Raw genomic sequence first — 60,948 nt, 5'->3', positions numbered from 1 at the left:
TGGTCATGAAAATTATAATTAAAAAGCAACTCTCTACCGGACGGCGACAGAGAGGAATGAAATAAAAGAGCTTCCAATACCCCGTGTTGGCATTAATACAATAACGCTTGACCCAAGAGGTTTTGAGAGCACCAACAAAGCTGTGAACAAATATTTTTTTAAAACCCCCCTTTTCATAACCCAATGGGGTTATACATAGTAATTTTCCTTACTTTATCAGTTTTCCCGTTCGAAATAAATCAAAAATAGTACTTTGGATCTTATCAATAAAATCTTTTGGAGGGCTAGGCAGATTCCTTTGGGACCACGTATCTCCCGCACGGAAGCAGATATGGACCTGGGAGTTGCAAATTTGGGCTCCTGAGCATCGGTTACCCCCTGTTACGTCATTTGGGCGAAATCGATTTTGGATCGATTTTTGGTCAGTTTTGGCAAAACTGCAAATCAGGTTTTTTGCCCCCCACGCCCCAACACAGCACCTAATTCCAAAATAAACTTCAGATTCGTAATCAGCGTGTCACGAACTACCAGAAAAGATACACATTTATCGCTTTTGCGACAATTTTTTTTTTCACCTCAAAGAAAAGTAAGACCGAAAAACTTTTACGACGAACAAAGGTTATAAAACCTTTTGTTGTCCCTAAAAGTTCTTCGGTTTTCTATTGTTCCTCTGAAGTTGCAAACTGAGCGAAATAAGTGTCATAAGAGGGTGCACGACGCATCTTGCCAGTGATACGTGATTTCAAAACAGTCAAATAAAACCTTTGTTTGTCATCTTGAGTTTTATCTTGACATTTATGAATAAATGGGTCAATTTTGGCAAAAAACTGTTAGAGGTACGTACCCCTTACGGTTTTTTTAGGTGCAAAAACTTTTTGTCGCAAAGGCGATAAATGTGTATCTTATTCGCGACACGCTGATTACGAATCTGAAGTTTATTTTGGAATTAGGGGTAATGGTCGAGGGGGGCGAGGATGGTCTGTGGGGGCGCTTTCGACACTATCTAAGCGGAGCGCCACCACGGGTAGGCGCGGAGCGTAGAGAAATTTTTCAATAAAGATGCTCCCTAGATCGCCGGAAATGACCCTTTCCGGGCCTTGCTAATATGCAGATAAATGAAGAATAAATAGGTGTCATCGCCAAAAAAATGTGACAAATGTCAATAGGTAGATGAGAGCGCATTAAAAACGTCAATAATCGCATATAAATAAAAAGTGGTAAAAAGCTGAAAAGGGCGCCAGCAGTCCATTTGAGTCCGTCAGGGGGGCATCCGCCCCCCTGACTGTATGGACGCTCCGCCACTGCCAGATAGACCACCCAAACCCCCCTCCCCCTTCCATGGTACGCCATTTGACGCAAGAATAACACACCCTCAATGCAACCTACAGCTAATGGACACTTTCGTGGTATGATTATAGTCCCCCAAATGAGCCCATATCCACCGATATAATTAAAAAAATGTTCTAATAAAAATAAAAAAACTCCTAGTAAATGCCCACCACAATATTTTTTTCTGAAAAAGGCAAGTCTCTCTTAGAAATATGTGATAAATACAACTTAACGATAATTAACCAAAATACCAAACCTAGGATGAACTCAATAAACAATATTACAGAACTACTTGACTACCCATATAACCTCAAATCACCTCGCAACTAAAACACATTCGATACAAATCCTAGAAGATGACTAAATCAGTGACCATTTTCCACTCGTTTTTGAGCTAGACATAAACCTCAACTGCATGCCAAATAACGAATTGACGTATAATTAAAATAAAACAGACTCCCAAAATACAACAACCAAAACAACGAGCTAAATTACATCGACAATTACTGTGACAGCGTTGCCCATCATATCTTCTATACTTTCAAAAGACACTGTCCCTTAAAAACAAAACAGAAAACGAAAACTAAATAAGAATATTCTTACACTTATGAAACTCAGACGTCGCCTACGTAGAACTTATATCATCTCCCGAGACCCAACTCTAAAAACCCAAATTAACCAACTTAAATAGCAATAAACAGACAAATATTGGCGGATGAACAAAAGCGCGTCCAAAACAACTGCGATTTAATCATTAATGATAAAAACCAGAAACACTTTTGGAAAAGTTAAAAAAAAAATCATTAACCCCATTACAACACCAAACACAGGTAAAACAGACCAAGGCCTTAGATTAGAGATAACGTAGGTAACCTCATCACAAAAACTCAAGACCAAATAAAGCTAATTGAATCGTACTTTGAAAGTATATTCAATATCTACGATGGCCCCCCATACGATATCAGCTGTAAACACGAAATAGACCGTACAATTATCAGTAATGCAACCAGCTTTAACACCAACCCATTAGGATGTCTCAACAAAAAACATCCCTCTGCTCAATAAAATAGATATCAACAATTGGTATAGTGCAACTAAAACATGCATCCTCCACTGGTCCTGACAACATAAATGACCAAATGCCTAAAAACTCCCCTCCGATATTCATTAACTCTCATATTTTCCCACTATTTAACGAACTCCTTACACTGGGTTATTTCCCAATCCCATGGAAATCCGCCAAAAAGATTTTAATACCGAAACTAAGTAAAGACCGCACCAAAATTCAAAACTATCGACCAGTTAGTCTCCTCCCAGCCTTAGGTAAGATTTTCGAAAGAATTATAGATAACCGAACCATAACCCACCTAGAGCAAATTAATCACCTTTCCCCGTATCAATCGGGCTAATTCCGCCCACACAAATCTACAATAAACCAAACTTTCTGCTTATCTTATTTTTTTAGCCTCTGAAGAAGATTCTGCTAGGATCGAAACTTTTACACATTCTATTACACAGGCTCTCTAGTGGATAAGCAGTTTGCTAACAGTTTTATTTTATTTTCATTCTGCTTATCTTTTAGGCAGAACAAAGGTTTGTGAATCCTTTGTTCGTTTTAAAAGTATTTTTTCGAGTTTCTATTGTTCCTCTGAAGTTGCAAACTGACCAAAAAAGAGGCCGATAGAGAGCGCTCGACGCGTCTTGCCAGTCATACGTTATTTTAAAGCAGTCAAATCAAACCTTTCTTATTCATAAATGTTCTCCAGTTTCACGGTGTTGTTTCCTCGGAAATTGTATGCTAAGCGATAGAAGTGTTCAATGTTTTAATCGTAATTTTTTCTTCAAAAATGGAACGGAGGGTGATAAAAAATACTGCCTGATACTGTTGTTTTAACTGGTTGTTGTATATTAATAGTTTTCAACCGCTCCGCGACATGAGCTATGCAGATTCAGGAAACGTTGCCTTGACCATTACTTTAGCAACAAGGCAATCAAAAGAATTAAGATCTTTTAAGGACTCACAAATGTAGAATTTATATTCCAAAATGTTTCAATACCCAGAGATGCTCTATGTATGAGCACATGGACATATTCTTTGATCAATTTGAGCAAGAAAAGCAGCTCTGCCACCCCTTTAATAATTAATGAGTTACATGACATTGTTTTATTTTCACTATGGAACATTTTCACAAGTTACTGCCAAACCTAGAGTCATGTAGTATTATTCACTGAAAATAATGCCAAGTTTAAGACCATTTGAAATATGAAGTTCAATAAAGGTGTACGTGTTGAGTTATCCTGTTTACAAGTACAGCATTTTGAACATCACCCTCCGTTCCATTTTGAAGAAAAAATTAGCATTATTTCTCAACAGTTGCTGTGACGCAGTGGTTAGCAAGGGCGTAGGAACCGGGGGGCTGGGCCTAACTGCGCCAAAGTTCAATACAGGGGAACTTGAAATGCAGCTATTGGTCAAGACAAATTGGTTGGGACACGGTATATCATGTCCCCACTACTGAAAAAGTTGATGGGGACGCGTCCCGCTGTCCGCACCAGGATCTGCGCCCATGGTTTGAAGGCTGTTCATCCTGGAACGCCATTTTCATGCTCACTTATATGATGTGATATCTGCTGTTTGCTTAACAAATTCGAATAATTGAAATGAGACTGAAATAAATAACTTTGATTTGTTTATTGTGCAATTCCCCACATTCTTTTCATTTCGAAAGACGCACAGTTTCAAGTTCAGTACACTGAAGGTTTCGATTCTCTATCTGCCTTCAGTTTAGGTAAGATCTTGGGATATTCATCCCTAGATATCGCTGGATATTGCTAGAAATCCATACAGCACAGTGTTCTTGGTATTTCTTGGGATTTTTCGGGCCTGATCTTGGGAAATTGCAAAATCGGGAGTGGTTACACTCCATTTAGGTCAGTGCACGTATGGCAAGCCGTTTTAACATTTACCTCGCAATTCGACTTAAGTCGAATACATTTCACTTAAGTGGAATTCAATATCACTTAAGCAGAATACTATTTAACTTACGTGGAATTCTATTTCACTTAAGTGGAATACCATTCCACTTAAGCTTAATTGTATTTTACTTAAGCTGAATTCATCAACTTGTCACTGCATCTTACTTAAGCTAAATCTATTTCACTTAAGGGGATTGTATTTCACTTAAGTGGAATTGTATTCTACTTAAGTGGATACAATTCCACTTAAGTGGAATGTCCTTTCTATTTCATATATATATATATATATATATATATATATATATATATAAACAGTTGTACAATTGTGCTATGAAACCAACTGTGGCTGGTCTCGAACTCGACCGAGTCGTCAGATAACATGATGCATTTCGGTATTAGACTAACTAATATATATATATATATATATATATATTAGAGAAAAGGTACTCCCTCCTTTTCTCTAATATATATATCACTAATATATATATATATATATATAAATATATATATATTAGAGAGAGAGGAAATATGAAAACGTCAAAATGGAGTTGTCGGTGTAAGGGGTAGGGTGAGGCGCACACCCCTTCCAAAATCATCGATCCTTCACTGGCTACCCTATGTGTATAATAGGGATCAGCCCTGTAATTATGTCACTGTTCTTTTTTCTCTTCCCAGTTGCTTGCCCTTTTTTCTACTCCCTCCTTTTCTCCATTTCCTCTATTTCTTCTTTTTCTTTTCCCTGCCTTTCTCCCCTTCTTTCCCCTCTTTTTCCCTTTTTTCTTCTCTCTTTTTTTCTCGCCTCTATTTCTTACCTGGGGGGGGGGGGCGCACGCCCCCAACGCCCCACCTGGATATGCGTGCCCCCAACGCCCCCCCTGGATATGCGCCTGGTCAAGGTGGTCAGAATTTGACCCTAAGTGACCTTTGACCTCTTCATAGAACATTCAGATCTTGTACATTTCTGAGCATGAGGATAATCGCAGCTTTGATTTTGATGTCGACAAGGATTTCAGGCTTTTGGCAGCTGATGACTCCAATTTACATTTGACCTCTTAACAGAACTGCTCAAAGTGTAATGCTCAGTGAGGGGGACCTACCACCTAATTATGACATTTTACCGATGCTACAGATATTCACTAAACTAGACTACAAGGTTTTTGTATTTTGGCCGCTGATGACCTCAATTGACATAACTTCATAATTTCCATCTGTAAATATGAGAAAATTTTCAACATGATACCCTTGAGAAGGGCACTTTTGAAAACATGCAAGAGAGAATAAAAAAACCAGTATTTTTAGGTGCAGGGCAGAGATGGTCTTATGGTATTGCAGAAGTAGTCAAGACTATGCATGAAATAAAGATAGATTTCCCCAGAAAAAAATTCTGCCAAACTATTCCTTAAAATTTAGGAGAGCAGTTTTTTCAAGAGTTTTTAGTACAGCTTCCATAACAGTGTTCTCTATTATATCTCTTGCTATTTCAAGGAAAAAATACTGCATATCTTTCAATATTTACACACATGGTGATACAAAAAAAAAGAAGTAGAAAAGCTTACATATATATACAGTTTATATATATATATATATATATATATATACAGTTATATATATATATATATATATATATATATATATATATATATATATATATATATATATATATATATATATATATATATATATTGTTATGATGTAGCATGTTACTTTAAAGGTTAACTACGCTAATTGATGTTATGCAATTCTTAAATGGTGTATTATTATGCTAATTTGTAAACGTAAAGCACAATCAGTGCAGTTCTAAGCTACGGTCGAGTAACCTCACCGAATGCCATATATATTAGTTTTCAAGGAGTGGCTCGGCCTCTTCTCCCAGTGGCACCAACCTGTACGTCACGCCACGTATCACAACTATGTCTGCATAGCCCTTAGAAAACCTACCTTTTCCGTTCCGGCCTATATATATATATATATATATATATATATATATATATATATATATATATATATATATACAGTTTATATATATATATATATATATATATTTACATATATATATGTACATATAGATAGGGAGTACTCTATTCGATTAAGCCCAAAAGGGTTTCTTAGTTGACTTCCTTTCACAGTTTTTACTTATTTGTACTTTTATTGTCTTGTTCACCTTGTAATACTATGTGATGAAACAAATAATAATAATAAATATATCTTTTAAGAAGCTGCAACATCGGTGGCTCAAAAAGTTTGTGATTCTGAAAGTTTGAGACCGGCAGGTCTTTCTGGTAGCTGGATCGAATCACTTTCCGATTCTTCTTCAACTTTAGTCCTATTTCTAATCCCTTTGTGGGAAACTTCCATCAGCTTGTCATTTTGGATTGATGAAGCGTTCGGCACGTCACTACCAGAATTGGAACAAACTTTTCTGTCTTCTTCTGCCTTCAGGAGGTTATCGTCTGGTAAGCCCTTCCTGATCTGGTAAGAGTTAGACTGTACTTAACTCGGAGGTGAAATGGAGGCTTTCATGTCCATAATGAGACTAGAGTAGGGATCTGAATCGGCTACAGGGGCTTGGGATTCCAATTTATTGTCTCTGTCTGATGTTTCGTCATCTTCCCAAGTCTCTTCCAAATTTAAGTCTTCTGGAGGTCTCTTGGGGAGCTGTTCCATGGTGGACACCATAGGTGGCTCTGTCCAGAAAAGAGTATGAAAGAAAATTACTAGATAGGAATACACAAGCCATGTAGACGTAAGAACTCTGCATAAAGTGTAGATCATGCATGTTACATTTGAAGACTCGAATGAGTCAACGATAGCCAATAATTTTAAGGGCGAAAACGGATTGCTTTGGGTGATAGGAGGGGGTGGGGGATTAACACTTTCTTGGTGGGAGGGAGTCAGAGCCACAGACAGAGATCTAAGAACATTTAATGATTTCCCTAACTTATGTAATGTCAGAAATGTCAAATTTTTTATTTTTTATTTATAACCCATCTACTAGTGAAATGTCTAGTATTGTTGTATCAACTACAGTAGTTACAGAATATTATTATAAAATGTAAAAAAAAATGTAAAATTTTTTTATTGCAATAGATTTACAAGTTATATTACAATGGAAAGACATGAAGGAAAAATTCATAAAAAAGATGACTTTAGAAACAAAGTTTAACAAACCTCAGTTAATTTGTTGTGAATGGTTGAAAAACAGCGCTATCAGACCAGGCTGGATTTTTTATGCCACTTTTAATTTGTAAGGGAACGACCCATTAATTTGCCGAGGTTCATCGGTTTAGAGTGACAAGACTATTTAGTCTAATACTTTAACCATTTAGCTGAGTTCCTCAGATCCAGCACAAAATCACAAAAAGATATTTACCTGTCTCAAATGACATGTTTACAGTGGTAGTACAAATTTGTCAACTTTTGGATAGATGGTGTTTAATTTTCTTTCAATGGGCGCAAGGGTGTTGTTGTTTTAATATCAAGTTAAAGGAACATGCTTTGGTTGAGTGAGAATTTATGTAAAGCCATGGGTTAACAAAACTTAACATTAACATTAAAGCCTGTTCTAGAAGAGCTGATAACATCATCAAGTTAGCCTTTAAAGGAACATATCGGAGGTTTAGCATATTTTAACAGTGCATAGCTTGGAACTGGATCAGCAGTGTGTGAGTGTAAAATCTCAAATTAACCTTGTTCTGGTGGACTACGACATTATTGTGTCTAAAATTCAGCCTACATATTTCATTTAGGTAGATACTGAAGAAGTGACGGATATGAAGTCATGCTGTCGAGGAAGGAAACATTTCTTTTACAATTTTATTAATTCTCATTCTCATTTCATTATCTGACAATAACACGGATGGAGAAATGTACTACATCTCAAACCTGCACATAATAAGAAAGCAAAGCCAGAATATAAAACTGGAGGGTGGAGTGGAGGCAATAAGTAAGTGTTTACTATTTTGAATACATGTGCTGAAAGTTTCTCCATTTTGTTTATCATTATATTGATGATAACACTAGAGTTTCTGTTAATGGAAAAAAAATGCCCAGTATCTTTGCACTTGTGTAGCAAGTCAGTCAATTTCATAGCAAGATTCGCTCGGGTAAATGGAGCAACAGAGTTCGGAGTGGGTTTAGTGGTACTGGATATGTGTTTTGGTGGGGTTACAGACAAAATCTAAGAGATGGGGAATCTAGGTCCCACCCCTGGCTGCATCCAAACAGCAAAATACTAAGTAACTAGGTGTTAATTTACACATAAATAACAGGTCTTTAATTGAGATGGAGAACAACACACAATAACTGCAATGTTCCTAAATATTCCACTAAAACCCACCCCCCCCCCTCTCCCATCCTCCCAGACCAATTCTCTCCTAGTCTCATTACGTGTAGGGTTTCCAGAAAGATCTGGCCTGACCCGGCGTTAATTTTGTTACAACCTTTTTCAAGATTTTCCTCTAAATATATTTATATTTATATCTCTGGGATTATAGGAAAAGATTATCACTGCACAGAACAAAGCCTTATTTGAAAAAACAAACGTGACACAATGCACATACAATTTAAAAAAAAAAAATAACAAAAAATAATGCACAGTAGCATATGGCAAAACTTATGGCAGGTATAATATTGTTTCCAATACACTAGTAACTGCACAGCTACTTTGATGATGGGTAAAAAGAGCAATTTGCTTTGCGTGAATACTTATTCAGTTCTAGGAAAAAAGGAACGAGCTTGTTATCCTTACAATATTCACCCAAAAAAATACTTTACACTAAATCTGAGGACGAAGTAAATAAACTTGATGTATTCTTTATGTCACAGCAGATACAAGTCCCTATTGTATTGCCTTATTTATCACTTGAGTGACTCTGATTGGCACAAGCTAGATTGAACCTGCCTTGAAGGTAGTAGCTTTATCCCTTTGTGTCCTGTATATTTGTCTTGTTTGTGTCTTGTTTTGTGTTATGTATTGTTTTGAGCAGTACATGGTATGCATTCATTTCAGAGTTGGAGAATATTCCTCACTTGACTCCCAGGGTTTGAAAGGTACAGTTGTACAAGACTGGCTGTGTCCTCTGTGGGCGTGGTGTGTGGTTATTATTGCTGTTGTGGTAAGACCCTGTGAGGGCACTAAGTTGTATTCAGGCTTGTTGAGATGCTTGAAGCTTAGCCTGCGAGGCCAACATTTTATATGCAAAAAAACATATATTATTTATTGTCACCACCTGAGTTAATTTGACCAGTAACCGGTTCTGTGTGGATGTATCGTGGCGCCAGTCTGTACCTGGAGAGCAAGTCAAAGCCCAGTGAAGTAAGTCACATTATTTATCCTTGTTATGTGGGGAATGATGTTTCAAGGTATTATAAATTATTTATTCTATTCATTGCTTTTGAAGTGTCACTGTTATTGTGGGGGTTTGTATCCTGACCTAGGTAACTTTGGCTCTAGTCTAGGGGATATGTCAATAATACTTAGTAATATGTGTTACAAGATAATGCAATCAGGGATCACTTTAGAGAGGAGAATTGTGTCTTGGGGTATGGCATGATATTTTAGATACATAGATTATGTTCTAGAATAATCCTGGCCATTGAAGCTGCCCTAGGGGTAGAGATAGTATGCATATAGTAAGTGTTGTATTGGAGCAGTTAGTGGGGGCATTATAGAATTGGGAGCCTTGTGATTATTTAGGACTTGGTGGTGGGTTTATGTAATTATTTATGTTATTATGTGTTATGCGTTTTCAATATCCCAAAGGGAAATTCACATCTGCAGGAAGATTCACTGTGGTTAGGGTTCGTCTTACAAATACTCTCGGGATAATTCCAGAGCATGTATTTAGACAAAATACTAGTTAACGTATTTTGTACCCTGCAGTTCTCGACAATCATCAGCGGAGCAAGAGAGACAAGGGGTGCTGGCCTAAAGAGAAAAGTGGCCCAAAAGACGGGAGTTGGTGAAACAGTGACAGCGACCTGAAGCTTACCAAACTTTTGGATTGAAATTGTCATTTGAAGACGTGAAAAGAGATTTCTAGAATTAATTTCTAGAATTTCCTAATGCTATAATTCTAGTATTCCCTAATTTGTGATTTATATGAAGGGTGTAATTTCATGAAGGGGTGTTTCAGTCGGTAATTGTATCACTATATTTTTCTGTTCTATACACCCACATGTCCGAGTTCTATATGAACAGGTGTTTCAGTCGGTAATTGTATCACTATATTTTTCTGTTCTATACACCCACATGTCCGAGTTCTTTATGGAGTCAAGTACCTAGCTGTTATCCTCGCCTTAATTAACAAAGTTAGCATCATTCCTGTGTTGGTCAGGGGAACAGTGACACTTTAACCTTCGGAAAATTCCACTCTCCTCAACTCTGTTGTACTCCATCGCCTTCGGTAAGACTGAATATTACTAAGTGATATTCCATCACGGTTAGGGATACTTCTTTCTGGGGGTGGGGTGGGGATGGCGGGGACAAAAAATTTAACAACTCCACTCATTCAATACAAAAACTTGGCATCAATTCCATATAAGTTAGGTAACATTCTCGCTTGTGAACTACCATAAATAGAACATTTTAACCAAATTTAAACGTCCCTGATTTATGCTTGACACTCCTGCTAAACGCGCTCGGGTTTATTTAGCAGTAAATCTTTGTACGCAAGACAGACTCATTGGTTAGTTTTGAAATTCATTCCAACTTTCTTCGCACATGACCATATCTGTGACCCGCTCGCAAACAATAGTCCTACAACCCATTGTCTCCAGCATACTGCTACCAATAATTTTATACAATGCGAGCATCATATCCATCTTGTACTCTCAACGTACCAAACCCAAAAGGAAGAAACTTGAAAATGTACCTGGCTCTTCCTCCTTCTGTACGGCTTTATGAGATTGAATGACCCTTTGACCTAGCATCTTGATCTCTGCTAACAGTCTCTTCACGGAATCCTCTGATTTTACTACGCTGTCCTTCAACGTCTAAGCAGAAAGAAGATGGATTAATAATCAATCATGCAAATATGGATTATTATACAACACCTAATTGTAGTCTGGTCATTTGATTGGTCAATTGCTCGTTGATTGCATGCAAAATCCGCTCTATTCCACTCTATGAAATAGAACCATGAGTTATACTTTTTTGGTAGCACTTTTTCAATGGTAAGAGAGCAGAGAAACCTGTCTGTTCAAAACAATCAGTTGCATGACTGCATTTTACCCATCTTAATATAATATGTTGTATAACACAAATAATGAATGGTTTCCATTCGTGCAATAGTGCAAATATTTCATTCATTGAAGATGTAATTTGTTCCATTCAACTCTGCTGCGCCCTGTTGAATGGAACATTCCATCTTTCAACTCATGAAATATTTGCACTATTGCACTCATAACCATTCAATATTTGTATAATAATCAATCATGCAAATATGGATTAATAATCAATCACGCAAAGATGGATTAGTAATCAATCACGCAATGAATGAGCTGGAGCTTGTGGATTAAACACCAAATGTTTCATCCCCTACAGCAGTGGGTAGTTTCACTCAACATTCTATTAAAACGAAAAGTAGTGTAAGCAATGAAACTTGAAATTTTCAACATGTTACATGATGTTGCATGTTAGTCGCAATTTAACCTTGCATCTCATGATATTAAACACTAACATGTTAGGACAGCCCTTGAACAAAGCAATAAAACGTACATTAAACTAATGAAACTATACTCAAATTGACAGTTGAATGATCCATTAATTAATAGTTTTGTCATCTCACCTTCATTCTGCCATGGATTGCTTCATTAGTGATCTTAATTCCTTGCATACCTTGAAGGTAGCCATCTTTATCAATCATATCTCTCCTGAAACTTGCCTAATAAACTCCCTTGTTATGGGATCTTAGCATCTATTACGATTAAAACATAAGACAAGATGGCAATCTATGGTACTCATCTCTTTTATGATGGAATGGATCTACAATGAACTTTGACCTTGACCCTAAACAACTGCATAAGTTCTAATTTAAAATTTGTCTCATTATAGTCAACATATTTGTGGTTTAATGACTGTTTCCAACATGCTGACAAGCAGAAAATGGCTACACCTTCTGGGTATTTGACCTTTCACCTATGACATGTAGACAATCACCAAAGATCAAGTTTACAGTACATGGTCAGGCACCTACCCACCAAGTTTGAACCTGATCGGACTAACAGTCTAGGACACACTCTTTGCACAATTTAGACCAATTTTAACTTTAACTCAATTGACCTGTTAACTACAAGCCTTAACAGCTAAATCTGTCTTGTTTTAAACTTTGTCTCTTCATTCTCTACATATAATGTGGTTTAATGCCTTTGTCCAATAAGTTGGCATGCAGAAAATGGCTAAAAACTAATTTTTAGATTTCTTGACCTTCGACCTCTTTGACGTCATCAATCACGCAGGCATGAGTTAACATGGTCAGGCACCCACCCACCAAGCTTGAACTCGACAGGACTTGGGGTCTAGGAGGAGTTTGCAACATACTTAGTTTTGCTCACTCACTCACGCACACAGACATACACATGCACACTCACTCACTCACATTTTTGATGTGGGGTGAAGTACAATATCTCATCTCCCTATTCATTACATGAAGGGAGATGAGATCAAAACAAACTCAACACAAGGTCACAAACAGTTCTGCTTTACAGCAAGAAATAGATAGTGGTCTACTTTAAAATGCACTGTGCAGTTTTCAGTACAGTCAACTGTTTATATTGTAAATTTAAAAATCATATCGTTTAAGCAGCTTATTTTAGCCGCCCACCCCTCCTCCACTCACCCCCACCCCAAATTGAGTTCTATTAACCTTCCCAATCCTTTACAACTTGAGATAGTTTAAAATGTCATTACCAAGACACAGCGTTACCTTTCAACAAGTTACATTTATGGTAAGTAAACATTCAGTTTGGGATTATCCAATAACTTGTCTCAATACATTGCATTTACTTTTCCCAGTCAGTTTCTTATTTTTGAATTGTTTTACAAAAGAATAAAACATAGATAATATGTTGCCAGCTGACAAAACCTTGTTTAGAGAGTGAAACTTACTTATCACTGGTTAAAATGTCCCTGTAACTATCGCTACCACTGGACTCCGTGTTCAGAGATGAGCCATGCTTGTACTCGGACTGAGCCGTATCTCCTAAATTTTCTATAGCCACTTTTTGTGGGGAGAATAAACTGCAGCGGAAGATGAAAGAAAAGAGAACCAACAATGTAGACAGACAGAGGGTGAAAGAAGAACAAACAAAACACACTCAATGAACATAAGAATATGTACGTCAGGAAGCAGGTCGATGGCAAAATACCTCTTGCGGTAATGAGCTTAAAAATTATCAATCACTGATAGAAACAACTGCGGTATGCCTTTTAACCCTTTTCATGCCTTAGGTGCCCTCTTGATCATCCTACAACTTTATCATCTAAGTCAGGGCTCTAAGATTGTCCAAAACTCCAGCGAAATTTGTGCCAAGAGCCAGTAAATATTGAGCAGCTGCATGAAATGTTAAGGTTTTGATGTACAGTTTTCAAAACACCACTGAAAAAAAAGTTGCTCTTAAAATTCTGTCTATTCTACATGTTTCTTCTCACTCTGGAAACCATGCCCCTTGGTGCCTTTTCACAAGTGTATGTAAATAGCCTTGTTTTCCTACTAAAACTACAAAGTTGCCGTAGTGCCCCTGCTATCTCAATGAAAATCAAAGACAATTTCTAATTCTCTCCCTCGAAATAGTGGCTGTGCCCCTCCGGATTCTTAATGAGAGTACATTAATAAACTGGGTACTTAGGTGAAAACTGCAATTGCTGATTCAAGGCACCAAACTGCATTAAATAAAAGCTTTCAATATATAAATATCTCTGCATCCTACCCTGTTGGTTTCTGTTACAGCTTATTGTTGCTCCATTTACTGATACTGTTTATATAATAAACTACTTATTATCGACTTTTGTTTTCCAAAATATTCTGTTTTGATTATTCTTGTGTGCAATTACTCCACCGTAATGTTCAGCTACAGTAGTAGCAGTGTGGTCTAACACAGTTGAATGTTAAATGGATTCCAGAGGGGTGAGAAAGGTAAGGATTTGGGATGGGTACAGTGACAGGACTCACAGGAGTAAGGATTGGGGAGTACAACAATTACAGCCCATCATATATGGAGGGACTATGCCTACCTGCGTAAAGAAATATGTTGTCCAGACGAAGAACAGATTTATCCTCTAAACTTGACAAATATATATATATATATATATATAAATATATATATATATATATATATATAAATATATATATATATATATATATGTATGGTAGTTCGTGGAATAGCAACCCATACTTTATTACAGATCAGTACGCCTGACGATTGCTGTACAACTACTTGCACAAGAGTGAAACTCTGATTAGCAATGGACTCTTAATAATTTAATGTTTATTACAATATATATATATCAATATATATATATCATGCTCTACTTCGGTATTGAGCCCTCTCACCGTTGATAGTATTTTAGCTATATTTTATAGTTTGGCTCCTGAACCTCGGTTGAGCACTCTACTTACTAACAGCAGTACATGCTTTTACAGCTTAGTATGGAACGATACAACATGAACTACTCGGGCAAGAACATTCCTTTGCCATCAACTAGAGAATACTTGAAAAGACTGCTAGAGATGACAGAGAAGCTGATAAACGGATGCGATGGAGAGCATTATTTATCCTGGCCGACACTGACACCGATGCGGAAACGAGTGACACCAGCCGTGACAAGGAAAACACCGCCACCACCGATGCATACGGGCTAAAATCGAGATGCGTCCCACCACAAATCCCGGAGTTGGTCTCATTCGAGTCCGATTTGCTGGAAATGGTCGAGAACATTAAGTTCAAGGAAGTGACGGAGAAGTTCCTGTCCAACCTCAAGAAGGACAAAGAAAACATCACATCCTCTAAAGAAATCTTCGTAGAGGCGGACAAAACCAGGAACATGTACAAGATGGACCCCGCCAAATATGGTGGGTTGCTAACTGTAAACATATCTCAGAAATACAAAAATGCGGACCGCAACACCGCCACCGAAATAGACAATGAATACACAAGTCTAGCTGACAAATTAAAAATAGGTAACCGAATAAATAAAACTGGACCAAAAACGGCTTTCGTGACAATCAAGGACCACAAAGAAATTTTTCAAGATAACACAAAATGCAGGCTAATAAACACAAAAAAAACCTGAAATGGGACGAGTGAGCAAGGCCATGCTTGACCACATAAATGCAAACATACCACAAGCATACTGGAATGGATTAAAAATATACAGGAAAAGAGCAGTCTCACCTTTCTGGTCTTCGATATTGTTGATTTTTACCCTTCAATAAGCAAGGATCTCATACACAAATGTCTAGCATGGGCCAAAGCATACACCAGAATCAGTGATACTGAATACAAGACTATCATGCACGCAAGGCGGTCTCTCCTTCACGATCACAAGGGCAAAAGAGAAGAGAGACACGGGTAACCAATTCCACGTCTCAATGGGTGCATTTGACAAAGCGGAAGTTTGTAAATTGGTGGGACTATTCATTTTGAACCAACTGGAGAAAAACCCCGATATCACTGGTTTGGGACTATACAGGGACGATGGGCTACCAGTAATGAGGTCATGCTCAGGCAGCAAAGCAGACAGAATATCAAAAGCCCTAATCAAGATCGTACATGTGGACTAAAAATCACTGTCCAAACGAACTTGAAAACAGTCAGCTTCCTTGACGTCACTTTGAACATGAATACCAGCGAGTACCAGCCCTACAGAAAACCAAACAACGAACAATCTACATAAGCCAACACTCGAACCACCCGCCCGCAATAATAAAGAACATACCGCCAGCCATCGAAAGAACAGTCTCTGGTCTATCATCTAACCAGGACACATTCAAGAAAGCAGCACCCACCTACAATCATGCCCTCCGGTCAGCTGGATACAACTATACTATCAAATACCAAAACAAGGAAAACAAAAACACCAAACAGAACAAGAAACGCAGGTCAAGAAAAATCACATGGTACAACCCCACATACAGCAAAAACGTAAAGACCAACTTTGCGGCGGACTTCCTAAAACTCATCGACAAGCAATTCCCACAGACCAACAAGCTACACAAAATCTTCAACAGATCAACAGTCAAAATAAAGTTACAGCTGTATGAGAAACATGCAACAGATCATCAAGTCACACAACTCAAAGGTCATGAAAGAAACGAGCCAACCCCCCAGGAAAAGACATGCAACTGCCGAGAAGTAGATAGTTGCCCACTTCGCGGCAACTGCTTGGTTAATGACGTCATTTACAAAGCCACTGTCACGTCAGGAACCGACAACGCGTCATACATAGGCCTCGCAAGCGGAGAATTTAAGAAGAGATACAACAAACACACCAAATCATTCCAACATGACCGATATAAGAAAGAAACGGAACTCTCTAAACACATCTGGCAACTCAAGGAGAAAAAAGCTGAATATTCAATACACTGGGAAATTGTGTCGCAGTCCAAACGCACAAGCGGCAGTCTGGTCTATGCAATCTTTGCAAAGAAAAGCTCCAAATTACCACCCTCAAAGGCAACACGCTCAACTAGAGAAGCGAGCTCATCTCTACCTGTAGACATGGCAACAGACACAAAAGGAAACCACCCAGCCGTGTCAAACCCAAATGGTAGTTCGTGGAATAGCAACCCATACTTTATTACGGATCAGTAGGCCTGACGATCGCTGAACTTCGAGCAGCAATGGACTCGAAATAGTTAACGTTTATTACATTACTGTATATATATATATATCTATAAGATATATATATATATATATATAGATATATATATATGTATATATATATATATATATATATATATATATAAATATATATATATATATATATATGTATATATATATATATATATATATATATATATATAAATAAATATATATATATATATATATATATCTATATATACTGTATATACTGTATATACTGTGTATATATATATATATATACATATATACGTACATATATCTGTATATATATATATATCTATATATATCTATATATATATATCTATATATATTATAGATATATATATTTATCTAGTAATGCCGTATTATATTCAGATTACTCATACACCTCGTGTATATAGGTTATGCATGACATATTTGCATATCATATATTTATAAATAGTAACTAATGTATATGTTACTATAATCATTAAATATAATATATATATACAAGTAATGCCGTATTATATTCAGATTACTCATACACCTCGTGTATATAGGTTATGCATGACATATTTGCATATCATATATTTATAAATAGTAACTAATGTATATGTTACTATAATCATTAAATATAATATATATATACAAGTAATGCCGTATTATATTCAGATTACTCATACACCTCGTGTATATAGGTTATGCACGACATATTTGCATATCACATCTTTATAAATAGTAACTAATGTATATGTTACTATAATCATTAAATACAATTTTGTCCGGCATGGCTTTCTGTATGATGTTGTAACGTTCGGCAAGCTCATAAACATATATATATTATAAATATTAGACACTGGTTTTCGTAGGTGGGAGTATACAAATGTATGAACCGGGCGGCTGTCAGCAGTGCACGAGGAAGCACATACAAATCACTTTCACCCACATAGGGCCCCGCTAGTAACGCAGTCAATACACATGATGTTGAGGAATATGCGCGCAAGTATTAAATCAGCATCATTTTGAGGGTGAGCAAATATGATTTTTTTTGTCTCTGGTTGAAAGGTTAGCAGAGCTTGTCGCAAAACAAGTTTTGAAGGTCATCGGGAAAAATTAGTTTCAAGGTTGAGCCTGAACTTAAGAAGTGTTTCAAAGTTACTTGTTAGGCTCACTTTATTGTTAGTTGGGCCCACTAGTAGTATCTGTCAAATGCAAGTCGGGTCTTGAGATAGTTAATCCAGCGTAACGTTGCAGCATTAAATCGCTCCTTGTGATTATTAGAGCTGTTTGGCAATGATATAGTGTGAGTTAACAGTATTAAACTGTTTACCTATTTTAGCCATGTTGTCACGTAAGTGGATGAAAAATTCCTGGTGTTGATATGCTTCACTGTGTGCATTGGAGCACCTGTATCGCATATAACGAGTAACTAAATTCCGGGTTTCTCGGCTCCTTATTGTTGGTATGTTTCACCGAGATATATCGGAATACCTGTGCTTACAAATTGTAAGAGCCGTTACGTCATATTAGATTCGTGTTTTTTTTAAAGTTGATGTTAGGGTGGGGTACAGGAAAGTTAGTCAGTTGCATTCCATCTGGTAACGATATCATGTCGGGCAGAGAGGTAGTTTCTCCGTTATTGAGAACGGGAGTTAGCATATTCATAAAAAGGCAATGAGGTCTTAAATTGAGTTAGTATAATATTGTCAATGAGGACAATTTTGCGTATACTTGTTATTGAGAACAAACCGCTACAATACCGTATAATCTCAACGCACGTGCTTTATTAGTTTAGTGTGACAAGCGGAGTTTGCTGTATAGTAAACCAGATTACGGGCAGACGACCCCCAATAATCTGCATGGTTTTATTTTTGGTGACTCCAAAACTAACTGCCTGGGGTCACGGGGGTATTCTTCCGTGCCAATAGCTGTGGTCTGGTCCACACTTTTAAGACGCCGGATACAGGTATGTACCTTTGACACGTGCCAAAAGCTGAATGGTTTGACTCCGCCTATAGCGACTACCTTGTGGGCGGTGATCTTCTGAAGCCTGTCCTAAAGCGTACTATAGCAGTGTCAGTTAGCATTCACTGGATAAGTATCCAAGGGGGTGTAGTTATTTTCATATGTGCATTTCTTTTATGTTTTCTTTTACCAATAATCATTGAAATATCTTGTGCCAATAAATCCATGAGAATTAAAAGCAGAGTGTTTGCGTGGTTTCTTGATTATCAATTGAGCGTTACTTTCTAGAAAGGGTCACTATGTGTCACTTGTGACACATGTATATCCTACCATGTAGTCACACAGTGTCTGTATAATATGTCTTCTTTCTCTGTCATTAGGCATTCTTTCTGCTTTAAGTCTTCCCTCAAGCACTAGTAGCAGCCTTGGAATTTTGAACTTCTTTGGCCATTAATTCCTATTTTGATAGAAAACAAACAAAACACACTGTTAATTGTTCATAGTTTCAACTTATCAAATATAGTTTCTGTGATTCAACTAATGGCATTCTATGCTACCAAATGATGGTAAAATAAAACTACTAACAAGTTATTAAATTGTTTGTTAACAGGTGTTGGACTTCTGAAAATGTTTATGATTCTTATGCGGTCAAATAAAATATCCTACACATAGACACACAATATTGCTCAACCAATTGCTGAATACTAGTCGGCATGATAAAAGGGTCTGTGGTAGTATACACCTATTAAATGCCCCAATACACACTAAATCAAAAAGTAATGTGATCCCTTAATCTATTTAGCTCTCACAAGCTTAATGCAACCAATTACTGGATAGCTGACAAGTTGGCCATTCATAGCACCCTCAATTTTCTATATCATAACCATGCAGATTGCTTGTTTACTATAAGAGACTGAAGTTTTCCTCACTTGTAAACAAACCTCTTTACTCAGCAGAAATCAATTTTTGTATGCTGTTCCAGGGAGGCCTAAATTGGTCTAAACTTACCTCAACTGACCAAATTTTTGTATCACTTGTATCTAACATCCCTGCCAAGAAAACACCAGACCCTAATTGATAACATATCAAGAAAGTTGTTCTCCTGTTGCTTTTTCTGAATGAGAACACTTGTGGTGGATTGATGTAAATGCTAATAGGATTATGCCATCTAAACTAACAATGGAAATTTTTTAGACTCCACATTAAACCTCTTTTAATGATTGTTTGAGAAGTTGTGACTTACACCCAGGGACGTGGCTAGAGGGGGGGTGGGTGTGGGGGTGTCTCACCCCCGAACTTGATAAAACTGACGATAGTTGGAAAATTGGAGTGCGACAGTTGGAATTTCCGACTGTCGCACTACAGTTTATCTAGGCCTATTCATATATTCCTGTGATTGTGAATGACCTAAAAATTGAAAAAATTTCGGTCAAAATTGGCCTTTAATCAGTCATATTTACCACGTTTGTCTTGCCACTTTCATAAATTGAATCTCGCGATTCTTATACTCCACCACACAAAACTTGGTATGATTTTGAATACTCCAAAAAAAATGCCTAATAGAACTACCGTCATAGGCGTAGGGGCCCAATATGATTTGGGGGGGCTGATTTGGGAAAAATATAACCAAAATTGTTCACGTTTCGCGTGTTACACATGTCAATGTGCATATCATATAGTCATGCACCTGTTTTTACATCGCATGCCAATAACATACAATCATATGCTGTGTTATTACCCTTCCATATTGGTTAGAATTATTGGGGAAGTCAATACAATATTTATGGTAATAATGATATCAGTTTAACCATTGAAAAACACATTGCAAATTATCTTTCTTTCAGTAGGTAAAAAACATTTGCTTGGGGAGGCTAATAACTTTGTGAAGTGAGCGCCAGTGGAGACAAATGTATCGAAAAAAAGTTCAGAACAAAAGTGCAGTCAGTCGCGAAAGACGCCACTGAATAGGTCACTAGGAAATTGTCATATTTTAATGGGTAAAAGGAAAGATATGTTTGGTAGGCGTGCAACAACATTGAAGCCAGGTAACAGGTTCGGTTTTACAGCTCGTACAGCTGATGCCAACTGCACTGGTGACATGCCTACCCCTTCTGATGTGGCACCTATTCCTCTTGCAAACTTAGATATGAAGAATTTGTGGGACTTGGCTCAAAGGTTGTGTTTGGATGCATTCTCTGAAGATACAAAGGTACTGTAAGCTCTTGCCCATCTACAAAGGTTTAAACCAAGAAGCAAACCTGGCAAGAATCCCACAGAACTAAACATTGCACGGCAGTTAGGCTTGCATCAGATGTAGATCAGTTCAAGTGCAGCTCATAGATTGCTCAGCAGCATCTCTCTTCCCAGTCCCGCTGTCAGAACACTACAAAAGTCAGCCAACCAGTTTGGACCTGCAATAGAAGAAATGAATGAAAATGATATGTCAGAAAAGGGGTGTATAAAGAAGACACTGCAACTGCATGGCCTCTCAAAAGACTCTCCAATTTTTGCAGAATATGATCGTCAATATCATACCTGTCTGCGTAATGCAAAAAGTAAGACTCCATTTGTTCGTGCAAGCCAATACAGAGATGTAATTGTTGAGAATGTCACCATGGATAAATTAATTTTGATTACAATCACAGTAACAACTGTAACTTAATTGGTGAAATGAATAGAAGAAGGGGTCACAAGTTGCAATTTCCAGGCAATGAGGGCTGTTCAGTAAAGATGCCAATGTCAAAGATGAACAGAATGGTGGAAAGATTTGTGCATCCATATTACTTACTGGTAAGAACCCACTAAAGGAGAAGTGCCTAACAACTGATGCTGATGGCAAGGCATGTTAAAGGGTTCACTGGTACAATGGCTGCAGCTACTCATTCTGAAACAGAGAACCATATGCTGTTAGACCAAGTTCACCTACTCAAGTCACTCCGCAGAGCACTGGCTAAAGCAGTACTCTCCTCTGATATGTTACCTGCACAAACTGTGACTAGGAAGCACTTGATACAAAAGTGCATTGCAGAGGACTTGACCTGCCTTGTACTGGCAGAGGTGACTACTTGCAGGAATTAAAGCCCTCAAATACGACCACTGCAAAGTTGTGAAGGCTTTATCAACATGTTAAGACTGCCTTGCAAATTGCTACATTGGAAATCATTCACATTGCCCAAAGCATTCATTTGTATGCAAGAGGGGCAGGAAGTACACATTTCCATTCATTCCAAATGCTACAAAGAGATCTCTGCTAATATCCCACACTGACAGCACACAACTACAGTACTGATTTCGCTTAACTCCCATTGAAAAAAAATCAACGATCGATAAGAAAAGTTGAAAATCGATAAAAAAAAATAATAACAAAAAAATAATTTCATTAAGATTTAGACTACTGCGGGCACGGTTGTCAACGTAGTTTCAACGAAATTTCCACGAAAGTTATCGCGATCAACAACGGCAAAGGCAATTCTAGACATATCAAGGTTGTGACCTACGTTGAATCCTTAGTGTAACTACAGCCGTTTTCAGACTATACCAGAAGTGGCCAAGGAATATTACAAACGTTGCAAAAGTTTGATTGTATATAAGACAGAGTAAGTTCTGTACTAGGTGTTTGAAAAATTATTTGGCTAGGATAATAAAAACTGGTCTTGGTCGATCGTAACAAGTACTTAAGTTATAGGCAGGTATTAAACTAAGATAAGTTTAAGTAACTCACCAATGAACCCAGCGTCAGAAAAACAAGAAATAAAAAAAAAATTTACACAATGAAACAGTCGTAGCTGGATATCAAAGAGATCTTTTTTTCCAATAAATTCCTGTGTTACTTGACGTACTACAGTACCGTTTACCGCACTCACTTTCAAACCAAAAAATCTTCCCCCCGGCTTCAATGCACGCAAAATAAAAAACATCCTGTTACTTTCCCCCTAACCCAGTTACTGTAAGTTGCCCGCGAATGCAGATGGACTGCCCTGGTAATTAAGGTCGCAGCCTGGGTCTGGGCCACCTACAGTATGCTGCTTACATGTGCATTCCCTACCCTGGATATCCCCAGCGACCAAACTTTTTTGAGAGGCCTAGTCCAATCATAAACCTGGCTTTGTCAAATTCACGCCTACCATCTGTTAATTAGCATAGTATTTATCTTCGTGGGGGGTTTAGCACTGCAGAACCTTTGGTTGGCTTACTCTAGAAGCAAACATTATTTTGCCCCTACTGTTCATAATGGAATGGATGTTACCTGTAACTAAGTTAATTGAAAACCAAATATTCATTCATATATATAAGTAGAACAATCCAGCAGGGATAGAAAGTTTATCTTGAATAAACCAATCAGAAGTTGTGCTATTAATAAAACTTGAAAACCCCTGGCCAGCCAAAGAGTTGCAAACAATTGTTTCCATGACTGCTAGGAAAATAAAGCAGTGGCTTGGGCCCAAGTTGGGGAGAAACCTGTGGAAAATGAATATATTTTCATTGCTTATCTGAGTATTGTTTATTGGGAAGAGCTGATCAAACATTACTGGGGAGGGCTTTCAACTGGCCTGACGGCATGTAAATTTAATTTAATGAGAAGGGGGTTTTTATGAGTCTCCCGGTATGCGTCACATGAGAAGTAAATGTTTTGTTTTTCGATTTTATCATCATTTTTCAAGTAGAACAGCTCATAAAATCATATCAATCAAATATCCTTCCTTAGTTTTACTAATCAGGAATGTTTGACAAGGCATGCAATGCATCGTTCGAAAATGTAATTTTAAACTAGAATTGAAAATGAACGACATAAAACAATATCTGTGAAGCGTGTGGAGCACAACTTTGAACATTGAACATAATGAACAATGTTTACTGCGTAAATAAATGTTGCGGAACTGGTATAGAGAAATTACGTACTGCAGCTTACATCAGAGAAGCTCATAAATGACACAGGTGGATAGAGCGCATCAAAATTCGGTTTAGGAAATCCCTACACAGCTGACAAAAGTCAAAATCTCCTTCCGTTTTCGAGTTATAGGCGATTTTGTGTTTTTGCGATATGGTTTTCAGTATATTTTTATTCCATAAAGTTTTTTTTTTTTTTTTTGTGTTATAAGGGTGTGACCTAACGGATATTTCACTAACCATTTAACCGTATAACCTGCCGGTAGGTTAAACTTTTAAACGCTGTTTCCCGGTTGCGGCTTTTTCGAAGTAATGTCACTCAACTTTTAATGAAAATAGGACATGAGTACAATAATTAAGGGTTTTTTTTTATTTTTCAAAAAAGTAGCAATTCAGGTAACAAGACAACGATCAATGTATGTTAATTACTAATTAGGCCCAATAATATTGCGAACATTACGTGTAATAATTGATGAAAAGAATAACACACCTGATCAGTATATCGTGGTCTTCAGAAGTTCAGATCACTGAATTTATATAACTAGGCCTTCGGCAACAACGTAACTTTTGAAGAAAAAAAAACAATATATTTGTCTATCTATCAAAAGTTTTTAAACAAAAACTCGCCTAACTTAACAAACTTACCCACCTTTCCTGATTACTCATTAAAAGTCATGTTTAGAAAACAAATTACGCACGTGTTTTGCGATGGGTTGTAGCAGCCTCCGATTTCATTTTCTTTCTCTTGTGTCACATACATGATACAGTACTTTACATTTGATACAAAAGTTTCTTCAACAACAGCTTCCCAAAATTGTTGTCGCAATAGGTTAAATTTTAACCGCGCAGCGCAGTACCATTCATAATTTGCATATTACACCAAAATTTACACTCTGAGTCCAGATGGCGGAAGAATGTAACATCATGTTCAATGTGTTGTGTCGTTCCCATGATGCGATGAACTTGGGCAAGTTCAAATGTCAATGACCTACTTATGTTCTATGACCAATGTCAGTGGGAATTATGCGTGTAAAAACTCGAATTTTTTCCACGTGTTATATATATATAGAAGTTTTACGTAAGCGGAGCGAATTTTGGGGCGGCTCGTTGATTGTGAGGAAGCACTTATCTAAGCATCAATATTTGTGAAAAATATCGTAAGGTTTATCATTTTCATTCATATTCTTTTATGTTTGCCGCAGTCCCGCCCAAAATGCATGCACAGTATAATACCATGTGTGGAAAAAATGGCTGTATACGTGCGGACCTGAGAGAGCCAACTGGCCTTGTGTTGTTAATGTTATTACGATACTTTCTAGAACGACCATTTGCGTCTTTTGGCATCGACATATTTTCACACTGGATTTCACCATGCCATTGATCGGTGTACACGGGTGATATATGTCGCAAATTTAAACTGAGAAAACGAATTGACGACACTATCATGAGCTTGTGACTATTGGCCTAATACTATAGTTATATTGAACACATTATTCATGCCTAAAACATCGTTTTTCTGTTTTTTATTGATAGTTTGCAGTACATTACTCAGTTCTTTACATATTTTTAAATAATTTTCATGTTTAAAATGTATTTGATTTTTTTTTTTAATTTTCCGTTTATACGGTTTGTGATTTTCTAAACAGATAGTGCATTTGCGGCCGGTTAAACAGTTAATCGTTTAAATGGTCACACCCTTAGTGTGTTATCTTGTTCGGAAATGATCCGAAATGAAAGTAATAACTGTTAAGTTTTTCCACTGGTATAAATTATTCCATCAAAGTTAACCTGATTAACATGTCTCATGCCAAATTTATATTAAACAAAATAGAAAAAAATAAAAAGAGAAAACGCATTTTTGAAAAATGGAAGCGTCCTAGCAGAATGGGCGGGGCATCTTTATTTTGCTTCAAGTAACATGTTTTCGCTCGGAAACAAAGTTTCATACTTCAACTCTAATAAAAAACCAAATTTACATCTCTTAAGAATAACTATTGTTCGCAATCTGCAAGTAAACCAAGTTTATTTATGTCCATTCATTGTTATTTTAATGGTTAAACAGCACTCCCACTTATCTGGAAGGGTGCCTCCTGGTACATAGCTTGTACTGCAACCTCCAAGATAGCCTGGCCAAGTTAAGACTTATGTCACTGTGTTTGGGGTTCAGTCAGAAAAGAGGAGTTAAGCCAAATCAGTACTGTAAATGAAATACCTGAGACACCCACCTGCAGCAAATGTTTATGGTCCACTCAGTTTCAGACTTCCACTCAAAAAGCAGAGGTAGTCAATAATGCTCTAGAGTTTCCATTCCAAAACATAGCACAAACATTTCACGCAACAGTCAGTACAGGGACCACAGTGCCACAAACATTACAAATAAAGGGCCTGAAGAGTCCATAGCCAGGAAGATGGAAGCTGCAGGATTAGAGGTGAGCTCAAATAGTCCATGTATCCAGACTCTGAAACAGATGCAAAGGAAACAACAGTATGATAGACTATATAAGAGAGACAGAGCATACAGAAGGAGGAGAGCACAACTCAGAGAGAGGGAGAGTACAAGCTACATGGTAGAACTAAAAACATAAACCAGTCCAGTGATTGATGACATATCAAAAAAGATGTCTCCTGTTGCTTTTTGGCACTTTTTCTGAAGAAGCACACTTGGCGCTGATTGATATAGAAGCTACTGTAATAGGAGTATGCCAGCTTAAGTAACAGCTGACATTTCTAAAATCCACTTTAAACCTCTTTTTATGATAGTTTCAGAAGTAATGACTTATATCATTTTTGTTTATCTCTGTCTATTGTGTGAATCTTCATATGGTGTCTCACTCATGTTGTACAGTCTATATGAATAATACAGTACTGAACTTTAAACAAGTGAGAGCCCAATGGTTGACATATTCCCTAGTGTGATTAGAAGTTATTCCATCAGCATGACAGGCATCTACTGAATGTCTAAATTGTTCTTGGGTCCACACAATGTGTTTTAAGCACAGTCCCTCAGTTTGGTGCTACTTACCCCCTCTGGTGGAAACTTGGTTGGCCTTCTTCCCTCTGAAAATGTTATCACTCCCAGCATCCAGTAAGCATGCGCCCTTAGCTGTGGCTCTAAAGTGAAAGAGAAAAAGTTACTTGTTACTTTGGCACTGCTTTTCAAAGGTATTTTGTCAGATGTTGGTGAAAAATACTCAGGAGAGCTATGTACTAGCTGTGACCAGATCTAGAATGAGGGCGCTGTTCAAACAACGTTCCTAAATCGTTGTTGTAGATGATATTGACTAGTTTCTCAGTGTAAGTCTTGTCTTGTATCATTCTATGTGCAGCTATTCAACTGCTTAGACTTCCAATAAATGCTTATAAGCATTTGTATACAAACAAACTAGTGAATAGGTCACTGGAAAATTGGTATATTTTAAGGATAAAAACTGATTATTATTATGAAGAATGGGTACGGTCATGTACCTCACAACTGATGCTGATGGCAAGGCATGTAATGGGTCCAGTAGAACAATGGCTGCAGCTTATCATTCTGATGTAGTACACCTAAACAGGTCTCTCTACAGAGCACTGACTAAAGCAGTACTCTCCTCTGATATATGACGAAATCTACAATAAACAGGTTAGTAAATTTGCAAGTCTTATTAAGGGCCTGTCACAGTGCTATGATGGCTCACAGAGACACAAGCAATGGATGTGACACCTCCACGCATAGGCTGTTGTGGCATACAGTATGTGGGAGATGTGAAATGATTTGGTACTTCAAAATTAATTTCTTTGCACAATACTTTGAAGAGCAGATGCTGGAATGTGGCTCTTCTCTTAGCTGCCAGGGATAGCATTGTGCGGATAATGCCATATGCTGGTGCCCCTGGCATACTGATGGTGTAGGCACCTGTCCACATCCTGCATCCCTTTGTGTAACTTGCTGGGGCTGATGTATATTTTGCCACTTTTGCATTTATTTCATCAGCCCATGCCATCCAATCTTAGTCTGACATTGTGAAGGTGTGAGCTTTCCAGTTACAAATGTGTTACTGTATACAGGCCTATCCTTATTCTGATTGCAGTCTGGGTCTCAATAAAACTGATTCTTACACCACATATATTACGTTGTAATGTATGCATTTTAATTCTGACTGTCGCTTTTTGCTCTGCTAGGTACACAGTATTAGTGCTGATAGTCAACTCTTACTTTTGTAGTTGATTAATCGCATAGCTCTTCTCGCGATACTCGGTTACAGTTATGGCATCATCACTGTCATTTCTACATTGCAGAAATACAGTCAAACAAATCTTTCTCCATGGTGCACTGTCCGTATTTGTTCTTTCAAGTCTTAATGTGTGATGTCTAATTCATGTTAAAACATCTACCAAACAAAAACTGTCAACAAATTTCAATATTCAACATTTCTTAAAATCCTCCAAAGTAAATCAAAAACTTTGGAATGGATCTACAAGGCTACTACAACTACTAGCACTAATGACAGCAAAAAAATGAATAGATGCAACACCCTGTAGCGGTGTGATTATTACTATGCAAGAGTTTTCTGTAGAAGGACGTTCACCTTCTAGGCTAGGCTTTAGCCTAGCGTGATAGCACGCACATATTATGACGCATTGAAATGAAACTTCACCGCAATCGACACACTCTATCAGACATATGATACATGTGAACCACTGGCCAGAAATGAAATATACTGTAAACATGCATGTTTGAAGAAATTACAAATTCTTTGGCAATCATTAAAGATTAATAAATTTGGGAATTTGCAATTATGCGCAATGATGAAACATTGCTAGGACTAAATGTTGCACTGCAGAACAATCGTATTACTAACAAGTAAACGCATGAGTCTAACCTGAACAGGTGCTTACTGATTTTTAACACAGCACAGTTCTAGTGTAGCATTGTAAGAACCTGTGTTTGCGATATTTGCTGACAAACTGCTTAAGTGTTGTTTTGGTAGGTTAGGCTATTTTTCAATAGCAGATTGTGTGTAGTGCTAGCTTTAGTCCAGTAATCGCAACTTAGGTTTTGAGAGCGATTAATCAAACTTCCAAAGTGTAATCGCGACTACTGGCGATTAATCGATCACGACTATCAGCACTACACTGTATAAAAGTAGACTACTCACCAGATGTACAACTTCAGTTCCTCAGGTTTTACTTGTTCTATAGTTTAACATTGAAATTAGTGGCTCCTTATACCATCCTTTACTTGTACTACTACACATCTCAATAACACACAGATCAAAACAACAGACACAGGTAGTACAGTGGTCTCTACAGGCCATGAACATGTTCTTCCAGTCTAATTATTACTTCGTCAGTGCATTTTGGGGCACATGGTGTACCAATGTGTTGTTACGTCTGTGTCAATCTCGTGCCACATTGCGATATTTTGGTGATTTTTCACAAAATTTGCCCCCAAATCACTCAAGCGTAAAATGATGAGACGTTTTTGTCATATTCCGTGATTACACATCATAACCAATACCCCCTTAGCTATACTTAAGGCTCATAGAGTCTAAAATGGCAATTTTCAAATTCTTACTGATTATGGCATGACACGAAAATTTCAACATCCTGTATTTTTGGGATCCATTTAAGCATGTTCTCTAGAACATATATCAACCACTCTGCCAGTTAAAAACTTGATTTTTCCCTTCGAAATTTGTTTTCGTAATCTCATGACCTAATGTGACAACATTTTAGGAACACGATTTGCTCTCGCTGTTTCCTCCGAACATCATACCTACACTCCGACACGTGTACATAAATACACAAAACAATCGATAACAAGTCAGCGCGAAATCAAATCTAAATTTCCCGTCGAATGTCAGATTTAGAACCAAATGTGGCAACCGAAGTTCAAAGTGATAGTGGTTCTTCACCAGGCAGTGAAATTGTACTAGAAATAGAGTGCCCTTTCTACTGTAATATTCGAAGCTGAGAGTGAAGGCGAGGATCATGCCAATATTGAACCAAATGTTGAGGGTGGACCTGAGGTGTTACTGTTAGGATATAGAACCGTATCAGTTCGAGCCTGTCAAATGAGCCGAAATTGAAGCTCCACAACATATCAAAGAAGAAACCCGTTCGGAACTATTGCAAGGAGCATACAACGTGGTAAGAATTTAGTAATGAAGCAAACAAAATCCAGTCCATTTTGTGCATGTGTGGTTGGAATTCACGGAACTGCCTTAACCATATTGTGAGTTGTGTTACGGTGACTTACAACCATAGAATCCTTACAACCCATATGTACTGTGTGTTGGCTATGTATTCATACATGTACAGTATGGTGCATAGTACTACTAGTAGTAGTAGTGTTGGTTGCATACTGAAAGTTTGGCTCGGGACGTAAGCTGCATTATGCAGCCATGTTAGGTAGGCATATGTGTCATTTTATACTCATTATTGCTAGGCTAGTACTTAGGCCTGGAGTTTTGCAAATCAATTGTCTGAACAAAAGAATGTTTCATGAAATATGGAAGGTGTAAATTCACAACAAATGTAACCATAACTGTACATTGTATCCCTGCTTGTTATTGTGGACATCATGGGCCAACATTAATACATTTTGAACTTTCAATATTTTTTTTTAGGCAGTACAGTACAGATACATAGCCTACGGTCAACAGGTTCAAAGGTGCTGGGGGATCCTAGCAAGACACGTCAGGGTTGTGCTACCATCATGTGCAGTCCAAAGAATCAGAAGTGAGTTTCCAGCCAATGGTTATTACACTGGATTCAAGATGCCAGGAGAAAACTCAATTGTATAGGAAGCCTTGGTTGAGAAATCCCTCACCTTTTCTATTCTACGATTGTGTTGGATTATCAATCCTTCAGGGTTCCCTCAGTGTTGATATATTAAAATTCAAGACTTTTAATTAAGGATGAAATGGTTATTTTCCAGATCCAACATCAACAAAGAAAAAAAAGGCATGCTTTGAAGCATTTGGACACATGTATTGGCGTGACCGTGATGTCATATAATATGTGCATCAGTGAACGGGCATTGACCTTTTTAGGAGCATTTACCTCCCAGACATGTTGGCTTTGTACCTTTAATCTGGAAGCCAAAATATCCATATCTCCAATGATATTTGACAGAAAGTTATAATAAAGACCAATGGAGGCAGCAGAACTCTTGAATGTTTAGACTTTGTTTCTTCAGCAGCAGGTGGTTTGTTTTACAATCTTTCTCCAGAAACTCAGCAGTACACCCTGTTAATGGTCTTTGATTGTTTTAATGCGTGTGATGCTGTGTTTCCAGTTGCGTGTCAGTGTTGTATGTGTCGTCGAGCGTGGGTAACATTTACAGGTATGCATGTGAGTTGCGTCGTGCAGTATTTCTTGGTTTAAATTACCCTTTATTCTATTTGCTTTTGGTTTATTCTAATTAATTTATCACATTCATTTGAACCTCAAGTTTCTTTATCATGACTGTGCAGACTTTTTGTTTGCTATGAGAGCTTGAAATTTTCCTCACTTGTAAACAAACCTCTTTACTCAGCAGTAAACAATGTTCATATGCTGCTCCAGGGAGGCCTAAAGTGGTCTAAATTTGCCTCAACTGACCCAATCTTTGTACCACTTGTACATCCATTCATGCTCCATAACAGCCAAACCAAGAAAACCAGATCCTAATTGATAAGATATAAAAAAAGATGTTCTCCTGTTGCTCTTTGGAACTTTTCCTGAAGGAGAACACTTGTGCAGGTTGATATAGATGCTAATAGGAGTATGCCACCTTAAGTAACAGCTGAGATATTTAAACTCCACATTAAACCTCATTTTTATGATAGTTTCAGAAGTTGTGACTTACATCATTTCTGTGTATCTCTGTCTATTGGGTGAATCTTCATATGGTGTCTCACACATGTTGTACAGTCTATATGAATAATACAGTACTGAACTTTAAACAAGTGAGAGCCCAATGATTGACATATTCCCTAGTGTGATAAGAAGTCATTCCATCAGCATGACAGGCATCTACTGAATGTCTAAATTGTTCTTGGGTCCACACAATGTGTTTTAAGCACGGTCCCTCAGTTTGGTGCTACTTACCCCTTCTGGTGGAAACTTGGTTGGCCTTCTTCCCTCTGAAAATTTTATCACTCCCAGCATCCAGTAAGCATGCGCCCTTAGCTGTGGCTCTAAAGTGAAAGAGAAAAAGTTACTTGTTACTTTGGCACTGCTTTTCAAAGGTATTTTGTCAGATTTTGGTGCAAAAAATACTCAGGAGAGCTATTAGCTGTGACCAGATCTAGAATGAGGGAGCTGTTCAAACAACATTCCAAACTAGTTGTAGTCAATCATATTGACTAGTTTCTCAGCATAAGTCTTGTCTTGTATCATTCTATGTGCAGCTATTCAACTGCTTAGACTTCCAATTAAATGCTTACAAACAAAACTAGTGAATGCGTCACTGGAAAATTGGTATATTTTAAGGATAAAAACTGATTAGTATTTAGAAGAATGGGTAGAAGGAAAGGCATGTTTGATAGGCATGCAACAACCTTCAAGCCAGGTAACAGGTTTGGCTTTACTGCTTGAACAGCTGCTGAAGCTGATGCCAATTGCACTGGTGATATTCCTAGCTCTTCTGATACAGATATGGCAACTAATTCCTCTTGCAAACCTGCTTATAGAAGGCTCGGCAAGGAAGAGTATGAGAGAGTAATTAACCCAGCAGATAAAGGACATGAGATATTTTCAACTCAGTCACAACAAACCATGTTTGCAGAATCTACAGGAAACAGGTTAGTTAATTTGCAAGCCCTATTAAGGGCCTATCACAGTGCTATGATGGCTCACAGAGAGACAAGCAATGGATGTGGGGACGACCCTATAGGTCTTTCTGATATGGAAGAATTGTAGGACTTGAATCAAAGGTTGTGTTTGGAATCACTATGTAGCTACAAGAGTGAACTCTTGTCCATCTAAAAACTTAATAAAACAGTAACAAACCTGGCAAGAATCCTTCAGGTAGCATACGCCCATTAAAAGCCCCATTGACTTACACACTAAATCACTAAGTCTAGATAGAAGTTTTCACTAGCTAAACGCTACCCATCACCAGATAGCTGTCAAGTTAGCCTTTTACGGCACCATCAATTTTCCGTATCATGACCATGTAGATTGTTTGCTATCCGAGCCGGAAGTTTTTGTCACTTGTAAACAAACCTCTTCACTCGGTGTTCCTACGCTGTTCCTGGCAGGCCTTAAAGGGGTCTGAAATGGCCTCAATTGACACAATTTCCTCACTACATGTACTTCCATTCATGCTCTTCAACATGCAAGCCACAAAAACTAGATCATGATTGATAACAGGTCACAAAAGATGTTCCCCTGCTGCTTTTTGGCACTTTTCTTGAAGGAGAACAATAAAGCGGACTGCTATAGACTCTAATAGGAGTATGCCATCTTAAGTGAGAGATGATTTTTTTTTTAATACCAATATGATACTTTTTATAGTCGTCACAATATAAACCACAACAAAATTCTATGCAATTATCATTTTAGGTCCATAAAGATGTCTTTTCAGAGATTTCAGTATGCAAGGTGCAGTGTGTAAATACATATGAGCAATACTGTGTAAGCAGTAACCAGGTCTACGTCTGCAACAACATTTCCAGTCACCAATTTTGATAAGCTTGACCAATTTGGTGCATCTATGATTCCTGCAGGTTGTATTGGTATCCCTGATCACAGTCCACTTGGTCTGGCTTGCCCTACCTGCAGAAACGTCATCCAGAGAAAGGTCAGCAGGGAGGGTTTTTTTGTCTCTGGCTCTGAAAAGTGATGAAAACTACTTTTGTTTAGCTCAGCTGATTCCTCCCAAACTGACCTACAGGACATACCCCAATGTATTCCTGAACTGTTTGGAACATGTTAAACTGATAATTGCATGTCACTCCAGTGCAACTGTTAAGTTACTAAGAATAAGAGAAGAGAATTGAAGGTGTTCTTTGCCAAAACTGGATCATCAGGATTTGTAAACCACAGCCTCACTGTGTGACAAGTACATTTATGTAGCTAATCAATATGAGCTACCGTACTTGCTCTTCATATTACACACTACGAGTCTGTGCACTCCATTGAGTATGGCTACTGAAGTACAATAATAAACCAAGTCTGTAACTAAATAAATGATCGCCTCCTATATTCTTTATACGACACGCTCGACGGCCACAAACTGAAACATGGTGTCAGAAGTAAACTTAAGATAATTTTGAGGACCATTCTTGCGAGATTCGAAGGACTGATCACCCGAATATCACCGTGAATTAGTCAGCAATTCGTTAAGATTCAGCTATGCGAATGCACCGTTAGAATAGCATACACAGTATCGTATGTATAGGACTATGCGATAAAACAGTACAGTAATCCAAGACGCAACGTAGAATGCAGTATGATGTGGTAAGCAAAGAAAGGAACTGCAGATTGTACGCTAAACTATAACAGTAAGATATAACTGTGTTCGACTAGTTCATAATGCAACGAAGGGGAACACACTGCAGCACGGTGATAATACAGTAGTAAAGCCTTGTGAAACAACAGTCTGGTGAGGTGAAAATAAGAAAAGAAAACAATCGCGTTACTGTACGTACCGGTACAATACAAAACCGTGTACACATTGGAGAATTAAAATTAACATTCAGACGATTCCTGAAATTAAATTCTGCCAAAAGATCGCGAGTTACAATAACAGTATGGATAAAGTTCCCCCACCAGAGAAGATTGATTTTGCTTCTCCCAAACTGGCAAGCAGATGGCAACACTGGAAAGAAGAATTCAAGATATGCAGAACTGGCAATGTCTGACAAAGATGATAAGTTAAAGGAAAAATGTGCCTCTATCTTATGGGCACTACCGGACGTGAGATATATGAGACTATAAAACCGGTACCAGCTGCAGGCGCTGCTGATGTTTCCCCGAAAATTGGAGAGCTCCTCACACTCTTTGATGCCTACTGCAACCCAAAGCAAAATGAAACTGTAGAAAGATACAAATTCTTCACGAGATTTCAGGAGCCAGGGGAGCAGTTGGACAGATACATCACTGAACTCAAAGTCCTGGCACAAACATATAACTTTGAATCATTGCATGACCCGCTTGTCCAGGATAGGATCGTGTGTGGTATCACAAATTCGGCACTCAGAGAGCGATTACTACGGGCACAGAAACTTACCATGAAATCATGCGAGGATATGTGCCAGTCGGCGGAACTATCCAGAGAAAGGATAAGGACCATCGAGACCAAAACAGAGGTGCACGCGCTCCGACAAAGCGGGCAAGACGACAGACTTCAGAAATGCAAGTACCGTGGGAACAGACACGTCTTTGGGAAGTACCAGTGTCCTGCATATGGAAAGACCTGTTCCAAATGCGACAGGAAGAACCATTTTGCAGCTCAATGCAGAACAGCTACACGCAAAGCGTCAGCGAGCGGATCCCAACGGAGTGGACCCAAAAGGGGCAAAATGAAACGGAAACCGTGGGTAAATGCTGTAGCGGAAGGTGTGTCCAACGTTGGCGACAGTTCCTCCGAGTCCCTCTCAGATGATGACTTCGAGGACGTCAATACGGTGAACCTGCTCACTCCTCCAAAGACAGAGAACAATATAAACTAAATTAACTATAAGCAACAAAGTCACATTTACGCTGACATGAGTATAGATGAAGTAAGAGTCACTTTTCAAATTGATAGCGGGGCAACCTGCAACATCTTACTAAGTTCAGTTATGAAGAAACTAGGTAAGCATAACATTAAGCAAACTAGCCAGGTATTATCATGTACAATGAGAGTACGTCAAAGCCAAATGGTAAATGCAAACTAAAATTGGTGAACCCCAAAAATGGAAAGAAATACCGGAGTTTGTGATTGTTGACAATGATATTGCAATCCCTCTGCTGGGCAGCAAAGCGATCCAGCAGATGGGTCTCATAGAAGTTAGACATGAAAACATTGCCAAACCACTAGGCGTCAATGCGATCATGAATGCAAATGATGGTAAAAACGTCAAAGTTGTGAAGGAGGGGCAAATTACTAATGTTGAAAACCTGTACTAGGAGTACAATGATGTTTTTGAGGGCATAGGTCAACTAGAAGGGGAATATAAACTACAGCTAGATCCCAATGCAGTACCTGTAGTTCATCCACCCCGTAGGTTCCCTGTGGCAATCCGAGACAACCTCAAAGCAGAATTAGATAGGCTTGTGAAACAAAACATCATAAAGCCAGTTTCAGAGCCAACCCCCTAGGTCTCCAGTCTAGTGACTGTGGTAAAGCCGGGGAAAATGAGAATATGTATCGACCCCAGAGACCTAAACAAGAGTCTCATGCGCAGCCACTATCCGATGCCTACCTTAGAAGATATGTATATTGAATTGTAGAAAATGAGACTTCAACAAGCACAGTAAGAAAGTATACAAAGCTGTATGTTCCAATATTTCGCCGGTTAAGGCATTATCAAAGAATGAGGTGCAAACTACCGACTCTGTGTATATAAGTAAAAACTTTAAAACCAATCCCCCTGAGCTGAAACGCACCAGCGAACAAACTGTATTCGGAGCGCACAGACGGACCAGCAAGATGTGAAAAGCTTAAATATCCAATTGACGTCCAGCACAGCCATTCATTAAGTTATTACTGGCTTTAATGGTAAGGGCTTCGATTATTTTTCTTTCACTGGTATTCGGTAAGTTGTGATGTAGGATTTGCAATTGATATTTTCTCCAGATTTTTGATTTATATTGTGAGTTTGTAAATGAGTGTATATGGTCTGTTTAGTCATACGTAGATGTTCTTTCATTCTCGTTCCAATGGTGCATCCCGTTTCGCCGATGTATGTAGACGAGCAAAGATTGCATTTAATCTTGTAGACACAGTTTTTGGCTAAACAGATATTATTCTTTACAGCGATTTTGAAGGGGTTGCAGTTGGGTCGGCAACCCTGTTTGTCACGTGGCGCGGAAAACAGACTCGCTGATGGATTACCTAGTCATGAAGTGTGTTCTCAGATTTGTAATGCCCAATCTGCTGATTGTTGCCAGGGTCTACCGTTCTATGTTCTCATTCACAAATGGTACTTTTAGGTAAATTTGTTGATCTTCCGATGGTCTAGTAGGGGTGATTATTGTGTGTTTCATGGTTTTTGCTTTTGTTCCAGCAGTTTGAAAGACTTTTGGGAAACATCTTTTATATACATGACATTACTGACATTCTCTTGTTTGTGATTTGCTTTCTCCATTTCTTTGCCCGTCAAAATTCCAGCCTTGTGACGCAGATCTAAGGCATTACATATTTTAGTATGAAAGCTTGAAAGCTTTGAAAACTATATATTTTATTGATGAAAGTGATAGCTAGTTCTGTAAAATATATACAACAGGCATCCATGGAAGTGCATGTTTCCACCTGATACGCTATCACAAGCATATTCTAAGTGATTGGGCCATGGTCTACATACATGCACATCAGGCAAAGAATTTCACAATTTTAGCTGCTTGCTAAAACTTGTCAGTGCATGATAAATTTACAGGCTAAAAACAAAATTCAACTTCCTTTTGTCTTGAATTGTTGCAAGAGGGAAAGGATAATTTGAATTTTTTGAAGAAAAATGACAGGGCATCATTTCTCTTCTGGCACACAGCAAAATCAATATTATATTTAGCCAGTAAATATCCCAGATTGTGAAGCCTGCATGTACTGCACTCTAGTCCTGAAATAACATTGTTGGCTTTTAATATGTTATAATCAAATGTGATGTCAGATTATAAAGTTGCTACTCATTAGGGACAGTGTGGCAGAAAAGAACTGTCTAGACGGTTACAGAATTTTTAACAAACATAAAGGAAAGAGGGCAAAAGAAAGAAATAATTGTACACTGTAATACTTACCACAGGTTTATGTATTGCTTCAATATTATTGAGAGTTAGCTGGTAACATGTAGTGGATTCTTCAGCATCATCATGCTGTTCATTCACTCGAGGAATCTGGTCAGCATTCTTCTGGAAAAGATCCTGCCATTGAGACTCACTTTTAACCTTTCTGGCTGCTGATAATAGTGACTGCAACATGTCTTACTTTGTTCTCAATTGATTCATATACATCTTCTGAAAGCTATTTGAACAAATTTTGTTTTTCCTCAAACACCTTTTTACAGCAGGGTAGGAATTCAGATTCTCATGTAAATACTAAATATTCATGTACTGAAAGAAAAAAAGAAAAATGGGTAAAAGTTGATCAATATTAATATATAATTTGAAACAATGTACTGTATACAAATAGTACTAATAGGCTATGGTACTGGGTCAAATAATTTTGACTCAACCATATACTCGTTACCGTCCACCCTGTGATGTTTATTGATCTGTGCACTTCCATGAATGAATTGATTTTAGAAAAATCTTGTAACCTACTGAATAATCGAAGAGATACTTCTTTCCCCCTCAAATTCATGCTCAAATTTGATGGCCACAATTAAAGACACATCTCTGACCATTCTGTATCTGGTACGGATAGCCTGTATGACGCTATGAGTATACCAGTATGACCTAATGTTAAAATGTTGAGTAAGCCTGGACTAAACTAATGTAATCGGGTCTGAGTGTTTGTGCCTTCAGTTTTTTTTTTCCTCTCTCTATAGGGTCCTTGATGGGGACTTAAGTGTCCCTCCTGATCCATTTTTTTATCTACTTAACTAAACTAAACTAATAAAACTGTATAATATAAGGCTGGGTTTTGCAAAACATCCCTTTCACAACTTAACAGTTGGGGTGACAAAAGCATTGAGGCTAATTATTTTTGCGTGGACCAGTTCCGCGAACAACATGTATTTGTATTCTTTCTCACTGCTCAAGTACTTTTACATCCAATACCCTATATCGTGTTTACAAATTTATGCTTTTATATGCTATGAAATTGGACACCATTGAAGCTCAAAAAACTTCCAACGAACCCCTATTGGTAATAACACAATATGAATCATAAAAATAAATATTTACCAGTTACAGGGTCACAGATAGCCTATACTGTACTCTGTAGCTTCACTTAACCTTCAGGTGGCATACTCCTATTAGAGTCTATATCCATCCGCTCGATTGTTCTACTTCAGGAAAAGTGCTAAAAAAGCAGCAGGAGAACATTTTTTTGACCTGTTGTCAATCATAGTCTAGTTTTTTGTGGCTTGCATGTTGAAGAACATGAATAGAAGTACATGTGGTGAGAAAATTTGGTCGATTGAGGCAATTTTAAACCCCTTTAGGCCTCCCCGGAGCAGCGTAGGAAATTTGTTTACCAATCAGTGAAGAGGTTTGTTTACAAGTGACGAAAAGTTCCGGCTCGGAAAGCCAAAAATCTACATGGTCATGATACGGAAAATTGATAGTGCCATGAAAGGCCAACTTGTCGGCTATGCAGTGATGGGTAGCGTTTAGCTAGTGAAAACTTCAATCTAGTGGAGGCACTTGCTGTAAAAGATCGGCAAAAGACGTCATCGCGCCACTGTATGGACTGAGATATTAGGTGGATTAACTAATACTTACAGCTCCCCGTGCAGGCACTTGCTGTAAAAGACGTCATCACCCGGGGTTCGAACCAGGGATGCAAAAGAGAGTCTCGATCATCAGCTCGTACAGTGCGCCGAGCCATCGCGCCACTGTATGGACTGAGATATTAGGTGGATTAACTAATACTTACAGCTCCCCGTGCAGGCACTTGCTGTAAAAGACGTCATCACCCGAGGTTCGAACCAGGGATGCAAAAGAGAGTCTCGATCATCAGCTCGTACAGTGCGCCGAGCCATCGCGCCACTGTATGGACTGAGATATTAGGTGGATTAACTAATACTTACAGCTCCCCGTGCAGGCACTTGCTGTAAAAGATCGGCAAAAGACGTCATCACCCGGGGTTCGAACCAGGGATGCAAAAGAGAGTCTCGATCATCAGCTCGTACAGTGCGCCGAGCCATCGCGCCACTGTATGGACTGAGATATTAGGTGGATTAACTAATACTTACAGCTCCCCGTGCAGGCACTTGCTGTAAAAGATCGGCAAAAGACGTCATCACCCGGGGTTCGAACCAGGGATGCAAAAGAGAGTCTCGATCATCAGCTCGTACAGTGCGCCGAGCCATCGCGCCACTGTATGGACTGAGATATTAGGTGGATTAACTAATACTTACAGCTCCCCGTGCAGGCACTTGCTGTAAAAGACGTCATCACCCGAGGTTCGAACCAGGGATGCAAAAGAGAGTCTCGATCATCAGCTCGTACAGTGCGCCGAGCCATCGCGCCACTGTATGGACTGAGATATTAGGTGGATTAACTAATACTTACAGCTCCCCGTGCAGGCACTTGCTGTAAAAGATCGGCAAAAGACGTCATCACCCGGGGTTCGAACCAGGGATGCAAAAGAGAGTCTCGATCATCAGCTCGTACAGTGCGCCGAGCCATCGCGCCACTGTATGGACTGAGATATTAGGTGGATTAACTAATACTTACAGCTCCCCGTGCAGGCACTTGCTGTAAAAGATCGGCAAAAGACGTCATCACCCGGGGTTCGAACCAGGGATGCAAAAGAGAGTCTCGATCATCAGCTCGTACAGTGCGCCGAGCCATCGCGCCACTGTATGGACTGAGATATTAGGTGGATTAACTAATACTTACAGCTCCCCGTGCAGGCACTTGCTGTAAAAGACGTCATCACCCGAGGTTCGAACCAGGGATGCAAAAGAGAGTCTCGATCATCAGCTCGTACAGTGCGCCGAGCCATCGCGCCACTGTATGGACTGAGATATTAGGTGGATTAACTAATACTTACAGCTCCCCGTGCAGGCACTTGCTGTAAAAGATCGGCAAAAGACGTCATCACCCGGGGTTCGAACCAGGGATGCAAAAGAGAGTCTCGATCATCAGCTCGTACAGTGCGCCGAGCCATCGCGCCACTGTATGGACTGAGATATTAGGTGGATTAACTAATACTTACAGCTCCCCGTGCAGGCACTTGCTGTAAAAGATCGGCAAAAGACGTCATCACCCGGGGTTCGAACCAGGGATGCAAAAGAGAGTCTCGATCATCAGCTCGTACAGTGCGCCGAGCCATCGCGCCACTGTATGGACTGAGATATTAGGTGGATTAACTAATACTTACAGCTCCCCGTGCAGGCACTTGCTGTAAAAGACGTCATCACCCGAGGTTCGAACCAGGGATGCAAAAGAGAGTCTCGATCATCAGCTCGTACAGTGCGCCGAGCCATCGCGCCACTGTATGGACTGAGATATTAGGTGGATTAACTAATACTTACAGCTCCCCGTGCAGGCACTTGCTGTAAAAGATCGGCAAAAGACGTCATCACCCGGGGTTCGAACCAGGGATGCAAAAGAGAGTCTCGATCATCAGCTCGTACAGTGCGCCGAGCCATCGCGCCACTGTATGGACTGAGATATTAGGTGGATTAACTAATACTTACAGCTCCCCGTGCAGGCACTTGCTGTAAAAGATCGGCAAAAGACGTCATCACCCGGGGTTCGAACCAGGGATGCAAAAGAGAGTCTCGATCATCAGCTCGTACAGTGCGCCGAGCCATCGCGCCACTGTATGGACTGAGATATTAGGTGGATTAACTAATACTTACAGCTCCCCGTGCAGGCACTTGCTGTAAAAGACGTCATCACCCGAGGTTCGAACCAGGGATGCAAAAGAGAGTCTCGATCATCAGCTCGTACAGTGCGCCGAGCCATCGCGCCACTGTATGGACTGAGATATTAGGTGGATTAACTAATACTTACAGCTCCCCGTGCAGGCACTTGCTGTAAAAGATCGGCAAAAGACGTCATCACCCGGGGTTCGAACCAGGGATGCAAAAGAGAGTCTCGATCATCAGCTCGTACAGTGCGCCGAGCCATCGCGCCACTGTATGGACTGAGATATTAGGTGGATTAACTAATACTTACAGCTCCCCGTGCAGGCACTTGCTGTAAAAGATCGGCAAAAGACGTCATCATCCGGGGTTCGAACCAGGGATGCAAAAGAGAGTCTCGATCATCAGCTCGTACAGTGCGCCGAGCCATCGCGCCACTGTATGGACTGAGATATTAGGTGGATTAACTAATACTTACAGCTCCCCGTGCAGGCACTTGCTGTAAAAGACGTCATCACCCGAGGTTCGAACCAGGGATGCAAAAGAGAGTCTCGATCATCAGCTCGTACAGTGCGCCGAGCCATCGCGCCACTGTATGGACTGAGATATTAGGTGGATTAACTAATACTTACAGCTCCCCGTGCAGGCACTTGCTGTAAAAGATCGGCAAAAGACGTCATCACCCGGGGTTCGAACCAGGGATGCAAAAGAGAGTCTCGATCATCAGCTCGTACAGTGCGCCGAGCCATCGCGCCACTGTATGGACTGAGATATTAGGTGGATTAACTAATACTTACAGCTCCCCGTGCAGGCACTTGCTGTAAAAGATCGGCAAAAGACGTCATCACCCGGGGTTCGAACCAGGGATGCAAAAGAGAGTCTCGATCATCAGCTCGTACAGTGCGCCGAGCCATCGCGCCACTGTATGGACTGAGATATTAGGTGGATTAACTAATACTTACAGCTCCCCGTGCAGGCACTTGCTGTAAAAGACGTCATCACCCGAGGTTCGAACCAGGGATGCAAAAGAGAGTCTCGATCATCAGCTCGTACAGTGCGCCGAGCCATCGCGCCACTGTATGGACTGAGATATTAGGTGGATTAACTAATACTTACAGCTCCCCGTGCAGGCACTTGCTGTAAAAGATCGGCAAAAGACGTCATCACCCGGGGTTCGAACCAGGGATGCAAAAGAGAGTCTCGATCATCAGCTCGTACAGTGCGCCGAGCCATCGCGCCACTGTATGGACTGAGATATTAGGTGGATTAACTAATACTTACAGCTCCCCGTGCAGGCACTTGCTGTAAAAGACGTCATCACCCGGGGTTCGAACCAGGGATGCAAAAGAGAGTCTCGATCATCAGCTCGTACAGTGCGCCGAGCCATCGCGCCACTGTATGGACTGAGATATTAGGTGGATTAACTAATACTTACAGCTCCCCGTGCAGGCACTTGCTGTAAAAGATCGGCAAAAGACGTCATCACCCGGGGTTCGAACCAGGGATGCAAAAGAGAGTCTCGATCATCAGCTCGTACAGTGCGCCGAGCCATCGCGCCACTGTATGGACTGAGATATTAGGTGGATTAACTAATACTTACAGCTCCCCGTGCAGGCACTTGCTGTAAAAGATCGGCAAAAGACGTCATCACCCGGGGTTCGAACCAGGGATGCAAAAGAGAGTCTCGATCATCAGCTCGTACAGTGCGCCGAGCCATCGCGCCACTGTATGGACTGAGATATTAGGTGGATTAACTAATACTTACAGCTCCCCGTGCAGGCACTTGCTGTAAAAGACGTCATCACCCGAGGTTCGAACCAGGGATGCAAAAGAGAGTCTCGATCATCAGCTCGTACAGTGCGCCGAGCCATCGCGCCACTGTATGGACTGAGATATTAGGTGGATTAACTAATACTTACAGCTCCCCGTGCAGGCACTTGCTGTAAAAGATCGGCAAAAGACGTCATCACCCGGGGTTCGAACCAGGGATGCAAAAGAGAGTCTCGATCATCAGCTCGTACAGTGCGCCGAGCCATCGCGCCACTGTATGGACTGAGATATTAGGTGGATTAACTAATACTTACAGCTCCCCGTGCAGGCACTTGCTGTAAAAGACGTCATCACCCGGGGTTCGAACCAGGGATGCAAAAGAGAGTCTCGATCATCAGCTCGTACAGTGCGCCGAGCCATCGCGCCACTGTATGGACTGAGATATTAGGTGGATTAACTAATACTTACAGCTCCCCGTGCAGGCACTTGCTGTAAAAGACGTCATCACCCGAGGTTCGAACCAGGGATGCAAAAGAGAGTCTCGATCATCAGCTCGTACAGTGCGCCGAGCCATCGCGCCACTGTATGGACTGAGATATTAGGTGGATTAACTAATACTTACAGCTCCCCGTGCAGGCACTTGCTGTAAAAGATCGGCAAAAGACGTCATCACCCGGGGTTCGAACCAGGGATGCAAAAGAGAGTCTCGATCATCAGCTCGTACAGTGCGCCGAGCCATCGCGCCACTGTATGGACTGAGATATTAGGTGGATTAACTAATACTTACAGCTCCCCGTGCAGGCACTTGCTGTAAAAGATCGGCAAAAGACGTCATCACCCGGGGTTCGAACCAGGGATGCAAAAGAGAGTCTCGATCATCAGCTCGTACAGTGCGCCGAGCCATCGCGCCACTGTATGGACTGAGATATTAGGTGGATTAACTAATACTTACAGCTCCCCGTGCAGGCACTTGCTGTAAAAGACGTCATCACCCGAGGTTCGAACCAGGGATGCAAAAGAGAGTCTCGATCATCAGCTCGTACAGTGCGCCGAGCCATCGCGCCACTGTATGGACTGAGATATTAGGTGGATTAACTAATACTTACAGCTCCCCGTGCAGGCACTTGCTGTAAAAGATCGGCAAAAGACGTCATCACCCGGGGTTCGAACCAGGGATGCAAAAGAGAGTCTCGATCATCAGCTCGTACAGTGCGCCGAGCCATCGCGCCACTGTATGGACTGAGATATTAGGTGGATTAACTAATACTTACAGCTCCCCGTGCAGGCACTTGCTGTAAAAGACGTCATCACCCGGGGTTCGAACCAGGGATGCAAAAGAGAGTCTCGATCATCAGCTCGTACAGTGCGCCGAGCCATCGCGCCACTGTATGGACTGAGATATTAGGTGGATTAACTAATACTTACAGCTCCCCGTGCAGGCACTTGCTGTAAAAGATCGGCAAAAGACGTCATCACCCGGGGTTCGAACCAGGGATGCAAAAGAGAGTCTCGATCATCAGCTCGTACAGTGCGCCGAGCCATCGCGCCACTGTATGGACTGAGATATTAGGTGGATTAACTAATACTTACAGCTCCCCGTGCAGGCACTTGCTGTAAAAGACGTCATCACCCGAGGTTCGAACCAGGGATGCAAAAGAGAGTCTCGATCATCAGCTCGTACAGTGCGCCGAGCCATCGCGCCACTGTATGGACTGAGATATTAGGTGGATTAACTAATACTTACAGCTCCCCGTGCAGGCACTTGCTGTAAAAGATCGGCAAAAGACGTCATCACCCGGGGTTCGAACCAGGGATGCAAAAGAGAGTCTCGATCATCAGCTCGTACAGTGCGCCGAGCCATCGCGCCACTGTATGGACTGAGATATTAGGTGGATTAACTAATACTTACAGCTCCCCGTGCAGGCACTTGCTGTAAAAGACGTCATCACCCGGGGTTCGAACCAGGGATGCAAAAGAGAGTCTCGATCATCAGCTCGTACAGTGCGCCGAGCCATCGCGCCACTGTATGGACTGAGATATTAGGTGGATTAACTAATACTTACAGCTCCCCGTGCAGGCACTTGCTGTAAAAGACGTCATCACCCGAGGTTCGAACCAGGGATGCAAAAGAGAGTCTCGATCATCAGCTCGTACAGTGCGCCGAGCCATCGCGCCACTGTATGGACTGAGATATTAGGTGGATTAACTAATACTTACAGCTCCCCGTGCAGGCACTTGCTGTAAAAGATCGGCAAAAGACGTCATCACCCGGGGTTCGAACCAGGGATGCAAAAGAGAGTCTCGATCATCAGCTCGTACAGTGCGCCGAGCCATCGCGCCACTGTATGGACTGAGATATTAGGTGGATTAACTAATACTTACAGCTCCCCGTGCAGGCACTTGCTGTAAAAGATCGGCAAAAGACGTCATCACCCGGGGTTCGAACCAGGGATGCAAAAGAGAGTCTCGATCATCAGCTCGTACAGTGCGCCGAGCCATCGCGCCACTGTATGGACTGAGATATTAGGTGGATTAACTAATACTTACAGCTCCCCGTGCAGGCACTTGCTGTAAAAGACGTCATCACCCGGGGTTCGAACCAGGGATGCAAAAGAGAGTCTCGATCATCAGCTCGTACAGTGCGCCGAGCCATCGCGCCACTGTATGGACTGAGATATTAGGTGGATTAACTAATACTTACAGCTCCCCGTGCAGGCACTTGCTGTAAAAGATCGGCAAAAGACGTCATCACCCGGGGTTCGAACCAGGGATGCAAAAGAGAGTCTCGATCATCAGCTCGTACAGTGCGCCGAGCCATCGCGCCACTGTATGGACTGAGATATTAGGTGGATTAACTAATACTTACAGCTCCCCGTGCAGGCACTTGCTGTAAAAGATCGGCAAAAGACGTCATCACCCGGGGTTCGAACCAGGGATGCAAAAGAGAGTCTCGATCATCAGCTCGTACAGTGCGCCGAGCCATCGCGCCACTGTATGGACTGAGATATTAGGTGGATTAACTAATACTTACAGCTCCCCGTGCAGGCACTTGCTGTAAAAGACGTCATCACCCGAGGTTCGAACCAGGGATGCAAAAGAGAGTCTCGATCATCAGCTCGTACAGTGCGCCGAGCCATCGCGCCACTGTATGGACTGAGATATTAGGTGGATTAACTAATACTTACAGCTCCCCGTGCAGGCACTTGCTGTAAAAGATCGGCAAAAGACGTCATCACCCGGGGTTCGAACCAGGGATGCAAAAGAGAGTCTCGATCATCAGCTCGTACAGTGCGCCGAGCCATCGCGCCACTGTATGGACTGAGATATTAGGTGGATTAACTAATACTTACAGCTCCCCGTGCAGGCACTTGCTGTAAAAGACGTCATCACCCGGGGTTCGAACCAGGGATGCAAAAGAGAGTCTCGATCATCAGCTCGTACAGTGCGCCGAGCCATCGCGCCACTGTATGGACTGAGATATTAGGTGGATTAACTAATACTTACAGCTCCCCGTGCAGGCACTTGCTGTAAAAGACGTCATCACCCGAGGTTCGAACCAGGGATGCAAAAGAGAGTCTCGATCATCAGCTCGTACAGTGCGCCGAGCCATCGCGCCACTGTATGGACTGAGATATTAGGTGGATTAACTAATACTTACAGCTCCCCGTGCAGGCACTTGCTGTAAAAGATCGGCAAAAGACGTCATCACCCGGGGTTCGAACCAGGGATGCAAAAGAGAGTCTCGATCATCAGCTCGTACAGTGCGCCGAGCCATCGCGCCACTGTATGGACTGAGATATTAGGTGGATTAACTAATACTTACAGCTCCCCGTGCAGGCACTTGCTGTAAAAGATCGGCAAAAGACGTCATCACCCGGGGTTCGAACCAGGGATGCAAAAGAGAGTCTCGATCATCAGCTCGTACAGTGCGCCGAGCCATCGCGCCACTGTATGGACTGAGATATTAGGTGGATTAACTAATACTTACAGCTCCCCGTGCAGGCACTTGCTGTAAAAGACGTCATCACCCGAGGTTCGAACCAGGGATGCAAAAGAGAGTCTCGATCATCAGCTCGTACAGTGCGCCGAGCCATCGCGCCACTGTATGGACTGAGATATTAGGTGGATTAACTAATACTTACAGCTCCCCGTGCAGGCACTTGCTGTAAAAGATCGGCAAAAGACGTCATCACCCGGGGTTCGAACCAGGGATGCAAAAGAGAGTCTCGATCATCAGCTCGTACAGTGCGCCGAGCCATCGCGCCACTGTATGGACTGAGATATTAGGTGGATTAACTAATACTTACAGCTCCCCGTGCAGGCACTTGCTGTAAAAGATCGGCAAAAGACGTCATCACCCGGGGTTCGAACCAGGGATGCAAAAGAGAGTCTCGATCATCAGCTCGTACAGTGCGCCGAGCCATCGCGCCACTGTATGGACTGAGATATTAGGTGGATTAACTAATACTTACAGCTCCCCGTGCAGGCACTTGCTGTAAAAGACGTCATCACCCGAGGTTCGAACCAGGGATGCAAAAGAGAGTCTCGATCATCAGCTCGTACAGTGCGCCGAGCCATCGCGCCACTGTATGGACTGAGATATTAGGTGGATTAACTAATACTTACAGCTCCCCGTGCAGGCACTTGCTGTAAAAGATCGGCAAAAGACGTCATCACCCGGGGTTCGAACCAGGGATGCAAAAGAGAGTCTCGATCATCAGCTCGTACAGTGCGCCGAGCCATCGCGCCACTGTATGGACTGAGATATTAGGTGGATTAACTAATACTTACAGCTCCCCGTGCAGGCACTTGCTGTAAAAGATCGGCAAAAGACGTCATCACCCGGGGTTCGAACCAGGGATGCAAAAGAGAGTCTCGATCATCAGCTCGTACAGTGCGCCGAGCCATCGCGCCACTGTATGGACTGAGATATTAGGTGGATTAACTAATACTTACAGCTCCCCGTGCAGGCACTTGCTGTAAAAGACGTCATCACCCGGGGTTCGAACCAGGGATGCAAAAGAGAGTCTCGATCATCAGCTCGTACAGTGCGCCGAGCCATCGCGCCACTGTATGGACTGAGATATTAGGTGGATTAACTAATACTTACAGCTCCCCGTGCAGGCACTTGCTGTAAAAGATCGGCAAAAGACGTCATCACCCGGGGTTCGAACCAGGGATGCAAAAGAGAGTCTCGATCATCAGCTCGTACAGTGCGCCGAGCCATCGCGCCACTGTATGGACTGAGATATTAGGTGGATTAACTAATACTTACAGCTCCCCGTGCAGGCACTTGCTGTAAAAGATCGGCAAAAGACGTCATCACCCGGGGTTCGAACCAGGGATGCAAAAGAGAGTCTCGATCATCAGCTCGTACAGTGCGCCGAGCCATCGCGCCACTGTATGGACTGAGATATTAGGTGGATTAACTAATACTTACAGCTCCCCGTGCAGGCACTTGCTGTAAAAGACGTCATCACCCGAGGTTCGAACCAGGGATGCAAAAGAGAGTCTCGATCATCAGCTCGTACAGTGCGCCGAGCCATCGCGCCACTGTATGGACTGAGATATTAGGTGGATTAACTAATACTTACAGCTCCCCGTGCAGGCACTTGCTGTAAAAGATCGGCAAAAGACGTCATCACCCGGGGTTCGAACCAGGGATGCAAAAGAGAGTCTCGATCATCAGCTCGTACAGTGCGCCGAGCCATCGCGCCACTGTATGGACTGAGATATTAGGTGGATTAACTAATACTTACAGCTCCCCGTGCAGGCACTTGCTGTAAAAGATCGGCAAAAGACGTCATCACCCGGGGTTCGAACCAGGGATGCAAAAGAGAGTCTCGATCATCAGCTCGTACAGTGCGCCGAGCCATCGCGCCACTGTATGGACTGAGATATTAGGTGGATTAACTAATACTTACAGCTCCCCGTGCAGGCACTTGCTGTAAAAGACGTCATCACCCGAGGTTCGAACCAGGGATGCAAAAGAGAGTCTCGATCATCAGCTCGTACAGTGCGCCGAGCCATCGCGCCACTGTATGGACTGAGATATTAGGTGGATTAACTAATACTTACAGCTCCCCGTGCAGGCACTTGCTGTAAAAGATCGGCAAAAGACGTCATCACCCGGGGTTCGAACCAGGGATGCAAAAGAGAGTCTCGATCATCAGCTCGTACAGTGCGCCGAGCCATCGCGCCACTGTATGGACTGAGATATTAGGTGGATTAACTAATACTTACAGCTCCCCGTGCAGGCACTTGCTGTAAAAGATCGGCAAAAGACGTCATCACCCGGGGTTCGAACCAGGGATGCAAAAGAGAGTCTCGATCATCAGCTCGTACAGTGCGCCGAGCCATCGCGCCACTGTATGGACTGAGATATTAGGTGGATTAACTAATACTTACAGCTCCCCGTGCAGGCACTTGCTGTAAAAGACGTCATCACCCGGGGTTCGAACCAGGGATGCAAAAGAGAGTCTCGATCATCAGCTCGTACAGTGCGCCGAGCCATCGCGCCACTGTATGGACTGAGATATTAGGTGGATTAACTAATACTTACAGCTCCCCGTGCAGGCACTTGCTGTAAAAGATCGGGAAAAGACGTCATCACCCGGGGTTCGAACCAGGGATGCAAAAGAGAGTCTCGATCATCAGCTCGTACAGTGCGCCGAGCCATCGCGCCACTGTATGGACTGAGATATTAGGTGGATTAACTAATACTTACAGCTCCCCGTGCAGGCACTTGCTGTAAAAGATCGGCAAAAGACGTCATCACCCGGGGTTCGAACCAGGGATGCAAAAGAGAGTCTCGATCATCAGCTCGTACAGTGCGCCGAGCCATCGCGCCACTGTATGGACTGAGATATTAGGTGGATTAACTAATACTTACAGCTCCCCGTGCAGGCACTTGCTGTAAAAGACGTCATCACCCGAGGTTCGAACCAGGGATGCAAAAGAGAGTCTCGATCATCAGCTCGTACAGTGCGCCGAGCCATCGCGCCACTGTATGGACTGAGATATTAGGTGGATTAACTAATACTTACAGCTCCCCGTGCAGGCACTTGCTGTAAAAGATCGGCAAAAGACGTCATCACCCGGGGTTCGAACCAGGGATGCAAAAGAGAGTCTCGATCATCAGCTCGTACAGTGCGCCGAGCCATCGCGCCACTGTATGGACTGAGATATTAGGTGGATTAACTAATACTTACAGCTCCCCGTGCAGGCACTTGCTGTAAAAGATCGGCAAAAGACGTCATCACCCGGGGTTCGAACCAGGGATGCAAAAGAGAGTCTCGATCATCAGCTCGTACAGTGCGCCGAGCCATCGCGCCACTGTATGGACTGAGATATTAGGTGGATTAACTAATACTTACAGCTCCCCGTGCAGGCACTTGCTGTAAAAGACGTCATCACCCGGGGTTCGAACCAGGGATGCAAAAGAGAGTCTCGATCATCAGCTCGTACAGTGCGCCGAGCCATCGCGCCACTGTATGGACTGAGATATTAGGTGGATTAACTAATACTTACAGCTCCCCGTGCAGGCACTTGCTGTAAAAGATCGGCAAAAGACGTCATCACCCGGGGTTCGAACCAGGGATGCAAAAGAGAGTCTCGATCATCAGCTCGTACAGTGCGCCGAGCCATCGCGCCACTGTATGGACTGAGATATTAGGTGGATTAACTAATACTTACAGCTCCCCGTGCAGGCACTTGCTGTAAAAGATCGGCAAAAGACGTCATCACCCGGGGTTCGAACCAGGGATGCAAAAGAGAGTCTCGATCATCAGCTCGTACAGTGCGCCGAGCCATCGCGCCACTGTATGGACTGAGATATTAGGTGGATTAACTAATACTTACAGCTCCCCGTGCAGGCACTTGCTGTAAAAGACGTCATCACCCGGGGTTCGAACCAGGGATGCAAAAGAGAGTCTCGATCATCAGCTCGTACAGTGCGCCGAGCCATCGCGCCACTGTATGGACTGAGATATTAGGTGGATTAACTAATACTTACAGCTCCCCGTGCAGGCACTTGCTGTAAAAGATCGGCAAAAGACGTCATCACCCGGGGTTCGAACCAGGGATGCAAAAGAGAGTCTCGATCATCAGCTCGTACAGTGCGCCGAGCCATCGCGCCACTGTATGGACTGAGATATTAGGTGGATTAACTAATACTTACAGCTCCCCGTGCAGGCACTTGCTGTAAAAGATCGGCAAAAGACGTCATCACCCGGGGTTCGAACCAGGGATGCAAAAGAGAGTCTCGATCATCAGCTCGTACAGTGCGCCGAGCCATCGCGCCACTGTATGGACTGAGATATTAGGTGGATTAACTAATACTTACAGCTCCCCGTGCAGGCACTTGCTGTAAAAGACGTCATCACCCGAGGTTCGAACCAGGGATGCAAAAGAGAGTCTCGATCATCAGCTCGTACAGTGCGCCGAGCCATCGCGCCACTGTATGGACTGAGATATTAGGTGGATTAACTAATACTTACAGCTCCCCGTGCAGGCACTTGCTGTAAAAGATCGGCAAAAGACGTCATCACCCGGGGTTCGAACCAGGGATGCAAAAGAGAGTCTCGATCATCAGCTCGTACAGTGCGCCGAGCCATCGCGCCACTGTATGGACTGAGATATTAGGTGGATTAACTAATACTTACAGCTCCCCGTGCAGGCACTTGCTGTAAAAGATCGGCAAAAGACGTCATCACCCGGGGTTCGAACCAGGGATGCAAAAGAGAGTCTCGATCATCAGCTCGTACAGTGCGCCGAGCCATCGCGCCACTGTATGGACTGAGATATTAGGTGGATTAACTAATACTTACAGCTCCCCGTGCAGGCACTTGCTGTAAAAGACGTCATCACCCGGGGTTCGAACCAGGGATGCAAAAGAGAGTCTCGATCATCAGCTCGTACAGTGCGCCGAGCCATCGCGCCACTGTATGGACTGAGATATTAGGTGGATTAACTAATACTTACAGCTCCCCGTGCAGGCACTTGCTGTAAAAGATCGGCAAAAGACGTCATCACCCGGGGTTCGAACCAGGGATGCAAAAGAGAGTCTCGATCATCAGCTCGTACAGTGCGCCGAGCCATCGCGCCACTGTATGGACTGAGATATTAGGTGGATTAACTAATACTTACAGCTCCCCGTGCAGGCACTTGCTGTAAAAGATCGGCAAAAGACGTCATCACCCGGGGTTCGAACCAGGGATGCAAAAGAGAGTCTCGATCATCAGCTCGTACAGTGCGCCGAGCCATCGCGCCACTGTATGGACTGAGATATTAGGTGGATTAACTAATACTTACAGCTCCCCGTGCAGGCACTTGCTGTAAAAGACGTCATCACCCGAGGTTCGAACCAGGGATGCAAAAGAGAGTCTCGATCATCAGCTCGTACAGTGCGCCGAGCCATCGCGCCACTGTATGGACTGAGATATTAGGTGGATTAACTAATACTTACAGCTCCCCGTGCAGGCACTTGCTGTAAAAGATCGGCAAAAGACGTCATCACCCGGGGTTCGAACCAGGGATGCAAAAGAGAGTCTCGATCATCAGCTCGTACAGTGCGCCGAGCCATCGCGCCACTGTATGGACTGAGATATTAGGTGGATTAACTAATACTTACAGCTCCCCGTGCAGGCACTTGCTGTAAAAGATCGGCAAAAGACGTCATCACCCGGGGTTCGAACCAGGGATGCAAAAGAGAGTCTCGATCATCAGCTCGTACAGTGCGCCGAGCCATCGCGCCACTGTATGGACTGAGATATTAGGTGGATTAACTAATACTTACAGCTCCCCGTGCAGGCACTTGCTGTAAAAGACGTCATCACCCGGGGTTCGAACCAGGGATGCAAAAGAGAGTCTCGATCATCAGCTCGTACAGTGCGCCGAGCCATCGCGCCACTGTATGGACTGAGATATTAGGTGGATTAACTAATACTTACAGCTCCCCGTGCAGGCACTTGCTGTAAAAGATCGGCAAAAGACGTCATCACCCGGGGTTCGAACCAGGGATGCAAAAGAGAGTCTCGATCATCAGCTCGTACAGTGCGCCGAGCCATCGCGCCACTGTATGGACTGAGATATTAGGTGGATTAACTAATACTTACAGCTCCCCGTGCAGGCACTTGCTGTAAAAGATCGGCAAAAGACGTCATCACCCGGGGTTCGAACCAGGGATGCAAAAGAGAGTCTCGATCATCAGCTCGTACAGTGCGCCGAGCCATCGCGCCACTGTATGGACTGAGATATTAGGTGGATTAACTAATACTTACAGCTCCCCGTGCAGGCACTTGCTGTAAAAGACGTCATCACCCGAGGTTCGAACCAGGGATGCAAAAGAGAGTCTCGATCATCAGCTCGTACAGTGCGCCGAGCCATCGCGCCACTGTATGGACTGAGATATTAGGTGGATTAACTAATACTTACAGCTCCCCGTGCAGGCACTTGCTGTAAAAGATCGGCAAAAGACGTCATCACCCGGGGTTCGAACCAGGGATGCAAAAGAGAGTCTCGATCATCAGCTCGTACAGTGCGCCGAGCCATCGCGCCACTGTATGGACTGAGATATTAGGTGGATTAACTAATACTTACAGCTCCCCGTGCAGGCACTTGCTGTAAAAGATCGGCAAAAGACGTCATCACCCGGGGTTCGAACCAGGGATGCAAAAGAGAGTCTCGATCATCAGCTCGTACAGTGCGCCGAGCCATCGCGCCACTGTATGGACTGAGATATTAGGTGGATTAACTAATACTTACAGCTCCCCGTGCAGGCACTTGCTGTAAAAGACGTCATCACCCGAGGTTCGAACCAGGGATGCAAAAGAGAGTCTCGATCATCAGCTCGTACAGTGCGCCGAGCCATCGCGCCACTGTATGGACTGAGATATTAGGTGGATTAACTAATACTTACAGCTCCCCGTGCAGGCACTTGCTGTAAAAGATCGGCAAAAGACGTCATCACCCGGGGTTCGAACCAGGGATGCAAAAGAGAGTCTCGATCATCAGCTCGTACAGTGCGCCGAGCCATCGCGCCACTGTATGGACTGAGATATTAGGTGGATTAACTAATACTTACAGCTCCCCGTGCAGGCACTTGCTGTAAAAGATCGGCAAAAGACGTCATCACCCGGGGTTCGAACCAGGGATGCAAAAGAGAGTCTCGATCATCAGCTCGTACAGTGCGCCGAGCCATCGCGCCACTGTATGGACTGAGATATTAGGTGGATTAACTAATACTTACAGCTCCCCGTGCAGGCACTTGCTGTAAAAGACGTCATCACCCGGGGTTCGAACCAGGGATGCAAAAGAGAGTCTCGATCATCAGCTCGTACAGTGCGCCGAGCCATCGCGCCACTGTATGGACTGAGATATTAGGTGGATTAACTAATACTTACAGCTCCCCGTGCAGGCACTTGCTGTAAAAGATCGGGAAAAGACGTCATCACCCGGGGTTCGAACCAGGGATGCAAAAGAGAGTCTCGATCATCAGCTCGTACAGTGCGCCGAGCCATCGCGCCACTGTATGGACTGAGATATTAGGTGGATTAACTAATACTTACAGCTCCCCGTGCAGGCACTTGCTGTAAAAGATCGGCAAAAGACGTCATCACCCGGGGTTCGAACCAGGGATGCAAAAGAGAGTCTCGATCATCAGCTCGTACAGTGCGCCGAGCCATCGCGCCACTGTATGGACTGAGATATTAGGTGGATTAACTAATACTTACAGCTCCCCGTGCAGGCACTTGCTGTAAAAGACGTCATCACCCGAGGTTAGAACCAGGGATGCAAAAGAGAGTCTCGATCATCAGCTCGTACAGTGCGCCGAGCCATCGCGCCACTGTATGGACTGAGATATTAGGTGGATTAACTAATACTTACAGCTCCCCGTGCAGGCACTTGCTGTAAAAGATCGGCAAAAGACGTCATCACCCGGGGTTCGAACCAGGGATGCAAAAGAGAGTCTCGATCATCAGCTCGTACAGTGCGCCGAGCCATCGCGCCACTGTATGGACTGAGATATTAGGTGGATTAACTAATACTTACAGCTCCCCGTGCAGGCACTTGCTGTAAAAGATCGGCAAAACACGTCATCACCCGGGGTTCGAACCAGGGATGCAAAAGAGAGTCTCGATCATCAGCTCGTACAGTGCGCCGAGCCATCGCGCCACTGTATGGACTGAGATATTAGGTGGATTAACTAATACTTACAGCTCCCCGTGCAGGCACTTGCTGTAAAAGACGTCATCACCCGGGGTTCGAACCAGGGATGCAAAAGAGAGTCTCGATCATCAGCTCGTACAGTGCGCCGAGCCATCGCGCCACTGTATGGACTGAGATATTAGGTGGATTAACTAATACTTACAGCTCCCCGTGCAGGCACTTGCTGTAAAAGATCGGCAAAAGACGTCATCACCCGGGGTTCGAACCAGGGATGCAAAAGAGAGTCTCGATCATCAGCTCGTACAGTGCGCCGAGCCATCGCGCCACTGTATGGACTGAGATATTAGGTGGATTAACTAATACTTACAGCTCCCCGTGCAGGCACTTGCTGTAAAAGATCGGCAAAAGACGTCATCACCCGGGGTTCGAACCAGGGATGCAAAAGAGAGTCTCGATCATCAGCTCGTACAGTGCGCCGAGCCATCGCGCCACTGTATGGACTGAGATATTAGGTGGATTAACTAATACTTACAGCTCCCCGTGCAGGCACTTGCTGTAAAAGACGTCATCACCCGGGGTTCGAACCAGGGATGCAAAAGAGAGTCTCGATCATCAGCTCGTACAGTGCGCCGAGCCATCGCGCCACTGTATGGACTGAGATATTAGGTGGATTAACTAATACTTACAGCTCCCCGTGCAGGCACTTGCTGTAAAAGATCGGCAAAAGACGTCATCACCCGGGGTTCGAACCAGGGATGCAAAAGAGAGTCTCGATCATCAGCTCGTACAGTGCGCCGAGCCATCGCGCCACTGTATGGACTGAGATATTAGGTGGATTAACTAATACTTACAGCTCCCCGTGCAGGCACTTGCTGTAAAAGATCGGCAAAAGACGTCATCACCCGGGGTTCGAACCAGGGATGCAAAAGAGAGTCTCGATCATCAGCTCGTACAGTGCGCCGAGCCATCGCGCCACTGTATGGACTGAGATATTAGGTGGATTAACTAATACTTACAGCTCCCCGTGCAGGCACTTGCTGTAAAAGACGTCATCACCCGAGGTTCGAACCAGGGATGCAAAAGAGAGTCTCGATCATCAGCTCGTACAGTGCGCCGAGCCATCGCGCCACTGTATGGACTGAGATATTAGGTGGATTAACTAATACTTACAGCTCCCCGTGCAGGCACTTGCTGTAAAAGATCGGCAAAAGACGTCATCACCCGGGGTTCGAACCAGGGATGCAAAAGAGAGTCTCGATCATCAGCTCGTACAGTGCGCCGAGCCATCGCGCCACTGTATGGACTGAGATATTAGGTGGATTAACTAATACTTACAGCTCCCCGTGCAGGCACTTGCTGTAAAAGATCGGCAAAAGACGTCATCACCCGGGGTTCGAACCAGGGATGCAAAAGAGAGTCTCGATCATCAGCTCGTACAGTGCGCCGAGCCATCGCGCCACTGTATGGACTGAGATATTAGGTGGATTAACTAATACTTACAGCTCCCCGTGCAGGCACTTGCTGTAAAAGACGTCATCACCCGGGGTTCGAACCAGGGATGCAAAAGAGAGTCTCGATCATCAGCTCGTACAGTGCGCCGAGCCATCGCGCCACTGTATGGACTGAGATATTAGGTGGATTAACTAATACTTACAGCTCCCCGTGCAGGCACTTGCTGTAAAAGATCGGCAAAAGACGTCATCACCCGGGGTTCGAACCAGGGATGCAAAAGAGAGTCTCGATCATCAGCTCGTACAGTGCGCCGAGCCATCGCGCCACTGTATGGACTGAGATATTAGGTGGATTAACTAATACTTACAGCTCCCCGTGCAGGCACTTGCTGTAAAAGATCGGCAAAAGACGTCATCACCCGGGGTTCGAACCAGGGATGCAAAAGAGAGTCTCGATCATCAGCTCGTACAGTGCGCCGAGCCATCGCGCCACTGTATGGACTGAGATATTAGGTGGATTAACTAATACTTACAGCTCCCCGTGCAGGCACTTGCTGTAAAAGACGTCATCACCCGAGGTTCGAACCAGGGATGCAAAAGAGAGTCTCGATCATCAGCTCGTACAGTGCGCCGAGCCATCGCGCCACTGTATGGACTGAGATATTAGGTGGATTAACTAATACTTACAGCTCCCCGTGCAGGCACTTGCTGTAAAAGATCGGCAAAAGACGTCATCACCCGGGGTTCGAACCAGGGATGCAAAAGAGAGTCTCGATCATCAGCTCGTACAGTGCGCCGAGCCATCGCGCCACTGTATGGACTGAGATATTAGGTGGATTAACTAATACTTACAGCTCCCCGTGCAGGCACTTGCTGTAAAAGATCGGCAAAAGACGTCATCACCCGGGGTTCGAACCAGGGATGCAAAAGAGAGTCTCGATCATCAGCTCGTACAGTGCGCCGAGCCATCGCGCCACTGTATGGACTGAGATATTAGGTGGATTAACTAATACTTACAGCTCCCCGTGCAGGCACTTGCTGTAAAAGACGTCATCACCCGGGGTTCGAACCAGGGATGCAAAAGAGAGTCTCGATCATCAGCTCGTACAGTGCGCCGAGCCATCGCGCCACTGTATGGACTGAGATATTAGGTGGATTAACTAATACTTACAGCTCCCCGTGCAGGCACTTGCTGTAAAAGATCGGCAAAAGACGTCATCACCCGGGGTTCGAACCAGGGATGCAAAAGAGAGTCTCGATCATCAGCTCGTACAGTGCGCCGAGCCATCGCGCCACTGTATGGACTGAGATATTAGGTGGATTAACTAATACTTACAGCTCCCCGTGCAGGCACTTGCTGTAAAAGATCGGCAAAAGACGTCATCACCCGGGGTTCGAACCAGGGATGCAAAAGAGAGTCTCGATCATCAGCTCGTACAGTGCGCCGAGCCATCGCGCCACTGTATGGACTGAGATATTAGGTGGATTAACTAATACTTACAGCTCCCCGTGCAGGCACTTGCTGTAAAAGACGTCATCACCCGAGGTTCGAACCAGGGATGCAAAAGAGAGTCTCGATCATCAGCTCGTACAGTGCGCCGAGCCATCGCGCCACTGTATGGACTGAGATATTAGGTGGATTAACTAATACTTACAGCTCCCCGTGCAGGCACTTGCTGTAAAAGATCGGCAAAAGACGTCATCACCCGGGGTTCGAACCAGGGATGCAAAAGAGAGTCTCGATCATCAGCTCGTACAGTGCGCCGAGCCATCGCGCCACTGTATGGACTGAGATATTAGGTGGATTAACTAATACTTACAGCTCCCCGTGCAGGCACTTGCTGTAAAAGATCGGCAAAAGACGTCATCACCCGGGGTTCGAACCAGGGATGCAAAAGAGAGTCTCGATCATCAGCTCGTACAGTGCGCCGAGCCATCGCGCCACTGTATGGACTGAGATATTAGGTGGATTAACTAATACTTACAGCTCCCCGTGCAGGCACTTGCTGTAAAAGACGTCATCACCCGGGGTTCGAACCAGGGATGCAAAAGAGAGTCTCGATCATCAGCTCGTACAGTGCGCCGAGCCATCGCGCCACTGTATGGACTGAGATATTAGGTGGATTAACTAATACTTACAGCTCCCCGTGCAGGCACTTGCTGTAAAAGACGTCATCACCCGGGGTTCGAACCAGGGATGCAAAAGAGAGTCTCGATCATCAGCTCGTACAGTGCGCCGAGCCATCGCGCCACTGTATGGACTGAGATATTAGGTGGATTAACTAATACTTACAGCTCCCCGTGCAGGCACTTGCTGTAAAAGATCGGCAAAAGACGTCATCACCCGGGGTTCGAACCAGGGATGCAAAAGAGAGTCTCGATCATCAGCTCGTACAGTGCGCCGAGCCATCGCGCCACTGTATGGACTGAGATATTAGGTGGATTAACTAATACTTACAGCTCCCCGTGCAGGCACTTGCTGTAAAAGACGTCATCACCCGAGGTTCGAACCAGGGATGCAAAAGAGAGTCTCGATCATCAGCTCGTACAGTGCGCCGAGCCATCGCGCCACTGTATGGACTGAGATATTAGGTGGATTAACTAATACTTACAGCTCCCCGTGCAGGCACTTGCTGTAAAAGATCGGCAAAAGACGTCATCACCCGGGGTTCGAACCAGGGATGCAAAAGAGAGTCTCGATCATCAGCTCGTACAGTGCGCCGAGCAATCGCGCCACTGTATGGACTGAGATATTAGGTGGATTAACTAATACTTACAGCTCCCCGTGCAGGCACTTGCTGTAAAAGATCGGCAAAAGACGTCATCACCCGGGGTTCGAACCAGGGATGCAAAAGAGAGTCTCGATCATCAGCTCGTACAGTGCGCCGAGCCATCGCGCCACTGTATGGACTGAGATATTAGGTGGATTAACTAATACTTACAGCTCCCCGTGCAGGCACTTGCTGTAAAAGACGTCATCACCCGGGGTTCGAACCAGGGATGCAAAAGAGAGTCTCGATCATCAGCTCGTACAGTGCGCCGAGCCATCGCGCCACTGTATGGACTGAGATATTAGGTGGATTAACTAATACTTACAGCTCCCCGTGCAGGCACTTGCTGTAAAAGATCGGCAAAAGACGTCATCACCCGGGGTTCGAACCAGGGATGCAAAAGAGAGTCTCGATCATCAGCTCGTACAGTGCGCCGAGCCATCGCGCCACTGTATGGACTGAGATATTAGGTGGATTAACTAATACTTACAGCTCCCCGTGCAGGCACTTGCTGTAAAAGATCGGCAAAAGACGTCATCACCCGGGGTTCGAACCAGGGATGCAAAAGAGAGTCTCGATCATCAGCTCGTACAGTGCGCCGAGCCATCGCGCCACTGTATGGACTGAGATATTAGGTGGATTAACTAATACTTACAGCTCCCCGTGCAGGCACTTGCTGTAAAAGACGTCATCACCCGAGGTTCGAACCAGGGATGCAAAAGAGAGTCTCGATCATCAGCTCGTACAGTGCGCCGAGCCATCGCGCCACTGTATGGACTGAGATATTAGGTGGATTAACTAATACTTACAGCTCCCCGTGCAGGCACTTGCTGTAAAAGATCGGCAAAAGACGTCATCACCCGGGGTTCGAACCAGGGATGCAAAAGAGAGTCTCGATCATCAGCTCGTACAGTGCGCCGAGCCATCGCGCCACTGTATGGACTGAGATATTAGGTGGATTAACTAATACTTACAGCTCCCCGTGCAGGCACTTGCTGTAAAAGATCGGCAAAAGACGTCATCACCCGGGGTTCGAACCAGGGATGCAAAAGAGAGTCTCGATCATCAGCTCGTACAGTGCGCCGAGCCATCGCGCCACTGTATGGACTGAGATATTAGGTGGATTAACTAATACTTACAGCTCCCCGTGCAGGCACT

At 42.7% G+C, this 60,948-nt stretch overlaps 1 protein-coding gene across 6 annotated transcripts; it reads right to left on the bottom strand.

Moving 5' to 3' along the window:
- Positions 1 to 5,958: 5,958 nt before the first annotated feature.
- On the bottom strand, positions 5,959 to 39,109 carry LOC139977964 (uncharacterized). Of its 6 annotated transcripts, none has more exons than XM_071987805.1 (9): positions 38,995 to 39,109; positions 37,888 to 38,199; positions 33,595 to 33,779; positions 32,053 to 32,141; positions 26,999 to 27,087; positions 21,348 to 21,500; positions 19,420 to 19,546; positions 11,178 to 11,298; positions 5,959 to 6,989 (listed from the first exon to the last, which is right to left on the bottom strand). In XM_071987805.1, exons 7-9 carry the CDS (start codon positions 19,471 to 19,473, stop codon positions 6,796 to 6,798), a joined length of 369 nt encoding a protein of 122 aa, XP_071843906.1. In that variant the 5' UTR covers positions 19,474 to 19,546; positions 21,348 to 21,500; positions 26,999 to 27,087; positions 32,053 to 32,141; positions 33,595 to 33,779; positions 37,888 to 38,199; positions 38,995 to 39,109; the 3' UTR covers positions 5,959 to 6,795. The 6 variants fall into 6 exon arrangements, with proteins under 6 accessions (XP_071843906.1, XP_071843907.1, XP_071843908.1 ...); XM_071987806.1 differs by having other exon boundaries at positions 33,628 to 33,779; XM_071987807.1 differs by having other exon boundaries at positions 33,724 to 33,779.
- Between the last annotated feature and the right edge of the window lie 21,839 nt (positions 39,110 to 60,948).

This window comes from Apostichopus japonicus, chromosome 12 (assembly GCF_037975245.1).
Source record: "Apostichopus japonicus isolate 1M-3 chromosome 12, ASM3797524v1, whole genome shotgun sequence".
NCBI lineage: Eukaryota > Metazoa > Echinodermata > Holothuroidea > Aspidochirotida > Stichopodidae > Apostichopus > Apostichopus japonicus.
The sequence above is the reverse complement of the archived record's forward strand: the minus strand, read 5'-3'. Positions and strand labels throughout refer to the sequence as shown.

What these genes read in the sequence shown, in the direction of transcription:
- LOC139977964 (XM_071987805.1), bottom strand. Translation starts at nt 19,473, where the DNA reads ATGCCTAATGACAGAGAAAGAAGACATATTATACAGACACTGTGTGAC. An exon ending in AGACACTGTGTGACTACATG is followed by an intron (nt 11,299 to 19,419) that starts GTAGGATATACA and finishes CTTTCTGCTTAG; the next exon opens with ACGTTGAAGGACAGCGTAGT. An exon ending in ACAGAAGGAGGAAGAGCCAG is followed by an intron (nt 6,990 to 11,177) that starts GTACATTTTCAA and finishes TTTTCTGGACAG; the next exon opens with AGCCACCTATGGTGTCCACC.